This window comes from Rattus norvegicus, chromosome 18, assembly GCF_036323735.1.
Source record: "Rattus norvegicus strain BN/NHsdMcwi chromosome 18, GRCr8, whole genome shotgun sequence".
Classification (NCBI taxonomy): domain Eukaryota; kingdom Metazoa; phylum Chordata; class Mammalia; order Rodentia; family Muridae; genus Rattus; species Rattus norvegicus.
The window spans coordinates 32335604-32407692 of record NC_086036.1 but is presented as its reverse complement, the minus strand read 5'-3'; the positions used below and the strand labels follow the sequence as shown (position 1 = coordinate 32407692).

The 72089-nt window shown below is 41.0% G+C and overlaps 1 protein-coding gene across 1 annotated transcript; it reads left to right on the top strand.

The window, feature by feature from the left end:
• Window positions 1-19646: 19646 nt before the first annotated feature.
• Yipf5 (Yip1 domain family, member 5) lies at window positions 19647-32780 on the top strand. The gene is made up of 6 exons (NM_001014150.3): window positions 19647-19739; window positions 20118-20237; window positions 26239-26411; window positions 27577-27722; window positions 30465-30646; window positions 31795-32780. Exons 2-6 carry the CDS (start codon window positions 20128-20130, stop codon window positions 31955-31957), a joined length of 774 nt encoding a protein of 257 aa, NP_001014172.3. The 5' UTR covers window positions 19647-19739; window positions 20118-20127; the 3' UTR covers window positions 31958-32780.
• The last annotated feature ends 39309 nt before the right edge of the window (window positions 32781-72089 follow it).

Genomic DNA, 72089 nt, shown 5'->3' with positions numbered 1-72089 from the left:
CCTGTGCAACAACGGCTGTTACTACCTCTGCAGAGGTGTGAGAATGAGTAAGACAGTGTGTGTTGATGATCCATGCTCCATGCATCTCGTCCATAGAACCAGCTCAGCACCTGTGGGTGTCTCCGTCACTTCCCTGATGCTCAGTTGTGTTTGTCGGCGCATTTCTCCAACAACCTGACTCGCAATGTTGGTTCTATGAAAGCACAGGTACAGCTGATCCAGTAATGTTGGCCACACATTACTCTGAACTCAGTACAGATTCAAAGAAAAGGAAACAAAGTTTCACTAATCTCCTTGGAGGTAGACAACCTCAGACCAAAACACTGTTTTGGCATGTCAAAAGGTACCTTGTGGACTACCACAGCTATTTGCCTCTGGACTAATTGCTATTTGCCAAAGTGTCGTTCTTAATCAGGATCAAGCAGGGGTTCCAACCAAACAGCAAATGATTCTTTTAGCTCACAATTTTGTAGGGTCAACTCCACAGTCAGTTGGCTCCCATTGCTTTGGGACTATAGAAAACCAGCACAAAATTGTAGGAGTATATGTCAAAGTAAAACACCTTACACTGTAAGTCAGAACAATGAGAGGAAGAGGGAGAGGAAGAGGAAGAGGCAGAGGCCAGGGTCTCATAAGCCCCTTAAGAGGCAATCACCAGTGACCTGAAAACTATTGCTCCCCTTCTCAGAATATCATTGCCTCCCAGTACTTGGGGAACAAGCACCTAACACACAGATCTTTAGAGGGCCACACAATTTCTCTCCACTGGTCCTCAGTCCCCAGTAACCAAATCAAGCCACTTTGTTCTCACCTCAAATATTTGCTATCTGTTCTTTTACATTTGTTCCTTTATCTTGTGCTTTGTTATGTATTCATTCATTCATTCATTCATTCATTCATTTGCACAGCAAATAATTATTGTTAACTCACCATGATCCAGGTGAGGTTCTAAACTATCTATTCAATCTTGGAATCCAGCGATGAAGAAAACAGACAGGTCTTTGCCTTTATGGACCTTCCATTATAGAGCCCAAACATAGATACTAATCAAGTCAGTAAACATAATCAAGATAATCCCCAAAAGTTATACTGTCTGTGAGTTACATAGTAATGGTGCTGATGAAATGATGTGTTGAGTAAGGCCAGGAGGTGGATAAATGTTTCAGGCTGGTACTCTCTGTGAGACAAGGAGATGGCCGTGTGCTTTTCTGGAAACTGTGTTGTAGACAAAGATGAAATGAGGAATGATGTGCTGAGGTCTGAAGGAACTGAGACAGCTGAAGAATCACTGGCCATAGAGAGAAAGGGAAGTGGAGAGGTGGTCTGAGAAGAAGACAAAGGTCAAGCTACATGGGGTCTCACCCACCATGTACTAGGAGTACACATCTCATTTTGCTTTAACTGCAAAAAAAAGTCTTACAGTCACTTGCTTTTCAAGGATGAATTGGGCTACTGTGGTGGCAGGTTGTCAGAACAGCAGCACTGGCTGTAGGGAAATGAGGGGGATGGATTTGCAAGGACCCAGTGATGCACTAGAAGTAGCTCCGTGCAGGGCGAAGGTGAATAGGTGAAGGAAAGCTGGCTGGGATTTCAGTGTACTGGAGGGGTACAGGGAGCCACAGTACTGCGGGAATTTACTGATGTTCTCTCTGTTTCTAAACTGTATCATCCCAGATCATTAAACACAAGATGACACTGTTATCTTTATAAAGATGTCATCAGCTACCTTCACATCTTTAAAATGAACCTTAGCAAATATTAACTGTTCATGTAACTTAATTGGCTCCCACTGCTTATAGCTCAAAGTCCTCAGTACAGATTCAAAGTCCTCTCCTACCTGACCTTACTTCTTTCAATGATATATTCAAATAAGCTCACAAGGAAAGGAGAAGAGAGGGAGAACTAAAGAAAAGTCCTGAGAGGAACCTTTCACACTCAGAGATAGTCACAGGGGCGGTGCTGCCTTTGATATATGAAGGACTGGCTTTTATGCTTCTCTTAAAACCAAAAATTTCTGTCACCAATGAAAGAGCCACAGGACAGCATACAGTGTCTGTGTTGTGACATCTAAGGCAAGAGATCTCAAAGTTCAGGAAATGAAATCAAGAAGCCCCCACTGAACACAAATACATGTCTGTAATTACCCTAGCTATAACCCTTAACATCATCTGTTACCATGTAGACAGTCTTAAGCTAGGACACAATTGAAGTAATACCTCACTATGAGATTTAATAGTCCAGTTATATGTAGAGGGAAGCTAAAGGAATACAATGTACATCATGTTGACCTATCTGCCTCTAACAACCATTTCTTCATACTGAAAATTCCACCAAGCCAGACCTGGGAAGTCACTGGTATTAGCAACACATGGTGACAGAAGGGGGCAGTATGAGAACAGTTTCCTGAACAACCACAAGGATACTGACCTGAGGGACATTGCCCATCTACCTGACACTCTGAAGGGAAGCTTGGTTTGGATTGTCTGTGTCTCCATGCTCCCTAAATCTCAAGCCACCCTCATCAGAGCCCAGCACGGAAAGCCCCTCAGCACACCATCCTGAGGTACCTTCCAATCTTCGTGTGAAACTGCTCCACACATGCGCTAATTTATTGCTTGGTCTTTTACAAAAGGGAAAAAAAAGGGAAGTTCTCCTGTCTGACCATATGAAAAGAAATCCAAAATAACTTTATCCTGGTATCCTGAGCAGGCCCTAAATTTTCTTTCTGCTAGTAAAACTTCAAGGCATAGATATAGGTTTAAATCCAGGCATACTCCTCCAGAATGGCAGGAATGAAAAGGAGTCCAGGACCTCAGGATCACCACAAACAGGACTTGAGAAAGTGGAGGAAGGAGGCTGGTAGCACCCATCCCAACAAGACAGGTAAATGTTCCTTAAGGAATCCCAGTAGGACCAAAGCTGACTGTTTTCAAGGTTTAAGGAGTGACTGACTATGATGAGGGATGGAGAAAAAGATCAAAGCCAGCACGGAGGCAGTTATGCCATGAAAGGCAGGAGGAATCTGAAAAAGAAAGGAAAATGTTCTATGTACAGAAAAGAAAAGCAGATAGGGAAATGTATTGGGGGACATCTGCACACTCGCAGATGTCAGGAAATAAACAGTGAGTGATGCTTTGTTAGAGCAAAAGCATCTGTGGAGGGAGGATCAGGAGGCCAGGTGCCAAGGAGTTTGAGCTTAATTCTAAAAAGGATGAGACCACACTGGGCTCCTGGGCAAGAATGCAAGAGTTGCTCAGTAAAGCCATGTCCATGTCATCATACAGAACTCAATACAGACCTCATTTCCCTCAGTCTGTCATCCCTGCTCAGAGCAGACATGCACCAAAGGTGTGAGTCAGTAGCCCACTGAGGGGAGGGGCTTTGATACTAAAGTTCCAGTCACTTAGGCGTATGCAACAATTTCAATGAATATCTTCCTTCCCTTCTGTTCTTGGCAATGCTCCTGGACATTTACCCTAGGCTCCTGGGGTCTCGATGGTTTGGTTCAGGAGCAGAGGCCCTTGGCTATCACACAGGACAAAATTACAGCTGCTGCACAGGACGACATCAGCCTTCAGCTATCAGAGGCAGAAGGTCTTAGACTTGTCTGTGGAAGATAAACTTGATAAAACTGATCTACTTTGGCAAGGCAGAGTAGAGCAGTCACCCCAATGGTGTCCACAGTGGGGGCAGGCCCCTGGTGGCAGGTGAAGCATTGAGCAGTTTTGCAAAATGATTACTGTTACCACAATCCAGGTGGAGTCATTCATGCCCCATTGTCTTCTTTGGGGACCATAAGGTCACTGCTAGGATCTGGCATTTCTGTCTATCATGGGATACTAAATATGAATATAATTCATTTAGAGACAAACTTTATTTAGCCTCCTGTATATGGTTTTCAAGGTTAAGCCTAAAACAAACAACTAAAAATAACATTTGTTTAAAGTCAGGTACTTACTAGACCATGATCCTCAAAATCTCCAGATATCTGCTGAAAATAGATAACATATATGATGATGGACTGAATTTCTGAACCTGTAAGCCAGCCTCAAATTAAATGTTGTCCTTTTTAAGGCTTGCATTGGTCATAATGTCTGTTCATAGCAATAAAACCCTAAGTAAGACACTGATCTGATAAAGTATATTCTTAAGAGATTTTATGAGAGCAGAGAGCAAAGAAGTCAAAGAGATAAAAGATTTTTAAGAGTAGAAAAGTAGAAAACACCTTAGAGATAAGAGACTTTTGGAAGTGTAGAGCAGAGGAAGTTTAGATGTATGTGGTGGCAGAGATTGTTACCCACAAGTGACAGAATCAGAAAATGAAACATGCCAACATTTCGTCATTGATTGAACTATCTTGTGGTCGAACCATGTGCAGGAAGATACCAAAGCTTTAATAAAATCTCTGAATCTGAGTAGGAAGACAGGGTCATATAAGGCCCAGGAGGGCATACAGAAGCTTGAAGTCCAGGAAGCATAAGGAAAAGACAGAGCAGGCAGCTGGAGTTGGGGAGGTTGAGTAGCAGTATAGGATCAGGGGGGTAGAAAGAAGCTGCCAGACTTCCAGGAGGGATCTGAGAGGGAACAGGGTTGCAAAGTATAGAAACTCTGCCTGAGAGAGGATTCCAATACTATAGAGGACTAGGAGAGCTTAAGGAAGATGCAGGGTTCATGAGGAATCTCCTAGGGTAAGGAGTAACAAATCAGCCCAGGAGGGCACAAGGAGAACAAACGCGTGCGGGTAGCTTCAAGGGGGAGGGTACAAGGGAAGTGTAACAGGCCCAGGAGGGCAAATGGTAGGTGTGGGACTTCCAGGAAGAAGCCAAGAGACAGAAAAAGACAGGGTCTCAGAGGCTCAGAAGGGCTTATGAATGCTATAAGACTGTAGCTCCTAGGGGGAGGCAAAGGCCATCTGGGAAGGAGCTGACAGCAGGTAAGAGAGAAAGCAGCTCAACAGGAGGACTGGGAGAGGCTTTGGGAAAAGTAAGGGTTCCAATAAAGGTGGATGAGTAAGTAGTGTCTTAGTAAAGAGAGATGCCCAGCACAGCAGGGAGGGATGTGAGGGGCGGGATACAGGATGATTGCTCAGAATGCCGGAGCCAGAGAGATGCTTACAGAGGAGATGAGGAAAGACAAATGGTTAGATCAGGTGGAGGGAAGAAGCAGCTGAAGACGCAGACTCTAGACTTTGGAGTGGATTATGGTGGATGGCAGAAGTACATACCTTAGGAGAGTTAAATCAACATCTTGGCTCAGAGTAGCTGAGTCCCTTGGAAGCGGGGCTTATATACGCCACTCCTGTGGTTTGGGCACCAAAGGAATGAAACAGAGGACATGACCATTAGTAGGTGTGGTTGAGGAGAAGGCTTTTGTTGTAGATATGAGGGAGACACAGCCAGCGGCATCTGGAAGGGTTCAGACTCAACTAGGCCAGTAGAATAGATTGGGACATGAGAGGAGAGAGAGATAAGGAGAGTGAGAGGGCAAAAGAGAAGAACCAAGAGGTCAAGAGAGAAACAGGAAGCCAGGAAGCCAAGAGCCAAGAAGGCATGCATCCAAAATGCCTGAGTTTATATAGGAAAAAGAGAAGCTGGGAGAAGGGAAGTTCAGAGGCTGGAGAGGTTTGGGGTAGGTTCGTGTCTGTGGGTGTCTTGGGGTGAGGGTATGGTTATGAAGTGCTGAGGAACCAGGTCTCTGTAACAGGTACTCAGTGAGGGCCTGGCAGACATAGGCACCTCAGTTAGCTATTTATGCCCGGTTTCTTTGAAACCTAACATGTATGCCAATCATGGAAGAAAGGAAGGGAAAGGTAAAAGCTGCTCTATGCCCATTTGATGGACTCAGAGTCACAAGAGTTTAATGCATAACACTAGTGAGGGCTATATACCCTTAAGCCATAACACTAGTGAGGATTGTATGCATTTACTGTAGAACACTAGTGAAGGTTACATGCTCTTCATGGTTAACTCTAATGAGGATTGTGTTCATTTAATGCATAACACTAGTTGGGGTCACAGGCATTTAATGCATAACACTAGTGAGGGTTACATGTGCTTAATGAATAACGTTAACGAAATTCACATGCATTTAATACATAACACAAGCGAGGGTCACATGTGTTTAATGCATAGCACTAATCAGAATTATATGTATTTAATATGCAATAATAGTGAGGATTGCATGCATTAAATATTTAATGCAGATGACTATTCACAAGGATTTTATACGCATCACGATGTATTTCCATTCATTTATTCATTCAAAAAATGTTTGTTGAGAATGTCCCATGTGTTGGGCATGGCTGTGATGTTGAAAATACAGAAATAAATACACATACAAAAAATAGCCAAAGTCATTTTTGTGGAGTTAACGTCCTAGATAAGAAATAAAGGAATACGTTAAATGCCAAATAACAATTATTAGTAGGAGAAAAACAGCTAAATGAGGAAGACATCAATTACCATGCTGATGGGCTATGTTAACAGCAAGGGAACAGAAGAAATAAGGAAGGAGATAGAAAAAAAAAGTGCTCCTTTTTCCCAGAAGGTTTTCATACAAGCAGGTAACAAGAACGCATTAGTACAGTCAGTACTAGTACCAGTATAGATAGTATGTCAATTACCCAATCACTACTAGGTGACTATCACTTTGCTACCCTGTATTTCATTTATCCTTTAAATAAATAATAAACCTTATTCAGTGACATTTTAATGTAAGAAAACGGAGGCACCCAAACAGAGGGTTTAAGGAGCTGGCTCAGTGGGGAAAGGGCTTGGTATGCAAGCATGAGGTCTGAGTTTAAACACCTAGCATTCCTGTAAAAGCCAGCCATGATAGTACCGCTTGTAACCTCAGTGCTGGGAAGGCGGACCTCGGTCCACGACTGGAGCTTGCTGATCAGCCAGCTGAGCTGAAACCTGGCTCCAGGTTTGGTGAGAGCCTCTTGCTATGGCTAATCTTGACACCCTGCCACACATGGAAGAGGGGACTGAGGAATTTCCTTCATCATACTGGCCTATGGGCGTGTCATTTTCTTGATAAATGATTATCATGGGAGGCTCTGGCCCACTGCGGGTGTTGCCACCCCTGGAGAAGTAGTTCCAGGCTCTGCAGGAAAAGTAACTAAATGAGAGCCTGGGAACACATCGGTAAGCAGTGTTCTGCCATGGTCTCCACTTCAAGTGAATGCCTTGCTGGATCAGAACCTGTCTTACTTTCCTCAGTGATAGAGATTTTTCTCATGTCTCAAGAAGGAAGGCAGAGAGCAGCAAAGGACAACAGACGTTCAGCTCTGGCCACTGTGTTTACATATATGGGTGTGCACCACACCCCCACACAAACATATGTGTGCACACATGTATGGCATGAACACACACACACACACACACACACACACACACACACACACACACTACAATAGAAAACAGAAAGACATGGAAGACAAGGCAGAGAGCAGAGGAGAGGAGAGGGGAGGGGAGGGGAGAGAAGGGAATGGGAGGGAATGGGAGGGGAGGGGAGGGGAGGAGAGGGGAGGGAAGGGAATGGGAGGGGAGGGGAGGGGAGGAGAGGGGAGGGGAGGAGAGGACAGGAGAGGAGAGGAGAGGGGAGGGGAGGGGAGGGGAGGAGAGGGGAGGAGAGGAGAGAATCAGACAACTTTAGCTGGAGTAAGCCTATGGGCATCAGTTTGAGTGTAGACAATCAGACTCCAAAGCCAGCACTCTTAACCCAGACACAGAATCTGGGTACAGAGAAAAATAAGTCAGGGACTCTGCCTTGTAATTGTTCATTGTCTAGTAAAAGGGAAACTAGTAAACAAATAATTTCAGTGTGGTCCTCAGAACTATAATTCAGGTAATAATAAAGGAGACAGGAAGGAAACAGTGACTAAGGGGTGAGGAGTCATCAGAGAGCAGTCGTGTTCCTGTGATTCACTGCTCTCTCTGGGTCTGGTTACTCACATCTAGCCTGTGTCTCCTAGGGTTGCTTTCTGGTGGGTTTCCCCAGTTGTGGTCTGCCAGCCTTATCCTTCACATAGTAGTCCTGCCGTGGGAGCTCCGTAGTCATTAGAGCCACTTAGAAAAAGGAAAACAAAAACAAAAACAAGATAGTAGCTGTCTTTACCCTCAAAGATAGATAAGGAAGATGGAAACCCAGTCACTTAAAATGAGATGACTGTACAATGGTATGGTATAAAGAGAAAGATGTGGCAGACGCCCCAAATTCAGCAGATGAGAACTTTAAAGCCATGTGCATGGTAAGACGGCTGACCACGCAGTCACTTGGAAAGGAAGGCTGTCTTCCAGAAACACCCTCATTACCTAGCACAGTTTATTTTAAACTTCCCAGGTCTTAACCCTGGCCCATGCGGGAACATTATAAACCTCTCGGGTTCCCTGGAATTGTACTAAAAGATCCTTTGTACCTTCTGCATTCCCCCCTAAGAGATTATAAGGTCATTTCAAAACAGTGCCATGTTCTGAAGATAGATTACAGACTGTTTATTCTTCAGTACCTTTAGTAAGGTATCTGGAATCTTTTTGAAGGTCCCAAAATTCTAGATGAGTGCTTTAATATAATTCAGTATTTATTCATCATTTTTATCAAAGCATATGCAAATCAGTGTACATACTGTGTCGCCGTATATGAACACAGCATGGTGTTAGGACTTACTTCTAACTGCATGCAAGTTGCCTCCTTGACACTTCTGTATAGGAAGACACTTCTGTATAGGAAGACACTTCTGTATAGGAAGACTGTCTGTTCAAGGAAAGATCGAGTTGGTATTGGTTCTCAACTCTTAGGAGTCATGGTGCTGCTCCAGGCACTTTATCAGGAAAGGCAGCATTATATCATTCTGATGGAATATTAAGTTCTGCCCAGCCACCACCACCCAGTCCTTATCACTCACAATTTACTTCTTCATTAATTGCATCTTCTCCTGTGTGTATCTTTGTGTCCCCTTAGGTATAATGACAATTCTGTTAGTCAGTGCCTTGCTAAATGTGTTCTGTAGACAATGAGGTAGGAAGACAGTAAACTACCTTCCCACTGAAGCAGCTCAATGGCATTTGCCAGATATTGAAATGCCCTGTCTCCTACTCAGCAGGCTAACCACATCCGGTTAAATAGCCTAAGAGGTTTAAAGAAAGGATTTAGAATTAAAAAGCCCACATCCAGATGTATAACTCTAAACTCCAATGGGCAAGAAATTGCTGAAACTATTTTTTCTTCTTCTCTCCACTGACAAAGTAGAAGCTGTAACATCTTTTGACCTTAATAGTTGTATCCAGCACACAAATGAATTTCCAGAGAGAGATATGGTAAATACTGGCTTTGCATAAGTACTAGCAAAGGATATTTAGGAAAAGAAGGATTGTATATCAATAATAAAACAGAAGTAAAATAGAGTCAATGAAATCTAAGACTTGGACAGGTCTGTTACAAATCAAAGCATTTGCTTAGCCACTTCTATGTCAAAGAAGCCCTTCAATTGTGCCAAGAATCGAGAAAGCAGGTAGCAAAACCAGACCCATAATTCTCCAGTTTCCCATGGTATAAACTCCACACTCAGGAAAGTACTGCGTCCTAAACCAGCCATATCCTCTTCCAGGAGACGGTAGGTGGGGAGAGGTGGCAGTGGGAGCAATGACGTGTGCCAATAAATCTCTTCTCACACACTCTCAGCCTGAGATAGAGTGCTACTGATGCTGGCCATATTCTAGCAAGCGCCAAGCTGACTCTCAGTAATCAGCCTTCTCCTAAACACAGCTTAGACACACCCGAGATTATTCAATAAAGAAGCAATTATAAATTCACTTCTTAATAACCTTGAGTCATTCGTGTCTTTCCCCCACATCATCGTATATGCTCAGTCAGTAAAATTTCAACCTGAAACTATAAAAAGAAGTCATTCCTCTCTCTTATCATCATTCTATAAGTCTAATTTGAAGAAGGTACTAGAATCATAGTTGATATTTTGGACTTTAAGATAAAACCCTATTACTTTTCGGCCCTTCCCCATTTAAATAAAAACAATGAAAGTCCAAAGAATAAAAGGAAAGTGAAAATTAAAATACTACCCGAATATCTGTACTCAATAAACTATTAATTATTAGAACACTAATGAACCAGAGCAAGGCATTATGTCACTGACACCGAATTCATATAAATGATCTGCAATCGAAAGCTGGAAAAGGAGTCTTAGAAAAACACTTCACCAGTAAGTGACTTTGCTTTTTCATATCTCTCACATGCAAAAGATTTGTGTTTTATGTAGGGTTATGCCAGGTCCATCATGGCCTTGTTAGGGGTAGAATGACATGGTTTCTGCCCCTGGGACAAGGCCAGTAGGCATCGGCCTCCTTTACTGTTGATGGCTGCTGTGGGCATAAGGCTTGTTGGTATAATAATGTATGATATATATATATATATATATATATATTCTAGCTCTCTCCAGACATACCAGAAGAGAGCATGGTGGTTGTGAGCCACCATGTGGTTGCTGGGAATTGAACTCAGGACTATTGGGAGAGCAGTTAGTGCTCTTTTTTTTTTTTTTTTTTTTGAGCTGGGGACCGAACCCAGGGCCTTGCGCTTCCTAGGTAAGCGCTCTACCACTGAGCTAAATCCCCAGCCCAAAATGCAGCTGAGAAAGGGGTGCTTTTTTTTTTTTTTTTTTTCCTTCGGAGCTGGGGACCGAACCCAGGGCCTTGCGCTTCCTAGGTAAGCGCTCTACCACTGAGCTAAATCTCCAGCCCCACTGAGCTAAATCTCCAGCCCCAGTGCTCTTAACCACTAAGCCATCTCCCCTGGCCCCATAATGTATATATTTTTACATTCCTCATTCAAGGAATGTCCTATCAGTTAATGTTAATGACTCCATGATAATCAGAGACAGCGCCTGTCTGGGAGGGGAAGGCATAGCTAGTGTCTCGGCAAAATCCATAAACACTGGGACCTTCAGGACAGGCCTGAGGGCTGTGGAAAAGAACTCTAAAACCATGAGTTCAAAAATATATAATTTCTCAGCTATGCATATAATGCAGTATGAATTATATGAGGGGCCTCAGGAATCTAAAAGAAGAAAAGCAGCTGCACTATGAGCCAGCTTGTCAGAAAAAATACTAAGGAAGGAGATAACGAGCTTTAGGGTGTGGTAATCACAGGAGATCCCACCCAGCTAAGATTTTCATTTATGCTTATAAAAGCAAGCAGATTCCTGAGTTCGAGGTCAGTCTGAGATAGAGAGAGAGTTCAGGTCCAGACCCAGGCATGGTAGAAATGGTAATGTCAGGGCAAGGTCCTCAGCTAGTTTATGGTCTGTGCTTAACAAAGGCAGACGGGTCTCTGAATTCTTTTGCAGTGTTAAGGAAAAAAGTGTGCTTGATGTCTTCTAAGAATAAAGGGGCTGGGGTCACTAGAATGATGATTTATAGTATAATGATAAGGAAACTGGAAGTAAATGGCTGCCTGGCTATGTAAAATAAAAGACTAGACTTATAATCTGCAAGAGATGCTCTACCCAGACTTTTTTTTTTTTTTTTTTTTTTTTTTTTTTTTTTTTTTTTTTTTTAGAATAGCAAGAGAGAACTGCTGGGAGAAAATAGAGAGAGCAGTCTGGAGAACTCCAGAGAAAGAAGAAAACAGAGCGATCTGGAAAGCTGTCTCAAGCAGAACGTAGGTTGCCAGCTTGGAACCACGATTTAACTGTGAGTCATTTGTTTTGCTGTTCTCAAATACCCCTTCCCTCAGAACCCCTCTCCAAGCCCAGGCTGGTCCTTGGCAGTATTAAGTTTCTGTTTATATGGAACTTAGGAACCATCCTAATGAGTATTATGAACACCTGAAGCTGTACCCACAAGTGATGGTCTAATCTCTCCTTTCATGGCTATTTACCTGAGTTAAAGCCTTTCCTCCTGGGGAGAGAAGCTTGTGCAACTTGCCTGGTTACTTGTAATCAGCTCAGTGACTTGTAATATTCCCAAACCCAACCAACAAGGTTTTAAGCTTGCAATTGCTGTGGTAGGGAACTCTCCCGATAGCCAAGCTATCTGTTGGGAGCCCCAGGCAGGCTACTTTGCAGAAGTGTGACCTATGCTGGGGTGGGCTGTTCAGCAATGCAGCTTCTTTTCAGTCCCCAGTGTTCCTATAACCTGTATCAGTTCACTGCGCTACTTTTGGATACAATTGTTTCCTGGGTCTGTTGTCTGTGCCCTTTCTAGGATGAAGAGGTATTTGTTCATATCTTCTCACCAAAAGTCACACAACGCCTCTGCAAGGGAAGAAGTCAGTTTTATTCTTATCTTCACAGCTGATCACCAATGTCTGGTCCAGTGCCAGACAATAGCTATTCAATGAGGAATCACAAGTCAATAAATGGATACATGAATTAATACATTCCCATTCCAATCTCCAACCTCTCTCTCACTCTTTTTGTACGTCTCTCTCTGTCTCTCTCTGTGTCTGTGTCTCTGTCTCTCTCTGTGTGAACACCATTTTTATGATGAGGAAACTGGGTGATATTTCAATATAAGTGGCTAGAACACAATTTTTCTCCTCTAGTTTTCTTCCTATTCTCTATCAGAACTATTAGTATAGCTTCCATCACTATGATAAAGTATGACATCTCTAAATGAAAACTGCAAACAAGTTGTTCCTAAATAGATCCTTTTTTGCAGTGCATGGCAACACTACAATGCTCTGAATGAGCTGCCTTTGACGCTCTGCCTGTGTTCAGAGTGTGCTCCAGGCAGAACAAGCAGACCGTAGTGTTTGCCTTAAGCAAATTGGCTCAGACCTCCTACTTTGTTTAGGAGGTGAAGGAAATACGAACAAGACCTTGTAACTATTTCTTAAAACTAAAGTATCACTCAAGATCTTAACACAGCAAAGAACAGATGTTCGGATGATGAATAGTTCTGACTTCTGGTAGGAATAATATACTGTTCATGTTTTCAATCATGTTCCCTTAGGCTCTGAGTGGGGACTGTAATCTGTTATCCCCTGCCGTGCTTTTGTAAAGGTCTAACACAACATTGGTAAGACTGGCATCATATTTATGGTTTTCCTTTTATAATCTATGGCCTGTATATACTAACATACACCCTAGTTATTTGCTAGCTTGGCCAAATAAGGGTTCTGAATGTCTTTCCTAAAATAGGAACCTCAGGCATTGACATAATCGATGGAGATCCACTCAGGTAATGAGCTCCTTGTTATAATGTGAGTAATTTGCATTTGATAACCAGTAATCTGCAATATAATCTCATGCAGAAGAGATCGCAAGGACAACAGCAAAGAAAGACATGGAGGATACTTTGAAAATATTGAGTGGTGTAAGAAAGGCAACATCATGCTACAGGTAAGTGTATAGATTCTAAGTCACGTCTACCTTCCAATTGCGATTCTACTGGTTAAAAGCCATATGACTCTGAACAATTTACTTACCTGTACTCTTGTTTCACTGGTGACTAAAGACAATATCTACCTCATTGAGATGTATTTTATCACTATATTTAAATCTAAAATAAACAGTAACAGTATATCAAATCTCAAGGAGAACAGAATTTATTATTTGCTAACAATGTTTTGGTGTGACACTTAAGTATCTCTTTTTATCAAATGACTTGATCACAAGTTTTTCCAAACACATATGATGTGCTTAATGTCACCATTATTTAGGGAAATACAAATCAAAGTACACCCTAAATCACACCATCCAATTGAGGGTAGCTGCTATGGAGAGAAGAAGAGAAACAAGTATGGACCGGGTTACTGAGAAATTGAAACCTGCGTACATTGTTGTTCTGGTTGTAAAATGCCAGTGTCACTTAGGAAGATAATATAGTAGTTGCCCAACAGCTTAAACAGAATTACTTCATGTTCTGGCACTTCTGATCGTCTACAGCCGTACCCTTCTTGCATGTACCTGCTCTCATCTGATTACATATAAAACAGAATTAAAAATCAACGTGTCAGATATTTGTACACCCATGTTCATGGCAGAATTACTCACAAGAGTTACACAGTGGAAGCAATCCAAATGTTCATCAGCAGATGATTAGATCAACAAAATCAGGCGTACATGCTTGCATACTGTAATTTAGCAAATATTTTCTGAGCACCCTCCATATTCTAGAAACAGTCCTGGTCGTTATTAAGACTTTCTTGTGTTTCTGGGCTGTACTTGAAAGCCATGCGAGGGAGCAGTAGCACAGTTCTAACTGGATATGTGACATGGGACAAGCCTCACATTTCCCGAATCACCTTCTCCTCATTTGTATAATGAAGCACGTGTGCTGAAGACTAATTTTCCTTCTTATGGTCAAAAGACTTGAAACTTAGATACAAACAGGATGGAAAGACGACACAAGAACCAGTAGGGGGCAGAAGATGAATGGGATAACTACTGTGCTGACTTGAAAGTTTAGAAAACTGTATCATCTTAATTTGTATTATGGAAACCTAAGTAAACAGCAAATACTCAGGGTAACTTGATACGGGGACACATGCATTAGACTCGTTATCCATAGTGCTTGGCTCTTGTGATGAAAGTGTTTGTTGCAGAGGCAATGTGTTCACGAGGAATAACTGTGAGAAAATTAGAATAATTCACCAACAATGGAACGTTACCTCTACGTGTGCATAGCTATTGTAGGGCTCTGATTCCAGAACAGCAAGAGAACTGTCAATGTTGTCAACCCTGAAGTCATCCTTCGCTCATAGGTCAGGGACCAGGACAAATTTAGAATGCTCTCATTTAATGGTGGACTGTGCCCTATACCCCTCTTCTGCTTGTTCTTAGATTTTCTTCTGCTTATTTAACATATGAAGCTTTATATCAGACATGTAATGCCATAATTATGACAGTTAAACAATGAAAAATGTCTATCATGTCAGCCACCATTCTTTTGCAATAACAGTACCTTAAAATGTACTCCAGTGAAAAGTGAAAAATCAGTGTGCCCATGTGGATGAGGGAAATCTCACAGCATGGGCATTTAAGGGCTGCTAAGAGGGGCAATCGGTATTCTACAAGGATGAACCCCTGATAGATACTCAAGCCCAGTAGCCAAATATGCAGTAATAGTTAGGAAGGTCATGAATTTGAAAAGGAGTGGAGGATGGATATGGCAAGAGTTGAAGGGCCAAAAGGGGAAATGAATAGTGTAAATGCTGTAATCATATATGAAATTCTCAAAAACAATGTACCTATTATATTTGATCTACTCCAAGAGCACACACAACCATAATCCTATTCAGCTTGCATATCTGATGACTTACATATTCCAATACCCCTCTTCTCCTGCCTCCGATATCTATCTAGCTATTTTCTATATATTCAAGTTGTTTGGGCTTTTACATCTCACATGTAAAGATCACACAGGGTTTTTCTCTGCTGGCCTTAAATTTCATCCACATTGTTACAAATAGAGCTTAAATAACTTGAAAGACATGTCCCTCTGGCTGTTTAATATATGTACTCGTGTGTGTGTGTGTGTGTGTGTGTGTGTGTGTGTGTGTCTGTCTGTCTGTCTGTCTGTATGTATGTATGTATGTATGTAGTATGTATGTGCATAATTTCTTCATTCAGTGATGTCATATAGATGTTTCTATTTCTAGGCTTTTGAGAATAGAACTTCAATAAATGGTATTACTGTCTCTGCAAGGGGTTTATTTCATATCCTTTGGAAACACTGTGAGAAGAGAGTCTTCTAGATAGATATTCTGCTAATGAATAATAGCCTCTCTGGCTATGAAATATGCGCTGTTCTTTCCTACTTTCATTCTATTGGAAGGTGGTAGTTTTAAAATATATAAAAAAGAAGAATCTTTGACAATCTTTCTATTAAAGTCTAGAGTCTAATTCCACTCTTCTTGAATCAGGGCCAGTATTAGAGACATGTTCCTGTCAATGAGTGCATCCAAAGTGTGGCTTTAAAGGCTGATGTAGAAATGGAAGTGCAGCATTTGACTGACTCACAAGATGCCCCAGACATCCTGACACTGCATTTGAACATGACTCAAGACACTTGAAGAAGCCACATATGGATGTTCTGATCTAGAGCTCTAGATAATCCCTTCCCATCAGTCTAGATAGAAGTAAACTTTCAGATACTAACACCATTCCTTCAAGCCCAACTGAAGCTCTGTGGAACACAGGCCAGATATTCCTGGCAAGCCCCTGCCAGACCACAGACATGTGAGAGATAAATGTGATGATAGATATTTTAAGCCATAAGGTTTTGGTGTTTTGTTTTCACTCTTTTAAATTTTTGTAAATAGGTAACTTAAAGATAGGATAATGGTCTTCAGGAATACAGCACAGGAACTTAGAGCTAAATGACAATTAAATTAAATTAAATGGCAACTAAATTAATGCTCCTGTAGATTCCTTTAGCACAGATCCACTAACCCCATTCTAACACAGATCAAAGGATTTTCAAGCTCTACTATCCCCCAGTTTCTAAACCCATGTACCATGGACACCAGTGCTTAAGACCATGTCTTGGAAGCAGATGAAGGCTTCTTATCTACTGGTGCTGCTACCACTGACAGAAAGGACATCCAGTGGCAGATATTTATAAACATTCTTCCAGGCAGCAATTCTGCAGATGTGAGCCTTTTATGTCCTGGAAACTCTAGTTCACAAACACAAAATAGTGATTCTGGCTTTAGGAAAACTATATAATGATCCTAACCCAGTTATATGCCTTGAGGAAGAGTGTTTTTTTTTTCCAGGAAAACAACAGAAAATGACTGGATTGCAGCCAGCCTTCAGGGTGATGTGAGCGTAGACCTTCTTCAAGTTTAGAATATAAAGGGGACTGTTGTGGCAAATCAGCATCTCTATACATATTTGTTAAATAAATAAAAAATTGTAATATAGCATTGTTCTATGAGCCAGAGTTTAGATATAAACTAGACATCCCAATGATGTCTAGTGTAATTAGATTTTTTCCTTCACTTAGCATCCAATCTTTGTCACCTACCAGCTGAAAGGGACAGCAATTGTAGGTGAATTTGACACTAGCCCTTTTGACCATGATTTCGATCATCTTCTACTTGTTCTCTTGGTGAAATAAGAGCCTAATTACCCCCTAAATGAAACCAGGTGGCAGAACACAGGCTAAACCTGCCACTGGACATGAGACTGGCAACAGTTTATATCATATCCACATGTAGCTTATTGGGAGCCCTGAATGCCAGGTGGGCAACACTGTGGTGGCTCTCGGAGTAGTGTACACTAATATGGGCTCGAGCTTTTAGAATTTAGAGGATGAGGTGATATCCGGACCCTATGAGTGGATAGAACTGCCTATTTTAACTTCACTGGCATATGGAGAGAAAACCTCCTAGGCTGAAGACCAGGGTGGGTGCAACTGTTTGTCATAGAAGCAGAGGAAGCTACCCAGAGGGGAGCTTTTCCTTTGAATGGTGAGTGCATCTGGCAAGAACATGGGAACTAATAGCTAGAATCTTGGGACTCTGAGAGGATCAAAAAATGTCAAGACTATACTTGAACTCTTGGTTCCTTACAATACATCCCTTCACTTCTTCAAACACTCACCTGTAAAATCCGAGTGGGCATGGATGGAAAAATTTACTGTCCTATACAGTAAGGGATTTATGATCATTACATTGTTCAACATTAGGAATACAAAAGAGTAAAAAGCACCATTACTATTTAATGTAAAAGCAAAATGCAAAAACATGTTTGTCTGTCACTTCCAAAAGTAAATGTCCACTTTAATGAAAATCCCAAGTTTAATTTCACATGCCTCTGGTTGTTTTAAAGTAAAAATAATTTTCACTTAAGGAAGAGTTTAGGTGGCTTTATAATAGTGGACTTAGCAGTCTAACAACCCACATACATGAAAAGCATTATGGGTTAAGTGACCTTAGTTTTACCAAGGGAGAAAATTAAAAGAGAAATCATGCCTCTTTGAAAGGTCTTACTGGGATTCTTAAAAGCCAGAATAAATGGGAAAAATATACAAACTATCTGTACTTAAAATGCGTATTCTTAGCCATTAGCATTTTTCAACAGCCTATACTTGTTTATAGTTCAATGATCTCTTGTTTTTATTCCAGAAACTGACAAAATCTTATTTCAGCATTTGCCTTCAGTGTGTATTGGACCTCCTTGGAACCCAATTGAGGAATTTTCTCTGTACCAAATAGCAGAGGAGACAATCAACAAGCAACTTGGGAACTCCACCCATGATGGGAATGTAACTCCAGGAAGAGCCTTTGTGGAGGCAATCAAGTTAGAATGACGTCATTTATGCCTTCCCCTAATATGATCGGTTGGCCTTAGGAAAGGCAAATTGAGACAGATAGACCTGCAGTGAGGGAGATCTGTGGGAACAAACAGGAAAGATCCTATGTGAAGATGAAGAGAGATCTATTTATAAACCAAGTAAGGCTGAGGTCTGCAGTCTCCACCAGAACCTGAGAGACAGGTAAGTGCAGATTCTCCCCTATAGCCCTCAAAGGGTAGCAATCCTGTAAACCTTGATTTTGGTAATCTTAAGGACTTTAGAGCAGACTAGGAAATTAATACAGACTGAATACATTTACTTCAAATTATCAGTTTATTCTTACTTCCTTTTCTCAATTCCCAGGAAATGAAAATTTGCACAAAGTGCCACTGTTTACCAACTTTTTCTATACAAATGACAACAAAGTTGGCTATTGGTATCATAGTTTGCATAGTTCATGTACTGGCACACTTTAAAACAGATCTTCATACGCCGCGCTTTTCCATTTTTTTAAAACATATCTTTCTGAGGACTTGGGGACAGTTTTGTGTAACAGAGATAGGACATTTGAGGTGGACTTTAACACATCCATAGAAATATTAATATGCATTTATGCATACACATGGTATAATGCCTTAGCCAATTAAATATGTAAACCAACTCGCTCATCGATCAAATAATAAATTTTACTTCTTAGGCCAAATAAATAAGTCTGACCCGATTTTTAGAATAAATATTAGCAAATTTGTATAGTGCACTTTGTACGCAAATAATTGGTAAAGACATTGAATGAGACATTGAATGTAACAATCTTTAGACACTTCCCACAGTATGAAAACTTGGCATATGGTCATTCTCTTACACTTGTCTCATTAATATACTCACAGTAATAGTTGCTAACGAGTATCACTTAGTATTTTCTGGTGACAGACAATACCGTTTCCTGCTGCTAATAGAGAATGAACTCAGACTCATTTACAAAAGCAAAATCATAAGGCTGTAACGACTAAGTAATAGATATAAAATCCTGTGGTGGCGCCTAAATCAACGAGTCCAGAAAAGCAGAGGTGCCTCCCTAATCACCCAGAATTTCTGTCCATCCTTCTGCCCAACGCCTAAGAAAAATTCCCTCCAAAATATCAACTGGCCACTGAAGCGCTTGTGCACTCGGTTCCCCTGCTCTACGGTTGCCGGAAGCATTTTTCCTGTTCCCTATTGGTTCGTCACAGGACGAATCAGTCAAGACGACCATCTGTAAGTCCCGCCCCCACCCGCCAAACACGCACATTCCTAGGGAGTTCAACCAAACCAGACTGCGCAAAAACAGCTAACACGCTTGCGCGGGCGTGCGTGCCCCGGAAACAGTTCCTCGGCTTGTGACACGTAGCAACAGGGCTACTGCCGGGTCTGGAACTGAGTTTGGGGGGTTACTAAGGGCCGCAGGAGCTGCAGCCGCTGCCGCCGCTGGAGCGTTTGGTGAGTGTCCGGGTCTCATGTTGCCCTTTCGGCTTCTGGCAGCAGTTGTGCGGATCGGCTACCGGTTCTGTCTGCGTGGGCCGTGGTCTTTCCCTCAAACCCCCAACTCTCTCCCAAGACCCTGCACTGCGAGGCCCCTAGTTTCTATATGTATGTGTAACGGCGCCTACGCACGACCTCGCCTCTACCTCAGGCCTATCTTCTCCCCAAGTTCCAAGGGTCTTCTCTGACCTCAGTTCCCCACCCCCACCTCAAGACCACGGACTGTGGTTACAGAAGAGCTTCCCGTCTGAGGGTATTTGGTTAATCACAGAACCGCAGACGAACCAAGTAGGACCTTGGGAGTAAACCGAGTTTGCCGTCTCTCTTCTGTTGCAGATCGTTTGAAATGTCAGGCTTTGATAACTTAAACAGCGGTTTCTACCAGACAAGTTACAGCATCGATGAGCAATCTCAGCAGTCCTATGACTATGGAGGAAGTGGAGGACCCTACAGCAAGTAACTTTTCAACTTTGACAACTTACTTAGTCTGTAATTCACGAACGAATGTATGCCCGGTTCTGCCTTTAAAAAAATGAATATGTGGACTGATTCCTATTCAGAAATGTGATTTAGTGCCATTTTTCTTGGTCTAGAGAGACAAGACAGTTGATTTGAGTTTGGAAGGGTTATTTCTGTTTATGATTTATTTCCTGAAAAAGAAAAATATTAGAGTGTGCCAAAAAGGGGCGAGTATCTTGTTGAAATAATATTTACAGATGGTCTGGATGGGTGCTTCAGCTACCTGGAATATAAGGCTATTTATTCTCTAAAAATTAAAAATTATTTGATAGGTAAGTCTGGCTTTCAGACATTATCAGCAGTGTAAGCTCCCCATTATGAGTCATCTGGTGACTGATAAGGCTGTTGATAATCGTTATTACTCCTCTCACTGAAGTGTTATGGTTAGTCCTAGAGAAGACCATTTTCAGGTTGAAGAAGAGAATTCAAACACCTTAGGGTCTGAACTGTTAAGAAAAAATAAGATCATATATATTATGTGGTGTCTGGGGTTGAAAGTTTTCAGCTTTCTCGTTTGGACATCACATCTTTGGTCTCTTAGAATGATGGGATAAAGCTTAGTGATTGCTCTCTTGAATGAAGGCCTTCCATGTGCTTACCCCTTCCCGATGGTCTTTACCTTTCTGAGAGTCTTACAGAAACGATGAGCCTATTTTCTAGAAATGCATGGATACACTCATATATACCTACATAGCAGACACATAACCTGGTACTAGATGTCATCTGTGCACCTTTATAAATCTTGAATTCAGATTTTATAAAGACTGTTACGGGATGAGAGCAAGGGAAAGCTGTGAGTCCAGTCAGTCTGTGAAACACAGGCACTACTAGGATGTGCTTCCGTTAGTTGTGTAAATGACTGTGCCAGAGCTTTCTAAGCACAAAGAAAATTCAGGCTAATTTTTATAACCCATTGATTATTTGAATGTACTTAATTTGAGGCATAGATAGATATATCTTCCAATTTAAGCTGTTGATGAAGGAATGAGTATATAAAAACATCCTTTGTGGATTAGATTTTTTTTCTGGTCTCAACTATATACCAATGACAGTTTACTCTGAAGTAGTTGGACAGTATTAAAAATCATGCAGAGAGAGTCCCTTTCACTTAACCAAAATACATAAATGTGTAACCAGATTTCATCTGGAAAATCTCTAAACAAGAGAATTTTCGAAGAGCCTGACACGGTATGTTAGCCTTCTTCTGACCAAATGATCTTTTCTCTTTAGACTCATAAGTTTTTCTATTTAGAATGCAGTTTCCCAGGCTACCCTCTTTCCAGTTTTGTGTCCTGACCATGTTTTTGTAACTTAACTGTGTGACTTGTCCCCTCCTTACCCTTTCCCATGTAGCTGTTGCGCACAAACCCTGGTGCTGAGTATTCACCGACTTCTGTTCTGAACAGTCATGTCAGTAAGCATTGGGGATATTTTACATATCCATAACTTCAGCTAGTATACATGCAGGTTTGTGAATTATGATTGAGGAAGCGAAAGCTATGATTCGGCAGCAACAATATTTGTGATATTCCCAAGCTTTATGAAAAAATTAGATTCCCTTGCTTCCTGCAAGTAGATGTACCACCTCATTATCTTTTCAATATTTCTGCAGCTTGTGTTTGATTGGCTTTGCTGACTTGTTAATCAAAGTCAGTGGTAACTTGAACTGTTAGGGAAAATCTAGGTTCAAGGAGTTTAATATCTGGACTGCTGTAAAGTTTGACTTAACTGACCTCACTGTTCTGAAGTTGCCCTCTGAGGTCAGCCTTTAACATTTTATGGGTTCCTCTTTCTGGTATTTCACCATGTCGTCTGGGGATCCCACATCATTTTCTAGACATGCCCTTAAAATCTGTAGGAATACCAGTCACTTATTTTAAGAAACTGAGAGCGGTTACATTTTTACCATTAGCTTATCTGATAACATTTTATGAAATATTTATATGACCATAAGTCCACAACCTATGTTGAGATTTTGTCTTTGCTGTTGACACAGATTTTAACAGTGTTGACATAGCATGTGCTACTTGCCTGCTATGAAAGCATTGCCGTAAAAATTACGCCTGCCATGACATAGTTTGGTTTGCAACCAACAGTGACTCAAATTTCCAGAACAGGTCCTGAAATAGTAAAGTCCCATAATGCCTTTTTACACTGCATTTGAAAGAGGGGATGACAGTCCCGTCGTTCGTTGAAGTCGTTGTTGCTTACAGTACCTCTAGCTTATAGTCAGTGGCACTCACTTTGAGATGCTCCATGATTCTTAAGGTATTTTCTAGAGAGCTTCTAAAGTAAAAAATACATTCCGTACCTTTCAAGTATATCAACATTTTCTAGTATGTTGTGTTGTAAAAGTAAGGTCTGGTCCCTGAGTCTGAATCAGGGAACTGATGTTGTACTTGTTGTTGCCGTATACTTGGGAAGGCAGAGTAAGGCGATTTCATTTAAGGATTCCCCCACTGACGCAGGAAGAACTGTGACTGTTACTCAGTCCTGACACTTTAATACACATCGTTTTAATATTCTGTGTCACTCAACACGTCCATACTGAAATTACACTATCTCTAGGAAAATACACAGGATAAGTTGCTAGCTGAGCCACTGGCTTTTCATGGAGACCCTATTTATTTAAAACAATGAACTTACTGTGATTAGTTAGAATTCAGCATTTCACAGCTAAGTTTTCAAAAATTAGTGAACTTTTCATTTCAAGAAAAACAAATGCTAGTATTTGTCACCAGTGATCAATCAGTTTCAAGTTTTCAGACAAAAATGAGAATTTTGGAAAACTTGTGCACATCATCAATAACTTCCAAGCAGATAAGCATTTTTTTTTCTCCCGATGAAGTTAACGGACAATTTTAACAAATGTGATTTTTCTAATGTTTAGACTATGGTACATATAAAGCTAACATTTTTAAGTGGCAAGTAATGTTAAAAAATTATATATGAGAAATGCAACCCACTTAAAAATGTAGGACAGAACAATATATTTTAATGTAACTAGGGCATAAAAAGTTCATTGATACTGTTTCAAGTTTATGTTGCAAATTGAATTTTTAAAAAAAAAATGACAGTTTTGTTTTGAGTTTAAATATAGCATTAAAAATATTTGTGGCCAGATGTGGTGGTGCACACCTGTAGCACTAGCACCTGAGATGCAGGTGGATCTCTGAAGTCAAAGCCATCGTGGTCTGCACAGTGAGCTCCATCCAGATCAGCCAGAGCTACCAAGGAATCTCGTCTTACATTGTTTTTCTTTACAAGACTGAAAAGGATATTATACTACTCAGTTTTCCAATCATACCTAGTCTGCAACACTAGATTTTCTTCAACTACTTTAACTAGCACAGTAACAGTAAATCACAACTCACTGCAAAGGTAGATTTAAAAAATCTAGCTATACAATTTAATTTTTCTTAGTAATTTTATTATAAATAGTTTTGTCATAAAGTATAGTATGTTTCAAGTTACTTCAAATGAGTTAATTTTTAAATATGAATTTCCTTGATAAATATTGGTAGTTAAAAACTCAAAATATTTGGATTTCCAGTAGATTTTTTTCTTGGTTCTTTTTTTTTTTTCGGAGCCGGGGACCGAACCCAGGGCCTTGCGCTTCCTAGGTAAGCGCTCTACCACTGAGCTAAATCCCCAGCCCCATTCCAGTAGATTTTTAAGACTACAAAGGGACTCTAAGACTAGAATGTTTTAGAACTGCTAGCTATACTATTCCTTCTGGTTTCACGTGTATTCCTTCTTTCCCTCTCCCTGCTTTTCCCCAAGAATAAACTCTTTACTCAGCTTGTAGAAACCTCTGTATGGAGATACTCTTGTGATGACATGGCCTCTGGTAAAAGCTAACAGATCAACACAGCAGCATATTCTGAGTCAGGAAAGGAGAATTGTTATCCTTGCTCAGCTCGCTGAGTCTGATGAAGGTTGTTCTTGTGTAAGTGGGTATTCACATAGGAAATCGGCATGTCTGTATTCCAGAAAAGCTAGGAACCTACAGATACAGAATATAATTTTGAAGCTGTCTGTGTAAAGAAGGATTTTGAGACAGTGCTTATTAGTTATTAAAAGTTGATGATCACGGAGTTAAATAGTCTGGTTTTGAATCCTGACACCACAGTGGCAAATTATTTTAACTCAAATTTGAGTTTACGTATCCTCACAATGAGGGCAATATTAGACCCATTTTATGGGGTTATAGTTAGTAATAGACAATTCACATTAAACTCTTACAAAGTAGCTCTTTGCACATAATAACATTGAAAGCGGGTATTTAGAACATTTGAAGTAGTTAAGATACACTTCCATATTGCAATAACTCATCTTAGAGTTAGCCAATTGACTTTTAAATGTTGGTATTTTTGTTCTTTGAGACTTTTGTTACATTCATACAATGTGTAGTTATCGTATCCATTCATTACCTCTCTCCAGCTCCTCGTGCCTTCTGGTCGTCTCCCTCCCGACTTCATGTCTTCTTTTTTATGGTTGTTAGTAACATCCCGAGTGTGATTAGTACTGCCTGTGTGCATAGGCTACTGGTTGTTAGTAACATCCCGAGTGTGATTAGTACTGCCTGTGTGCATAGGCTAGTGGCATGGACTGGGGCATGCTGGCCGTGTCCTGGAACAGTGACTCTTCCCTCAGCGGCTGTTGGCTCCAGTAGCGTTCTTGTAAGGGTGGGGCCTGGCCTGTCCCCAAGCCATGCTGTAATTTTGGCTAACTTGATCTCGTGCAGGCTCGTTACAGTAAGCGCCGATTCTGCCAGCTTATGTGTACAGCAGTAGAACACGTCAGAAGGCAGAACTGCACAGCTGGCCTCCATTTTCTGGATCTTACATTCTTCCCGTCCCCCCTCTGGGAAGGGCTTTGAGCCTCACATGGTGGGAGGTTGATGGAGACGGCCCATCCACAGCCTAGTGTTATTGGCACTTTGATTAGTTGTACTTTTAAAATCTCAGAAAGGACTTTAGATAGCTGAACACTTAGCATTGCTTCATTTTTTAATTGGGTAATTAATTTAAGATTAGTTTTATTTTTAAAATATCAGCATGAATGACTCTTACTACATTTTTGCATTTTTCAAACAGAAACCAGAAATAGTCAAAAATAAGTAGGCTATCGTTTTAAAATATCTTTAAAATAATTATTTTAATTTCGTACTGCTCACTATGTAATAAGGTCAGTGCACTGAAGCACTGGAGTATGGTGAGACAGGTATTTATACACAGGACTCTAGTGCAGTCCCGTTCCCTCTCATAGCACACAGTGAAGCGTTCTTCCTGAAGACACAGGATTTGGTGTAAGTCCAGGGAGGTGGTAAGTGTACAGTCCCTTAGAAAACTTTAAAGCACAATTCAACCAAAGATGGTCTAGAAACATTGTATTCAGAAAGCTGTCACAAAGAACAAACTTGATCTTCCCCTTTTCTTGCCCTTCACTCCCCACCCCCCAGTTTAAAATTGATGTTTCTTACCCAGGTCTTCTCATTTGCAATCTACTAAACTATGATATGTGAAAGAACAATGGTTCCATGGGTAGTCAGACTATGGAGAGTGTAGTCAAGTCTGCCATCCCCAAACTTCATTTATTATCTTCAGCATACACTTATTTCATTCTGTCAGTAGGAGGAGAACATGGTCCTGACTTGAGTTTTTATTGTTGGTACCCTGGTGTGATAGTTAATTCGTGTGTATGCCAATGTGTAAACGCTGCCAACAACAGGAGGCTCCTCTAAGAACGTCCCTCTGACTGCAGGCGGGTGGCCTGTCAGCGTGCCATCAGCACCTTTTCTCTATGGATACCCTATAAAGACATTTGGAAGGATTAAATACTCTCTACTTGTGGAGGGAAAAAAGGAATCCAGGAATAGCAATGTGTGACTTGGTTGATATGTGGAGAATGAAACTTAAAATGTCTCTGACTGCAGGCAGTATGCTGGCTGTGAGTACTCTCAGCAAGGCCGATTCGTCCCTCCAGACATGATGCAGCCTCAGCAGACGTACACTGGGCAGATTTACCAGCCCACTCAGGCCTATCCGCCACCTACACCTCAGACATTCTATGGAGACAGCTTTGAGGAGGAGCCCCCTTTGCTAGAAGGTAGGTTGGAATTGTATAGGTTGAAGACCATGTCTGAAAAGCATAAGGCCAGAAATATTTTCAATTTTCAAGTAGTTTGAATTTTCCAATATCTTATAGACTTCGATAATTTAGCATCTTTAATTGGGCAGTCTGAAATGCTACCCACTTCCTTTGTTTTTCCCCTGAGACAGGATCTTGCTATGAAGCCCAGGGTGGCCTCAAACTTGCAGCATTCCTTTTGCCTCAGCCTCATAAATGCTAAGATTGTAGGTGTGAGTCATCATGCTTAGCTTAAATGTTTTGAATATTAAATTGGTGTTAAAAGCTTTGAATTTCTGAGCATTTCACATTTCGTATATTGATAATAGAGGTACTCAGCATATGCTCTGGTCTCCAGCTGGTCGGTGAAAACAAGTCCTAAAGGAGATGTCCTTCTTTCTTAGGAAAGAGTAGTAGGGAGCCTTTAGTCAGTAGCTTATTCAGAAGAGGGTTAATGTTGGGCCAGAAGAGACCATTTCTTCGTGCACATAATATTTAAATATGACAATGTGAACATGTACTTTTATTTGAGATTATTAATTAATTCTGCCTGTGGAAGATGTGAAAGCAGGTGTCACAGTATTTATAGATCTGTGTTGAAATAAAGTTTATTGATTGCATTAAAAAAAAAACAAAACAAGGTGGCTCTCACATCATATTCCAGAAATCTGGACACAGATGTGTGAAGAAATTACATGTAATTTCATGGGGTAGATGGGTCTTCCCAGAGCCCCAGGTAAAGAATCAGTAATTTTGTTAACCGTGTCCAGGTGTTCTTTTACTCGAGTATGGGGAGTTTTCACCTCCATATCCCTTCTAACACGGGTTAGGCATCAGCAGAAGCCCAGCCTACAGAATGATTGTGAGGACCCAGGAAAGCATCACTTGACCGTTGCTGAGCCCTGTTTCCTCCTTTGTGTTTAGCTTTGTGTTCTGTTCAGGCACTGATTCTGGAAATGACCACAGATCCCAAAATTTATAACAAGAGTGTCCATTGCTGAAAACTATTTTGAAATGGAAGGAATTGGTCTCTCATTCTATGGTGTAAAAGGCTTTCAAATGCAAAATTTTAAGTAAATTTACATAAACTGCTAAAGGCATATCACAAATTCTGACTAACCTCCTTATTTTCTTACTGTTTTAGAGTTGGGTATCAATTTTGACCACATTTGGCAAAAAACGCTGACGGTGCTTCACCCGCTGAGGGCATCTGATGGCAGCATCATGAATGAGACCGACTTGGCAGGGCCAGTGGTGTTCTGCCTTGCCTTCGGGGCCACACTGCTACTGGTAAGGTTACTGGCTGTTGGGTAAAGTAAGAGCAAGATTTTAAATACTCCACCAGAAGACGTATGGAGCCTCAGCTCTTTGATAGATTTTAGGGTGTATTGGTTTCTTGAATTTATATTTATTGTTTCTCCAATAGTGAGTATTGGGCAACATGTAAAAGCTAATTTCTTGAGCCAGATATAGGAGACAAAATCACAGCTGTAATGAGAGCCTTAGGAAACTGAAGCAGGAAGAGTGAATTCTGAACTATATATTGAGATGCTGTGTGTGGGTGTGTGTGTGTTTGTGTGTGTGTGTGTAATAGTAAAAAATAAGAGAAAATGAACATCAGAATTTCTTAATTTTAGAAAATTGACAATATTTTTCTTGTCTTGTACTTTTAAGAATTAAAGATCATGGTTTTATTTATTTAATCTTGTCCTCATTTTGTTTATGTTGCTGTGGTAAAATACCTAGAGGAGATGGGGTGAGGAACCCTAAAGAAGAAACAGTTATTTTAGTACAGTTCCCAGTCATGGACCACTCACTATCTGGATGCCAAGATGTCAGGAATTTTAAATAGTCATTACATCCACAGTCAAAAGCAGACAGAAATGAGTGCAGTCATGCATGCCTACCACTTAGCTCACATTTTACACAGTCCAGAGCATAAACCCAGGGAACCTCAGCCTCTTTCAAGCATGTAGTCTTCTTCCAGGTCAGTGTATTCAAGAACAGTCCCCCAAAACAAGTCCGCAGGCCAGCTTGATTTAGATAAACCCTACAAACAGGTCTGTAGGCCAGCCTGATCTAGACAGGCCCAGTAAATATGTCCACAGCTAGCCTGATTTAGATAGTCCCTCACAAACATATCCACAGGCTAGCCTGATCTAGACCTTCCCTCACAAATATGTTCATAAGTATCTAATTAGCTCATTGAAACTCCTCCTGGGTGATTCCAGGTTGTGTCAGATTTAAAACTAGTTCAAATGGCTAGCCCTTCGACAGCATTTCCTTGTATAGCTTTCCTGTACGTTTATACTTTTAATGAATTAAAATATTAAAGAATAACAGATTTTTGTCTCTACCTCTCAGTTCTCTTAAATTATATTGAAAGAAAAAGTTGCTATTTGTTTTCTCTTAGTCTGCATTACAAAAGATAAGTAATGTACAGATAGAAAATGCTATCTGTAGCCAGAGGACCTGAGCTTCCACCCATACTCCCACTCGGCCTTGACTTGACACTTTAGTCCTTGAGTTCCCTCTTCAGGATAACAGCCCTGTGCTGCCCAACTAGCCTAGCAGAATTGTTTTGATGTACCACCACACCCAGACGAGAGTCTTAGTCCTGTAATCTCAGCATTTGTGAGAATAAGGTAGGAGGATTACTCTGACTTTAAGACCAGTGTTGGTTAGAATGAGACCTTTGTCTCAAAACAAAAGAAAAAGCAAATCTGGACATGCTCTGAGAATTGTAAAACTAAGAGCACTGTGCAAAGTAAAATTCATTATTTATTGCTCAGTTAATTCACTTCTCAGTAAAGGAACTCTTCAAATGGCCACAGCCTATATCAGGTATTGACAAGTAATCATTAAGCCCAGCAAATGCCTCAAGGATTTTACCACAATCTGTAGAGGCATTCTCCAGACTTAGTCTTATCTTATTGCAAAGGTCTCATCTTTTGCAATTCCTTTTTGGGATTTTTCTGTAGACTTGTTTTGATAAGTGTTTTGTTTGTTTTGTTTTTAAGGACAGGTCTCCCTTGTGTAGCCTTGCATGGTATGGAGTTCACTTATATAGATCAGGTTGACCTTGAACTCAGATCTGCCTGCCTCTGCTTCCAGAGTCCTTGGGTTAAGGCTTTTTTGCAACCATGTCTAGCTAAATCTTATAAGAACAGAACTTCCATTGTGTTTGCTTTTGTTTTTAATCAAAGGACTGTAGAATCCAGTATAGGATTGGAAAAACAGTGAAGAAAGTTCTTTCCATTACATTCACCTGGCTTTCTCGCCCTCCTCCCTGGGTTCTGGCTTCCCCCTTTTTGTGGATTTTCCCTGCCATTCAGTTGTATACCAAGCTCAAATGCTACCAAGAAATAAAGTAGATAACTGTTTTGGGGAGTGGTGCATCAAAGTTAGGAAGAGTTTGAAGTCAGGGTCTACACAGGTTCAAGCAAGATAGCAGTGCTGAGGGGAAGTGGACACAGACGCCACTCCTGACAGAAAGTTGTCTGGTCTACAGTTGGTGCCCACATGCAAAGGGGGAATTAGTCTTTCCCAGTGGAGCCTCACTGTGTATTAACCATGCTTCAAGGTATGCCCGCACCCAGGAGAGGCTAACACAAAAGGAATTCAACGGCATTTTGTAGATTTTGAAAACTTTTTGTCTTATGTAGCTTTGCTTGGGGTTTTTGTTGTTTTGTGGGTTTGTGTGTTTGTTTGTTTGTGTGGTTTTGTTTTAAAGAGATCTACAAAAAGGAAATGGAGTCTCATGGATAGGGAGATGGAGAGGATGTTCAAGGATTGGGAGAGAGAGAAGAAGTGTGATCAGAATTTATTTTAACTAAGGGAGAGAAAAAATATGATCAGAATTTGATTAAAACAGAAGAAGGTTGTGAATCAAGTGCTTTGTGTCCTTCCACTGCACCTCGGTAGATTTTGATGCTTATGGATTGAGTAGTTTATGCATGTGTCATTTTGTGTGAAATGAGGCCCAAATGACACTTTCTCATCTTTAACCTATTTTCTTCTCTTTTCCCATAGGCGGGCAAAATCCAGTTTGGCTATGTGTACGGGATCAGTGCAATTGGATGTTTAGGAATGTTTTGTTTGTTAAATTTAATGAGTATGACAGGTGTCTCATTTGGTTGTGTGGCAAGTGTCCTGGGATATTGTCTTCTTCCCATGATCCTGCTGTCCAGCTTTGCAGTGGTATTTTCTTTACAGTAAGTACTAATCTTAAACTCAGATTTGGTTGGCAGTTCTATGTAATAGGATGCACTTCACCTTCAGGTTGATAAGGCCCTGATCCAGCAAACATCTGTGCCTTGTTGTCTTAGTTAGGGGTTTCCATTATTATGAAGGGGCACATGGTCAAGACCACTCTTATAAAGGACAACATTTAATTTGGGGCTGACTTACTGGTTCAGAGGTTTAGTTCACCATCATCATGGCAGGAAGCATGGCTGCATCAGGCAGACATACTGCTGGAGAAGGAACTGAGAGTTCTACATCATGATCCTACTACAGCCAGTAGAGGACTGGTTTCCAGGCCACTAGGAGGAGGGTCTCAAAGCCCACCCCACAGTGACATACTTCCTCCAACAAGGCCACACCCACTGGTATATTGCCAGTCCCTGAGCCAAGCATAGTCTAACACATTCATGTAGATTCAAACTGTGCTATGTGCATTTTGGGTGAAGAACAATGAAAATGAGATTTGAAGTTTTCTATACAATCTCAGTTTTACTTTTAATCAGTTTTACTAGTTTTGGGTTTACTGAAACTATAGCAATAATGAAGTGAATATTTGTGGTTATTAAATAATACATGGAAAATTTCAATTCATTCATATTAAAATTATATGTAACCTCTTTGATAGTCCAGTTATATCATCTTGAAGCATTTGGGCTTGTTGCAGACATGATTAGTAAGTACATAGGTAGTTGTGGGGAATGGAATGCTGGTATGTTTAAGTGGCGAGAGGCCCTGAAAGCTGTTGAGCCTCCTAAGAATGCAAAATGCTGGCCCTTTAGCCAAGGTGGCAGCCCAAGTGCCAATAATGCCGAAGCTGGGAAACAGCTTGAAGGAACGAATTAGTTACGCCGCTTACATTCAGTCATTGAGCATTCTTGAAGTCAGTAGGCATTTGATAAAATAGTCTTTATATGTGTCTCTTTGTGGATTAAAAATGTCTTGAAGCCTATCTACTGATGTGTAGATATGCAAAGCTCTGCATTTGTGCCCTCCTCTGCGAAACCATGCATTAAAAGTTTGCTGCCTTAGACTAGTTTATGGTTTCAGTTTGGTTTGGTTCGGTTTGGTTTTTGATATCTAATATTTCTAATTTTCCTTTTTTTCCCCCTTATTGCAGAGGAATGGTAGGAATTCTTCTCACTGCCACAATTATTGGATGGTGTAGTTTTTCTGCTTCCAAAATCTTTATTTCTGCATTAGCTATGGATGGACAACAACTTTTAGTGGCATATCCCTGTGCTTTGTTGTATGGAGTCTTTGCCCTGATTTCCGTCTTTTGAACTGATTTTGTCTGGGACATGGATATCTGTGGGCCGGATTCATAAAAAGGACCTTGGACTCTTAAAATTGGACCAGCAAATTCCTGCAGTACAGCTCATTCCGCTTGCCAGTAGTCTGGAAGCAACAGAAGTAGACAAGTCGTGTTCATCTGTACAGGAAGTTGAGCACAGTGGAGTCACCTGTTGGCTACTCTCTGAGTGTGCTTAGACCGCTAAGAAGTGCGGTCGATGTCTTTCCTGACCCTGCAGCCTTTAACAAACAATTCTTCTTCCTTACAAATTATGATAGGATGTTTTTGATAGATTTTTACCAAGTGGAAAACCAACCACAAAGCTGATAATCTTTCTTAGAAACACCCAGTTAGAGTTAAAGAAGAAACCAATTTTACCACGGAAATATTTTTCAAAGGAATTAGGAAAGAACATACTCGCTGCATCCTCAAGATCAATGCACTGAGTTAAAGCTGAACAAAACAGGATCCCAGTGTAGAGCTTCTGAGTTTGCACCTCAAATATTCCACATTCCTATAAGTTGTCTCATGAAATCTGTGTTGAGAGTCAGATACAAGCAGTTCCCGGTCTACCTTACTGTAGAGATGAAATGTGAACAGCTCTTTAGACATGAGTGTCAGCTAAATCTGGACTGGCCACATGAATGCTTAGTTCTGTCTCCACATGTCCCAGGAAAAAGAAATCACCAAGTTTTGAGAAAACAATATTTAAAATTTCACAATTTCAGTATTGCATTATCGATGTATAGTGGATTTGATGCTTATTAAATTTTTCCCAATTAAACTCTGCTGTGGAGTTTACTTTCTCTAAACTTCTGTTCTCTGTCTTTTTATTAGGTTTGATTTTCACTCCTGTTATAAACCCAGTTTTGAAAATAGAAGTAATCAAGTGTACAGACAGGCAGATATGAGTTAGCATTTATTTTGAATGACAGTATTTCTTCCCGACTTTAAATTCACTTGTATCGTTTGTATCGTTATGCCATATGGTGACAGAATCTGTAGAAAAGTATTACATATCTTGTGTGTGGACTCCTGGCTTTTAAACTTCCTCAGACTTTGAACAATTCTTAGGAGTAGTTAAGAGCAAGGATGGGATGGAAAATAAAGTCTGACCTTTTTATAAGAAGACAGCAGCAGCTGAATGAAAAATGCTAAATTAATAATGATTCTAATTTTTAGAGTAAACTTCCACACAGAAAAGGAGTGTCACACACCGTATTTTCTTTCTTTGTTCTCGGTATCCTGGGTTTCATACTGATGGAAAGTTTCAGAGTATACTTGGACAATTTACAAATTGCTTTTGAAGCATATCTCCAGTCTGGTGTACCTCCCCCCTCCTTTTGGGAGACTGAATGGTTGGTGCTGGCTCTCAAGCAGTCAGCCAAGGCTGGCCCTGAACTCCTAACACTCATTTTCAATTCATTTTATATAGTTCTCACTGAGGCACATTTGTGAGTTCCACCTTTTAGTACACTACTGTTTATAGTGAATAGGGAAGATATACTTGAGAAGTTATCTCACACTTGGTTACATTTAACCCATTGTTACCCAGTTCCCCAGATCTATCTAATTTTTTTTTAATTTTCTTATTATTTGTTGCTTCCCCTCATAAAATCTTTTACTTAAATCATTGTATGGTTTCTAGTGGTGGTGTTGCTGTGTTTTATTTAAGTGTACTTTTTATTATTCCCATGCTCAACAAAAGTTACTAACATAATAAGATATGAATCAACCTAACATTTAATGATTTTTCTATAGAAATGGCCACATAGTGGAGTTGCATCTGATATATAGTTTAAGAATTTGCTTGACTATATGAACCATGTATAGCACTTTCTCTTATAAATCTCTAAGTAAAAATCAACACAATCATGTTCATGTATACAGTGAAGTCAGATACAGCATATCTCCAGAGTATTTGCTGAGCACCCAGGAGAGCTTAAAGTTTACCTATTGAGTAATTGGAAGCCACTGTGAAGGTAACACAAGCACATTTCACACCTCACTCTTGGTCTTGGATTCAGTAAATGGAGTAGTAAGTGTGCTCCCTAGTGAGGGCTTTGTGTACACCTATGCGTATGCTAAGGTTTATTTTACATGTTGTTCGTTAATTGTGCCTACAGTCTAAATTTTATATCTATACAAAATATTTGTATATTTTGTAGAAAAATCTATAAAATGATGGGTTTCATAATGACATTTTTGTGCACTAATATAAGGAATTCTAATATGAATGAAATTATGTCATTTGTGGGTAAATGGTAGTAACAGAAATCATCATGTTAGGTAAAATAACCAATACTCAGAAAGAAAGCTATCGTATGTTTCAGGTAGAATGTTGTTAGAGATTGAAGAGACCAGTGAGAAAGGGTGAATGGCTAGGTGTTATGTCAGTGGATGGGGAGGACCTTTGAAGTTTGTTTCTTTTTTCTTTCATTTTTGACTGGATCGTAAAACAGATTAAAGGCCTACACCACTACTCCTGATGAAAAATTCATAAATCTTAAATCGAATACTGATTTATATGTATAGTGGAAGAGTTTTGAAGAATAAATGATGAGAGTTTATAATTGGCATTAAAAATATATATATATTCTTAATCTTAGGGTTCTACTCAAATATGCTCCAAAGCCAAGTGTCTTACTGTCTATTGTGACAAAGTACCACAATCAAGGCAAATGATAGAAGAAAGAGTTTGTTGGGGCTTACAGCTCCCGAGGGTTAGAGTCCATCACCATTACAGTAGGAACATGGCAGCAAGCAGGTCCACATGGCACTTAACCATAACTGAGCCCTATTTGCGAGTGGGAGAGTTAGGAACAACACTGGGAATTGTTGGGCTTTGGAACCTCAAAGCAACCCCAGTGACACATCCTAAGCATGTCTACATTTGCTAATGCTTCCTAAACAGTTCCACCACTGTGGACCAAGCGTTCAAACATAAGAGCCTTGTCATTTATATCCCCCCGGTCGATTACCATTAAAATTATTATGTTTTCAGTGTAGTGCCTACTCAGAAGGATGCTTACAGTTCTGAAATTATCTCATCTTCCTCTATACTCTAAAAAAATTAGAGCTTACAGTTCTGAAATTATCTCATCTTCCTCTATACTCTAAAAAAATTAGACCTTTGAGCAACAGAGGAATTATAGAAGTTATGTATGCTCAAAGATACTGACCCAACAACAAAGTGACAAAGATTGAGAGCATGTTTGGAGGTTTCTCCTGCCATGTCAAATACAGCAGCAAGCAGACCTCCCCCAGCAGCGCCCCATATTCAACCTTCTCTTGCCTGTTGTTCACTGAGATTTCACATCAAATCCCAGCTGCTAACTACAACATGGTCTCCATTTTTTAAACACCATGGGTGTTTTGTTTGGTTGGGTTTTTTGTTTGTTTCTTTGGTTTTGGCTTTTTTTTTTTTCTGCTGTGAACAAACACTATGACCAAGGCAAATCTAATAAAGGACAGCATTTAACTGGGGCTGGTTTACAGGTTCAGAGGTTCAGTCCATTATCAAGGTGGGAACATGGCTGCATCCAGGCCGGCATGACATAGGAGGAGCTGAGAGTTCTACATCTTCATCTGAAGGCTGCTAGCAGAATACCAACTTCCAGGCTAGGATGAGGGTCTGAAAGCTCACACCCACAGTGACCCATCTGCTCAAACAGGGCCACACCTAGTAGTGCCACTCCCTGGGCCAAGCATATACAAGCCATCACATAATTTTTCTCAGTGTGTGTTTGTTTTAAAACCTAAACTTTAGAAACGGAGTATTTAATATCAAACGAAAACCAAAAGTAAATCCTCGTAAGTGCCTGTTAGGCAAATTTAACATTTTTTTCTTATACTTTTTCTAAAGTATATTTAGAATTGTGTTTGTGAGGGAGTAGGAATAACAAGATATCGTTAGCAGTGCTGTAAGGACACATTGGCTTGGTACTTGTCATGGGTACCTGAGAATGGCCTGTCATTAGCTTATCCCTCAGCATGTCCTGTTTGTTCTCAAGAAGCCTAAATAGAGCCAATCTCCCATCTCTGGTCTAGGCATGTGCTTCCTTTCTGCCATCATGAAGCATTGTCCTTACTCTTCAGCACCAAGCCAGGTGCAGGAGCCAGAAATGAACTGCGTTCCATTACTTAGATTTTAGGCTGTTGTTTTACTCTTTAATAATACCAGAACTAGGCAATTAATAATAGAACTAGCAATGGGGAAATTGAAATTTTAATTATTAATTTATTGATTTCGAAGAGTTGGCAGAGTCCTTAGTCAAAAGTATAATTAGCAAGTGTCTCAGAAGGGTTACTGAGAAATTTCTGAGGCCTGAGCTCTGCTGGCAGGAGTGTGGCCTTTGCATCACAGGTAGAGCTGATTCTCCTGGCCCCGTGCATGAAGTCTCAGTGCAGTTAATGAGAACAGCATCTGCCGATGGAGCACAATGTCCTGAGTGTGCGCAAATACATTCAAATGATTACTTACTCAAATGAGGACTAATTAAACCAGAGCTGTTCTCCTAATTTAAAAGCACACTTTCTTAAGCACATTAGGTTCTAAAACTCAGGTATTGCATTTTTGTGACCTTAACTAATTAGGCTTACCTTCGGTAAATAAATTTGGTCTATTTCTGAAACTTACACTGAATCTGCAGAAAGCTTGCAGGGTGAAAATTTATGTATCAAAGTATTTTTTTTTTCAAACTTGTGGCATACAGAACAAAGAAACTTGAAATATTCTGGAAATATTTTAAGCGACTAGACTTTTTCTTTTTATCTGCTTGAATTCTTGTTTCTCCTAAAAGTAGAGGAAACAACATCAGTACTTTTTCTGAGTTAAAATACTGTTCTGGCAAATGTAATGATGAATTTGTAGTTTTCAGTTTCCTGGTCCTTGATAGTGTTGAAGACTTGATAGTCTTTATTTTAGACCATTAGTGGCCAAAATATTCTTTTATTTTACTGTTTTAAAATTTCAATATGGGCACACCTTTATTTCATTTCCCAGTTCATCATGTAAAACAGAAGCACTTTCAATACAGCATGCTAAAAGACACAATATAAACTATTTGAGCATACATGTGCAGTTTTGGAAGGAGCAGTCTTCAAAGAGGTCAGTGAATGCTATGGGGTGGCAGGCGTATGAAGGCAGCAGAGGGAGATGGTGAGCGGTCTTTAGTGGTATCATCTGTTGCACATCCAACACCAGAGTCTCTCCATCACCCCTTCCCGATTTTTTTTGTCAACAACACAAGCTGGAGTCTTCCTAGGAAAAAGAGAACCAGAATTGAGACAATGCCTCCATCAGATTTTCTAGAGGCAAGCCTGGACCGTTTCCTTAATTGGTGATGATGTGGGAGGGTCTTGGAGAGTTCCATCCACTGTAGGTGGTGCTACCCAGCACCCATAGGCAGACCCATAAGCAGTGTTCCACCTGCTCTGCTTCAGATCCTGTCTCCTGATTCCTGCTATGATTTCCTGCCCTGGCTTCTCTTCATGATGGACTATAATGTAAAATGAAATAAACCCTTTCCTCCTCAAGCTATTTTTGGTCGTATTTGTCACAGCAGTACAAAGGACAAACCCAGAAGAAACCCTATCCCTTCCAACTACGCCATACTACCCATATTCCCAGACAACCACTAGTAAGTTCTTTCTGGATTTGCCTGTTTAGAATATTTGCCTATTTAGAAGTATGCATCTGACCTGGTTGGTCTGACTGCTTTTGCTTAACATAATGGTTTCAGAACTTCATTAAAAAAAAAAAAATCAGTTGCTTAAGGGCATTGTGATATACACTAACACTAAGATTTACTTAACCTTTTAAAATTATATGTCACTTCACTATGTTAGCAGGCTTTACTTGGCCATACATGGGATCTTTGCTCTTTCTTACAAGACAATGCTGGTGCGTGTGTTAGCCCTGGCATCCTTTGTTTTGAGAATACAATGTTTACTCATAATGATGCTCAAATCAATCATTACTGTAAACTCAGAATTTAAATTCTGAAAATGTTAAGAATTTCACTCCTAAGTGGTTTCCTGGGAGGCTTTTATCTGTTGACATATGCACACCTCATCTGTGACTCAAGAAAGCACTGCTGTGGATCTCAGTGATCTCACCCCTTGCTGCTCTGACCTGAATCAATGGAATCTTGCCAAACAGGCCAGGTCTCCTCCACACCTGAAGCTACTCCCACATCAGAAGGGAAGGCTTCTAAGAGAGCTCCTTGATTATTTGTCAGAAATGCCATGACAGTCACTTTTAGGTCCCTGTCTTCCCCTAACATTTGTAGAAGTCCTGGCACATGCTAATTTTACATAAGTGGATCTACACACATTGAATTTAGTAGTTTCAAAGTGAACTGTATCAACAATCAGTGTCTGAAATAAAAGTCCAGCATGATATGGCAGTGACCTTACTTAAACTTGACTTCATTAGTCAATTTGTTCCTAAATTTCCAAGGATTAAAATTTACCTACTAAGAACTCTACTTCTCAGCTATTAGCTTGTTTCATTATTGTTTGGAGGTTTTTGTTTTTAATTGAGTTTCTTAATAAAATGATTTCAAGTGCATTTCTGCCTTTTTTTTTTTTTTTTTTCCGTTTCAGTGAGGCTGTTTGGAGGTCACTTACTATTCTGGTATGCTGTGATATCTAAATAAATTTACTTAATATATTTTTGTGAAAAACACTTGTTCTTTTTTTAACAAACTAAAATGTAATTCTTTGAACAGCACTCCTTACCAGTGGTCCAGAGAATAACTAAACTTTTAATTTCAAATGAGTAAGTTTACTAAGAATGTAGCAAGCAAAACCAAAAAGTTAATAGCAAGAAGCAGATAATTAGAAACAGCAGAGATAGCAAAACATCAAATCAGACACCACATACAACGAACACAAATCAGACAACAGAAACAACTGGAGTAGCCAGATTGAAAGAACAAACAAGGGGGACTTCAACTCACGTCCATGCAACACCCAACAAATCCACTGGGAAAGACCCAGTTGTGCTAGAGTCTCCAATCAAGAGTCTTAACCACTGAGCTTCCCAGCTTCTCGTTCCCTCTGCAGCCATTTTCATACCTTGGGGTAATCCATAATAATGCCACTGAAACTACAGTCTCCTCCTAGCTGCTCTCAAGGAAACAATGCTTTTCACTCCTGGGGGCTATTTTGCTATTTTTCTTTGTCCCTATCACAGGCTTAGGGGCCTGGGCTGTCCCTGGATAAGGAGCCTTGGAGACTTCTAGACAAACATGCTTGGATCTGAAATGAAATGGGGAAAATCCTACCCACTTCCAGAGCCAGCTTCTATGAAAGCTTAAACAACACATGACAATTTACCTATGATTGTGTGCTCACTTAACTCTGCCTCGCTGTAAATAAACCTCATATCTAGCTAGGTCACAAGGGGATACCTAAGCCAGGCACAATTTTTACCATGTCGTTAAATAATATTCTATTCTGACTCTAGTGTGGATCACAAAGTCAGTTTTGGTTTTGCCTGTAAAAGGTTCAAGCATTTCTGTTGCTCCAATAAAAAGATTGAGCTGCATCTCCATTAATGTGCAGGTGTTTTGATGAGTTCATATTTAATCATTTATTTTGAAGCCACATTAGAATTTAGTGTTTTACATGATCCACACCAATTTTCTCTTTTAACTCGTCACAAAAATAAAAGAGTTGTTTGTGAATAAACAATGCACACTGTCCTAACCGGAAGCCAATGTCCTAACCAGAAGCCAATTACAAGCAGAATAGGAGCTGAGTTAAGGGTAAAAAAGTTAGGCCTGAAATGAAGGCCATGGCAATCTAGACAAAGCCTTTTGAGAGACCAGTAAAAGGCTGGAGAGATGGCTCAGCATTTAACAGCACTGACTGCTCTACCAGAGGTCCTGAGTTCAATTCCCAGCAACCACATCGTGTCTCACAACCAACCATCTGTACCCTCTTCTGGTGCATCTGAAGACAGTAACAGAGAGACCAGGAAAGTTGGGAGAAACTATGCCAAGCTGTGCTAAGGAGCTTATTTTAATATTTAAACTAAGTTACATAATCCCATAAAAATTGTTACGTGAAAACAAAGCACAGGGGCCTGGAGAGATGGATCAGTGGTTAAGAGCACTTGTTCTTCCAGCAGACCCAAGCTCAGTTTCTAGCATCCACATGGTACACCTTGTATTCACTTCTAATTCCAGCTCCAAGGAATCTGAGTCCCTCTTCTAGCCTTTTAGAAATCCATCTCTCTCTCTCTCTCTCTCTCTCTCTCTCTCTCTCTCTCTCTCTCTCTCACACACACACACACACACACACACACACACACACACACACACACACACATACACACACACAATCTTTTATATAAAACCTAGATTCCTGGTAGAAAGAGCCACGAATACCATAAGCCTGCTATTCACTGTATAGGTGAGCGGGCACTGCTACAATGTGCATGTATGTGGTGGCGAGATGAGAAAGAGAAGCCGATTGGTTTGTGCACTAGGAGGAGAGGCAGAATTAGAGACCCAAAGGTAGAATCAGCCTGATGTGAGTAGACTACACTGCCACCTGAGCCTATGGCGATGTTCTCCTCATGCTGCCACTGAGGGCCATGTCTGGGTCTGTGGCCCTGCAGCAGCAGGGGTCTGTGTTAATGTTAATAGAGATTTGTTTTGGTCAGGTCAGGTCTGCCACCTGGGCAGCATGGGAGAGCTGGCCCTCAGGGGATGAAAGTAGAAGAGCTGGTCCCATCAAGGCACTGTCCTGAGGGCATGGACAAAGGAGAGTGAGCCCTACCCCTTGCAGGACACCGTCGTCCACCAGGGCAAAGTGGGCAAGCACGCCCTGGTGGCACAGGCACAGGAGAAATGATCAACTGTGCACCCACGCATAGATTCAAGGCTCTGAGTTGGCCCACCCCAGCATCTACCCAATATATGAACTTTTGGAGCTTGTGAAGAGGCAGGTCCAGCAGGATACCCATGGCACAGGGGCAACAGTACATCCAGGAGGAGTCACTCTGAGGATCCAGTACTGATAGTGGAAGCAGAGATGTTCTAACAGACCAATGAATGAGTTACTGCAATGGACATTGGCAAGTAAAGACGTTCAGGCACAAGAATACACTGTGTGATACACTGTGACACACCACATCTTCCACACTGATATGGTTTCTTCTGGTTTGTTTATTTGTTTTGCTTTCTTTTTTCCTTTTGGAAAGGTGGTTACAAGGAAAGAGGTTGGATATGGAGAGAGATGAGTGAGATTGGAGTACATGATGTGAGATTCACAAAGAGTCAATAAAAAGTGTTTTAAGTCATGAATATTAAATTAAGTAACAGAGAAATGTTAATTTCTTCAAATTAATTTCCAAGTAAATTGTGTGGCACTTTAAAAATAGAAAACAGGCCAGGAATTGGTGGGGCATACATTTAATTCCAACATTTAAGTAGAGGCAGGGGAATCTCTGTGAGTTTGAGGACACCCTAGTCTACAGAGTGAGTTCTGGAACAACCAAAGCTACACAGAGAAAGAAAAACCCTGTGGTGAAAACAAACAAGCAAGCAAGCAAGGCAAAAAACAAATATAAAACAACAGAATCCAATTTTTGCTGATATTAACAAGCTCATAAAACCTCTTCTCAGAAACCCATTCTTGTAGTGAGAATTCTGGAATTTTGATTCCTTTTAAAAATAAAAACACACAGATATATTGTAAGAATGGGCTTTTGTTTTAATCCGAGGTGTGAGGATGTGGGGCTGCATTGAACTGTCCATAGCACTTGACTATGATTTGCCTCATGCTCTAGCAGTGATGTGGTTTTGCCAGCTGCAGATAGTTTCTGTGATTAGTGATGTTCGAAATTCTGAGAACTTTTCAGAGGACATATAAATGCAAGAGTCCCATCCCAATAGGTGGGGTTGGTGGTTGTTCAGAAGAGTTGGTTTTGGTTTGTTAGTAGTCCTACTCGGAAAAGAAAGAAGAAGAAAGATTTAGAGATCTATTTCTCCCATCTATCCTTTTCATCCTATCTAGTGAAAGGGGGTGAAACTAGTGGGATAAAGAACCCACAAAGTAGCAAAGTCCAGCCACAAGTGGTGTCTTACTTTGGGTCTCCAAAGTTAAGGAAAACAGTGGAAAGTTTGATTTCAAATGCCTCAGAGAAAATGGCAGGGGAGGTCAGAATGCCTATTATTTTTTGTAAGATGCCAGGAAAATTTTTATTGTGGATGTTATTGCTGGGCTATCCATCCCCCTCTTTGTTCCCAGAGGGAATTTTATGTTTTTTCCTTTTCTTCTTTATATATTCTGTTTCAAAAAGGTTGGAAGAGAGACTGAGCAGTCGGAAGAATCACATGTGGAAATGGAGGGACCTCAGAAATGACTGAAATAGAAAAGCAAAAGGGATCACTCTAGGCTTTCGTTCTGAAAGGGTTGCAGAGTTGGCAGTGCAACAGGAGAGGTCATGGGTAGACACAGAAGCTCTTTGGAGGTAAAGATTGTGGGAAAAGAGAAAACAGAAAGACACAGTCCTGGTCATTGAGCAAAAGATCAGGAGTTTGTCACAGAAGGAAAGAGGAAAATAACCTGTGCTAGAGGGCAGTCAGATCAGAGAAAAACTGAAAAAGTGGGAGGACAATCTAATGAAAACTGCCCATTGTGAAAGAAAGGGTTAATTCTGAACCAAGCATATCACCAGAGGTAAAGGAGCAGTGGCCTGGCATTACAAGCTCACCAACAGCTTTTCCATTAGCATAAGCCTGCTAATGTTGTGGAACAGGTTATAATGAGATAGGATGGCATTCTACAGAAGTGATTGATTAAGGCATTTTAAAGAGGCTTTAATTTCATATATGATGCATTCGCCATATGTAAAACAAATTCTAAATAACTGAACTACACAAAATAAAAGTATTCCCCAAGACTGGAAGGGATTAATAATAGTTGTACTAGAGGCTGGTCTGAATTGAAGTGGCTAATCGCATTGGTGGCATGGTGAATGGAAGAGTCCATGACTATTAAACATTGAAATAAAGGAAGCGGTTTGAACATAGTAAGGATCAGTTGCTGTGTGTAGTGCAGCACTTTGATATACAAGAACAGATTCAAGTGATGACACTTCTGTAGAATAATGTCACTTAGTGGCTTTAAGGGCTTGGGAAAAGGTTCAGGAGCCATCAAAAAAGGTCTACCTCATTTACAAAGAGTATATGAGGCCCTTGAGAAGACTTCACTGATGTTTTTACAAAGATTAGTCTTAGCTGTGAACAAAGCCACATCAGACCATGACTCAAGACAGGTGTTAAAGAGACCTTGGTGTTTGAAAATGCAAATACCGAATATAATAATGGTATTAGACATTAAAGGCATGAGCAACGCCTATAGATATAGTAAATAAGGGAGATGACTGATATTGGTTCTTACAATGCTAATATAGCCAGAGGTCTTTGATCTGAAAATGCCTGGTGCCTCAATTGAAGAAAATACATCATTTAGAAAGAGACTTTGGCCTAGCTGCTAAGGGTCTCAGATCTCAAAATGCCTGGTGCTTTAATTGTGGGGAGCATGGCCATTTGCAACAATTGTGAATAAGCCATCTCTAAGGGCAATGGTTTTTCTAAGCATAAACCAGAAAGAAGGTCTAGGCTTCCAGGAGTGTACAGGCAATGTGGCAAAGATTGTCACTGGACCTCTGAGTGTGGGTCTAAAGAGGTATTTAAGGTAATCCATTGGTCAGGAAATGACCTTGTGGGCCTGGTTTGGGCTCCACAGCAAAAAAGTACAATCCATTTCAGTCAAGGAACAATAGCAACCAAGGGACACTGGGTTGAAGAAAAAACTGTGGAATTAAATCAACCTATATACTATAAGAATGTATTAACATTAGAATGGAAGCCAGTGGATTTTTTTATATTTCCACAGGAAATTAAAAGCTGTGGATGCCATCAAAACTCATAAAGATTAAAATTTAGCAAGCCAGATCTCCTAAAAATCTAGACCACTGACCTTGAAAGTGCTTAGGTCATTGAAAATGTCTCTGTTTCTAATTTCCTGCTACACACAGCATAATTAATGGCTTAAAACAGGAAGGGAGAAATGTTGTGAGAATTCTGGAATTTTGATTTCTTTAAAAAAAACACAGAAATAGTTTAAGAATATATTTTTACTTTAATCCCAGGTGTGGGGATATGGGGCTTCTTTGTAGCAGCTATTACTTGACTCACGCTCTAGCAGAGGCATATTTTTGTCAACTGCAGATAGTTTCTACAGTTGTAGCATGTTGTTTGGAATTATGGGAACTTTTTGTCGTCTATACAATTGCTGGAACCCTGATAGGTGGGGCTGGTAGTTATTGGTCTCCTTCAGAATGGTTGGCTGCTGTTTCTTAGTAGTTGTGCACTCGAGCTCTCTCTCTCTCTCTCTCTCTCTCTCTCTCTCTCTCTCTCTCTCTCTCCCTCCCTCCCTCCCTCCCTCCCTTTCCTTTTCCCTCCCTCCCATTCTCTCCCTCCATCCTCTCCCCTCCCCTCCCTCTCTCTCTCCCTCCCTTTCCTTTTCCCTCCCTCTCCCTCTCTCCCTCCCTCTCTCTTCTTTCTCTCCCTCCTCTCCCTCCCCCTCCCTCCCCTCCCTCCTTGCCCCTCCCTCTCTCTCTCTCTTCCCCCCATTCCCTCCCTTTCCTTACTATCCTATCTAGGGTGGGGAAAGAACCCATAAAGTAGAAGACAGGCTATACATTCCAGTCCAGGTTCTCTTTTTCTAATTTTGATTACATTAATAAAATTTGTTTGCTATGTGCATGTTTGTATGTGTGTCCATCACTGCACATGCCTACATGTTACAGTATACATGTGTAAATCAGAGAACTTAGAGGAGTCAATTCACTCTACCATGTGGCTTCTGTGAATGGAACCCAAACCATCAAGGAAGATTGCTGACCATCTCTCCACTCTAGGAGAGATGCATTACAATTAGCCATTGGATCTTCTTATTCTTTCTTTGCTGGTGGATCAGATCGTAATTAGCTTGGATGAAAGTAAGGGATTTATGGTCCCTGGCCAAGGTCTGGAAAGCAGTTTCTACTCCCTGCCACCTCCTCACCCTTCAGACTGAGAGTACTCAGCTGCCAGCCCTGCTCCAAAAATAATGCATTATATGCTCATAATTAGGATGTTCTGGTCAGAATAGGTTGGAACTATCATTCCACAAAGCATAATCCCATTTTCTTTGATGTTAAAATCCCCAAAGTCAAAAATCTCTAATCAAAACATTGCTAATACCAGAACTCAAAACAAATAAAATCTCAAAAATATAATTCTATAAAATATTTTAAAATTACTTAGATGACATATTTTTAAAGGAGAATTAGTTGACAAAATTGGAACATTTTGTAAGTCAGATGACATGACAAAATGGAACAGTGACACACACAACGTCAATATTTGTACTTGCGACAACGTGAACAGCATTCATAAGCTATTGGTCAAAAGTGAAATGTCTACGCTGGTCACTGTAATCTGGAGCTACGTCCACCAAACTTTATGGCTACAGCCACCTGAGGTACCAGCGGATGTACCTAAGTCTATGAGGGAGGTGGGTAAAAAGTAGCTTAGTGAGTTACAGTTGAACAGAAAATGGACTCAAATGGCAGAGATCCCAAGGACTCTTCTTTCACATGTAAAAGACAGACTCTTAATCTATTTAGAAAGTTTCAGCCTTTTACAAACATGCAATGTTATACAGACAGAGGTCCTGGTGTGTCTGCAGCATGGCCTCAGAATTAGGGAAACTAGTTGCATATCAGTTTGGAGCTAAAAGTTTGAGGACAGCTGAGCTGCATGCAGGTTGAAACCAGAGCATCCTAAGGCAGCAAGATGAGTTTGGTTTTCTAAGTCAGCAAAAGAAAGCCTCCCTCCTGGGAGACCCAGTCTCATGCATTTGTTTTGTCTAGCACTCAGTTGATGGTGCTTTCTGACAGCAAAGGCCTGTTTCTAACCAAGTTAACTCAAAGTCTGGCTGCTGCACCTGTTAAGATCTGGGAACATCTCTGAAACGCACCCCCAAAAAAGGCTTCCAGGTTCCTAAGCATTTACTCATCTATTGATCATCAAACCCAGAGCCCAGACTTCTGCCTTTATTGCATATTTTTCCAGTGGGGATTAATTGCAGCTTGCATGTGTTCAATTCTCAAGATTTCAACATTTGAGATTTTAATCTCTCAAGCCTGTACTTCTGGCTTATTTTAGATGTAAGAATTGTGAATGGGGGTGGGAGGACTGGGAGGAGAGTAGGGAGGAGAAACTGTGGTCAAGATGTAAATAACAACAACAACAACAACAACAACAATAATAATTTCAATCTTCTGAGACTTCAAGTCCCTGTCTTAGGTAACTTGGGACTGTTTCTCCTGGCAGGAAGACTGGCAGCAGCTCAGAAGGCAGCCCGCCCGGGCACTGGAACAGTGAGAGCTGTGCAGTAAGCCACTTCTCTCCATATTAGTGAAGCTGATGCTCAAGTTCTGAGTTCTGTCCCCACCATTGTGCTTTCGCTATTTCACCCTTTCTCCTGGCTTATTTACTCCTTCCTTCAAACTTTGACACAGGTATGGAAATGAAATGGATGTAAAACATTGATTGTGTGTGTGTGGAAACTTCACATTGCTTATTCTCAGCCTTTTAACCAAAAGGTAGACAACCCTCAACTTCATCACCCAGGACAGGAGAAGCAACATTAAAGTATCTTTTTGAAGAGGTTAGGGGAATAAGAAAGCTCCTGCTAGATATTTTTCTAGTTCTAGTTCAGCAACTGGAAACACCATTCACCATCCTTGGTGGTCAACTTCTCTCACCCTAGCTTCAGCTCTAAGACAATGAGAGTCCACTGTGAAATACTGACTTGGGCCTGTTCCTTAGCAGGCTGAGTATTCTGTCACAATCCTGTTCCTGGAACTTTTCCTGGTTGCCTTCTGACTGTTCTCTAAGCCCCATCCCCGTTCTTTATATCTATCTTTAATACTTAGTTCAGCTCAGGATATGAGTCTTCCATTCATTTGTCGACAAGTTTATAGATGTGACTTCACATTTTTCATCTTTAGTGAGATGCATTCCCTGTATGCTTTTGAACAAAGCATGAAAAATACGAAAAATACATATCTTATCACTAACTGTTCTAATGACTTGGAAAGATCTTCACTTTATAAGCAACCTTTGAGTTATAGTTTTCTCTAAAAAGTAAGGCTTTATTAAATTCTTTAAATTGTTTCAGTTCTGAAAGTTTATTGAGGGTGGTGATAAGACCCTGACTATACTATGCAATCATATATATATATATATATATATATATATATATATATATATATATATATATATATATATATCCGGCACAGACATTTTCACAAGTGAGAAAATTTATTAATGACTAATGATCTTTTTCAAAAATTTTGTAATGGCTTGGGAAAAATGAGTTATATCTTATAAGGAAAACATAATTTTTGTTTAATAACTAATTATAAATTGGGCTTTTACATATTTTGCTCTTCTGTTAGGCATATCACCCATAGCTTGGTATTCTACCACTAAAGTGGCTCCTTTCTTTTGGGTTTATTCGTGTACCTTCAATCTTACAAAATAACTCAACTACAGAGCCAAGAACATCACTAACTGTTTACCAGTTCTATTTACCTGTAGGTTGATTTCAATATGCACAAGTTGAGGGCCGGCACAAGTTAGGTCAAGACCATGATTGGACAGTAAAAAAACTAAGGTGGGGGCAAAGCTTTTGTAAGGAGAGACAGAGAAGAATCAAGATGGAGGTGGAGGAGGAAAATGACCCAGATCCGGGTGGTCTTAAATTACAAGGTAGTTAGGACGGATTTCTATAGGCAACTTTATCTTATTTGGGTGGGAGGTTTATATCCTTACCAGTTGGTTGGGAGTTCATTGTGAGGATGTATTGTGGATTGAGAATTTAACATATAAATCTGATTGATGAATTGAAGTTTATTGAGTCATGATTTCACTGGGTCGTTGGGGGTGTGAGCAGAGTCCATGGCAGGGAGCCATGGTAGGCCAACCCACACTGGACTACTAGAGCCCTGATTTTACCAGGTAGTTAGTACCAGAGAGTTCGTGGCTAACAGAGAGCTGCCGGGAAAGATACTAACTAGAGATAAATTGTGGTTAGTTCCATTTGGCTTCACAGGTGCTAGAACTGACTCCAGGGACCAGAGTGGCAAGATGCCATGCTGGAACGGCTTGCAGACCTCCGGGGGTTAGCGAGCACTAGGGGGCAGTGTGGAGCCGCTGAGATAAATCAGCACTAGTTCCTAGGGCCCTATGGAGCCAGAACAAACAAGAGACTGCCCAGTTCAGAGAGCCCCCGGAGAGAAGCTTGGAGTGGTAATTTCATTTTATTTATCCTTGAAAAAAATCCACCATGTATATGTAGCACATTTTCATTATTCAATCATTGGCTGATAGACAGGGATTTGTAAGTGTATCTGTGAGGTGATATGTCCAGGGGTGGTAGAGATACGTGACATGGTAGGTCTACTCTGAGCTTCTTACCTTTATACTGATTTCCACAGTGACTGCATAAATTTATACCCCACCAACAGTGGACAAGGATTTCCCTTTTCTCACAACCTTATCAGAATTTCTTTTCATCTATTATATAAATGGAAAAAAAATGAATAATGGAACAGGAAGGATTAAATAGGACAGGGATGGAAATGAAGGTGAGAAGAACTACAATGAGAGATAACTAAGATAAAAGTCCTTCTGACACAATTATAAGAAAAACTACTGTGGCAGAAGCCTCCTACACTGGAAATATCCTCATGTATAAAGAGATCTAAAGCAGAGTAGCTCTACAATGGGGCAAACAATTCCCCCGTTGTACATCACAGACTAACAAAAAGCTCAGTGTTTGGAATGGGTTATTTCTATTGGAGTTATTGGCTGATAAGGTCCCACAAACCCCCAAATATTACAGAGTATTGCCATTGCTCTTGGTTACCCTCCAGAACTTGACAGTAAGATGCTGTTGTTGAAGATGTCACCACCTGAGTCATAGAATACAGAGAAATCAAGCTAGTACTCACCTTGAAAATTCATCTCTCCTGGTTAGCTTCTACAGCGCTGGGAAGTTGCACCTGTGTTAGTGAGTAGAGAAGTAATTCTTAGTTTTATCCAGGTGTAAAACTGTGAGTCACAGTAACAGTCTTTCTGGTACAATATGCCCAGCAGTGCTAATAGGGGAATGGATAGCATGGGAGTAACCAACCGCTTTCTGATGGGATTAGAGATTCTTTCTACAGATGGTACTCATACCTGGCACTATCATCAGGTGAAAAACCCATGGCTCGATAGGATATAGATCCTAGAGGAGAACCTGCTACTATTACTCGGCTAAAGGGACACAATATTAAACTCGTTCTTAATGACATTTTTATACCCATATAGCTGTGCTTCACTCCACCCTCATCAGAGAGGCTTATTTTTGCAGGATATCATGATGAGATTTCGGGTGAATATATATATATATATATATATATATATATATATATATATATATATATATATATATCAGCTTTTTTAGAGTGCTTACCATCCAAAGTCAGGTCTTCATATGTCTTGGTTATTCTTCAATTGTTGTGACAAAGCACCACGACAAAAGCAACTTATAGAAGAAAGAGTTTATTGAGGGATTACAGTTTCAGAGAGTGAGTCCATGACCATATGACAGGGAGCATGCCATAATGCAGACATTCTGCTGGCACAGTAGCTGAGAGCTTATATCTTGTGTCACAACCACGAGGCAGAGAGAGCTAATTGGGAATGGCATAGGCTTTTGAAACCTCGGAGCCCAACCCAAGTAATACATTACTTTCAACAAGATCATACCTCCTAATCCTTTCCAAACAGTTCCACAAACTGGAAACCAACAAATATATGCACCTATGGAAGCCATTCTTATTTAAACAACCACATTACTTTTTCTGCAACAAGCATTACACTAAATGAGCCAGCTCCCCAGACCTAGGAACATCTTTTAAGTCTTACGCCATTATTGTTGGAACCAAAACAACTTTCAGATGGAAATTAATAGGAGGACTAATTGTAAAAATTAAGAACTTGTAGGTCACAGAAGTTAAGCAACTTAGTTAAAAAAATACAGATTTTCGTAGGGTCATAACCAATTTCAAAAGCCATGCTTGTTTTTTTGTTTTTTTGTATTTACTTTGTTGTTCTACTATAATTTTCCAAGCCATGAAAAACATCTGTTATGGGCAAATTAGATCCCATGTTGTGCTACTGTTTTTTGGAAACATCGTGGTATATAAACAAAGAGAAATAGCTACATGTACATGCTTATTTTTGTTGCTGCTGTCTAAAACATTATAAATGCTCATAGTAAAATGAAGGCATGCAATATTTAAGGATAGCAGTGAAGAGCAGAATTGGAGCTCACTATTTTTCCCTCTTGTTCTTTTCTTTTATCTTATTTGTCTTTGTTTTTTTCTCCTCTGAACTCCCACCCTCTTTTGTATGTTATAGGATCTACTCATAAGATAATTAAGTACTATACTCAGAAGATTATAGGGACTGTGTGCCTAGAATTAAGATCTCAGTGGATTAAAGGTGATTTTGGCGGCCAATCTTGGCATATCAATGACTGACCAGTATTTACTGAGTGGCTAATGTGGTAGAGTCTGTGAGAGGATACAGATTCAAACACTTACGTTTGCCTACAAGAAGGTTACATACCACTGAAAGTCTAACAAACAAAGCAATCCTAAGGAAGAAAATCTAAGTGCCCTCATCCAGGGCAGGAGCTTTGTTGCCATTGTCTGGGTCCCTGCATCCTTTTCAGACAGGCTGGTTCCATGACAGGCTACAAATTGGTCGTCTAAGATACTAGGCCTAAGAACTGATCAAGTTCAGACAAGCCCAGGCAAGACAGATACTAGAAAAATCTCGGGCTTCAGGCTGTTAGTCAGTACCTGCCCTGCTGCCATCAGAAGCTGCCCTGCCACCTGGCTTGAAGCAATGATAATGGGTCAGCGAGTTTCCAGACCTCCCCCATAACAATTCCCAGACCCCATGCCCCAGTAATGGGATGCTCCTAGACACGGTGTATGATAGAGATCACCTACCCCAGAATCCCCTAATGTGCTTTAAATCTGGCCTGCAAGCTCACTTGGTGGTCTCCCCATCTTGGAAAGAGAGACCCCGCATACTGGATTTTTGCAGAATAAAATGCTCCTTGCTTTTGCACATTATCTCAGTCTGGGGTATCATTCTTTGGTGAACAAAGGCCCCTTAGACTTGATCAAGAAGTAAAGATGCAAATCTATGAGTGGTACCAATTCCCAGATGAATGATGAGCTTTATTAGTTAGCAACGCAGCTTAGTTTTAATGTTAAGATGAAAGTACAGTCACCATACATAATATATGACTTCAGATAAATAGACATTGAAAATGGAATAGGGTTCCTGGTTGCTGCCGCTGCAGAGAGCCCCTGGACAGCACCCCACGAGCAAACCTGAGCCTCGGGACCACAGGTAAGACCAAATTATCTGCTGCAAGAAAGCTGCCTGGTGAGCTTGGGACACACGGAAGCAGAATTTCTCTAGAACCGGGCACGTTCTGTGTTTACCGGAAGTCCCACACCCGCGGATCCCGGCCCGCAGCAGCTCTCTGCTCCCAGACCCGGTGAGAGAGAGACCCAACCGCCTGGTCAGGTGGGCACTCCTGAGGCTGCAGAGCGGAAGAGACCACCAACACTGCTCACCCCTGCCCACATCCCTGGCCCAAGAGGAAACTGTATAAGGCCTCTGGGCTCCCGTGGGGGAGGGCCCAGGAGCGGCAGGACCCCTGCCACAGACACCGCCGGACCCTGAAGGAAACAGACCGGATAAACAGTTCTCTGCACCCAAATCCCGTGGGAGGGAGAGCTAAACCTTCAGAGAGGCAGACAGGCCTGGGAAACCAGAAGAGACTGCTCCCTGCACACACATCTCGGACGCCAGAGGAAAAAGCCAAAGACCATCTGGAACCCTGGTGCACTGAAGCTCCCGGAAGGGGCGGCACAGGTCTTCCTGGTTGCTGCCGCTGCAGAGAGCCCCTGGGCAGCACCCCACGAGCGAACTTGAGCCTCGGGACCACAGGTAAGACCAAATTTTCTGCTGCAAGAAAGCTGCCTGGTGAGCTTGGGACACACGGAAGCAGAATTTCTCTAGAACCGGGCACGTTCTGTGTTTACCGGAAGTCCCACACCCGCGGATCCCGGCCCGCAGCAGCTCTCTGCTCCCAGACCCGGTGAGAGAGAGACCCAACCGCCTGGTCAGGTGGGCACTCCTGAGGCTGCAGAGCGGAAGAGACCACCAACACTGCTCACCCCTGCCCACATCCCTGGCCCAAGAGGAAACTGTATAAGGCCTCTGGGCTCCCATGGGGGAGGGCCCAGGAGCGGCAGGACCCCTGCCACAGACACCGCCGGACCCTGAAGGAAACAGACCGGATAAACAGTTCTCTGCACCCAAATCCCGTGGGAGGGAGAGCTAAACCTTCAGAGAGGCAGACAGGCCTGGGAAACCAGAAGAGACTGCTCCCTGCACACACATCTCGGACACCAGAGGAAAAAGCCAAAGACCATCTGGAACCCTGGTGCACTGAAGCTCCCGGAAGGGGCGGCACAGGTCTTCCTGGTTGCTGCCGCTGCAGAGAGCCCCTGGACAGCACCCCACGAGCAAACCTGAGCCTCGGGACCACAGGTAAGACCAAATTTTCTGCTGCAAGAAAGCTGCCTGGTGAACTCAAGACACAGGCCCACAGGAACAGCTGAAGACCTGTAGAGAGGAAAAACTACACGCCCGAAAGCAGAACACTCTGTCCCCATAACTGACTGAAAGAGAGGAAAACAGGTATACAGCACTCCTGACACACAGGCTTATAGGACAGTCTAGCCACTGTCAGAAATAGCAGAACAAAGTAACACTAGAGATAATCTGATGGCGAGAGGCAAGCGCAGGAACCCAAGCAACAGAAACCAAGACTACATGCCATCATCGGAGCCCAATTCTCCCACCAAAACAAACATGGAATATCCAAACACACCAGAAAAGCAAGATCTAGTTTCAAAATCATATTTGATCATGATGCTGGAGGACTTCAGGAAAGACCTGAACACACTTAGGGAAGCACAGGAAAACATTAATAAACAAGTAAAAGCCTACAGAGAGGAATCGCAAAAATCCCTGAAAGAATTCCAGGAAAACACAATCAAACAGTTGAAGGAATTAAAAATGGAAATAGAAGCAATCAAGAAAGAACACATGGAAACAACCCTGGATATAGAAAACCAAAAGAAGAGACAAGGAGCTGTAGATACAAGCTTCACCAACAGAATACAAGAGATGGAAGAGAGAATCTCAGGAGCAGAAGATTCCATAGAAATCATTGACTCAACTGTCAAAGATAATGTAAAGCAGAAAAAGCTACTGGTCCAAAACATACAGGAAATCCAGGACTCAATGAGAAGATCAAACCTAAGGATAATAGGTATAGAAGAGAGTGAAGACTCCCAGCTCAAAGGACCAGTAAATATCTTCAACAAAATCATAGAAGAAAACTTCCCTAACCTAAAAAAAGAGATACCCATAGACATACAGGAAGCCTACAGAACTCCAAATAGATTGGACCAGAAAAGAAACACCTCCCGTCACATAATTGTCAAAACACCAAACGCACAAAATAAAGAAAGAATATTAAAAGCAGTAAGGGAAAAAGGTCAAGTAACATATAAAGGGAGACCTATCAGAATCACACCAGACTTCTCGCCAGAAACTATGAAGGCCAGAAGATCCTGGACTGATGTTATACAGACCCTAAGAGAACACAAATGCCAGCCCAGATTACTGTATCCAGCAAAACTCTCAATTAACATTGATGGAGAAACCAAGATATTCCATGACAAAACCAAATTTACACAATATCTTTCTACAAATCCAGCACTACAAAGGATAATAAATGGTAAAGCCCAACATAAGGAGGCAAGCTATACCCTAGAAGAAGCAAGAAACTAATCGTCTTGGCAACAAAACAAAGAGAATGAAAGCACACAAACATAACCTCACATCAAATATGAATATAACGGGAAGCAATAATCACTATTCCTTAATATCTCTCAATATCAATGGCCTCAACTCCCCAATAAAAAGACATAGATTAACAAACTGGATACGCAACGAGGACCCTGCATTCTGCTGCCTACAGGAAACACACCTCAGAGACAAAGACAGACACTACCTCAGAGTGAAAGGCTGGAAAACAACTTTCCAAGCAAATGGTCAGAAGAAGCAAGCTGGAGTAGCCATTCTAATATCAAATAAAATCAATTTCCAACTAAAAGTCATCAAAAAAGATAAGGAAGGACACTTCATATTCATCAAAGGAAAAATCAACCAAGATGAACTCTCAATCCTAAATATCTATGCCCCAAATACAAGGGCACCTACATATGTAAAAGAAACCTTACTAAAGCTCAAAACACACATTGCACCTCACACAATAATAGTGGGAGATTTCAACAACCCACTCTCATCAATGGACAGATCATGGAAACAGAAATTAAACAGTGATGTAGACAGACTAAGAGAAGTCATGAGCCAAATGGACTTAACGGATATTTATAGAACATTCTATCCTAAAGCAAAAGGATATACCTTCTTCTCAGCTCCTCATGGTACTTTCTCCAAAATTGACCATATAATTGGTCAAAAAACGGGCCTCAACAGGTACAGAAAGATAGAAATAATCCCATGCGTGCTATCGGACCACCACGGCCTAAAACTGGTCTTCAATAACAATAAGGGAAGAATGCACACATATACGTGGAAATTGAACAATGCTCTACTCAATGATAACCTGGTCAAGGAAGAAATAAAGAAAGAAATTAAAAACTTTTTAGAATTTAATGAAAATGAAGATACAACATACCCAAACTTATGGGACACAATGAAAGCTGTGCTAAGAGGAAAACTCATAGCGCTGAGTGCCTGCAGAAAGAAACAGGAAAGAGCATATGTCAGCAGCTTGACAGCACACCTAAAAGCTCTAGAACAAAAAGAAGCACATACACCCAGGAGGAGTAGAAGGCAGGAAATAATCAAACTCAGAGCGGAAATCAACCAAGTAGAAACAAAAAGGACCATAGAAAGAATCAACAGAACCAAAAGTTGGTTCTTTGAGAAAATCAACAAGATAGATAAACCCTTAGCCAGACTAACGAGAGGACACAGAGAGTGTGTCCAAATTAACAAAATCAGAAATGAAAAGGGAGACATAACTACAGATTCAGAGGAAATTCAAAAAATCATCAGATCTTACTATAAAAACCTATATTCAACAAAATTTGAAAATCTTCAGGAAATGGACAATTTCCTAGACAGATACCAGGTATCGAAGTTAAATCAGGAACAGATAAACCAGTTAAACAACCCCATAACTCCTAAGGAAATAGAAGCAGTCATTAAAGGTCTCCCAACCAAAAAGAGCCCAGGTCCAGACGGGTTTAGTGCAGAATTCTATCAAACCTTCATAGAAGACCTCATACCAATATTATCCAAACTATTCCACAAAATTGAAACAGATGGAGCCCTACCGAATTCCTTCTACGAAGCCACAATTACTCTTATACCTAAACCACACAAAGACACAACAAAGAAAGAGAACTTCAGACCAATTTCCCTTATGAATATCGACGCAAAAATACTCAATAAAATTCTGGCAAACCGAATTCAAGAGCACATCAAAACAATCATCCACCATGATCAAGTAGGCTTCATCCCAGGCATGCAGGGATGGTTTAATATACGGAAAACCATCAACGTGATCCATTATATAAACAAACTGAAAGAACAGAACCACATGATCATTTCATTAGATGCTGAGAAAGCATTTGACAAAATTCAACACCCCTTCATGATAAAAGTCCTGGAAAGAATAGGAATTCAAGGCCCATACCTAAACATAGTAAAAGCCATATACAGCAAACCAGTTGCTAACATTAAACTAAATGGAGAGAAACTTGAAGCAATCCCACTAAAATCAGGGACTAGACAAGGCTGCCCACTCTCTCCCTACTTATTCAATATAGTTCTTGAAGTTCTAGCCAGAGCAATCAGACAACAAAAGGAGATCAAAGGGATACATATTGGAAAAGAAGAGGTCAAAATATCACTATTTGCAGATGACATGATAGTATATTTAAGTGATCCCAAAAGTTCCACCAGAGAACTACTAAAGCTGATAAACAACTTCAGCAAAGTGGCTGGGTATAAAATTAACTCAAATAAATCAGTTGCCTTCCTCTATACAAAAGAGAAACAAGCCGAGAAAGAAATTAGGGAAACGACACCCTTCATAATAGACCCAAATAATATAAAGTACCTCGGTGTGACTTTAACCAAGCAAGTAAAAGATCTGTACAATAAGAACTTCAAGACACTGAGGAAAGAAATTGAAGAAGACCTCAGAAGATGGAAAGATCTCCCATGCTCATGGATTGGCAGGATTAATATGGTAAAAATGGCCATTTTACCAAAAGCAATCTACAGATTCAATGCAATCCCCATCAAAATACCAATCCAATTCTTCAAAGAGTTAGACAGAACAATTTGCAAATTCATCTGGAATAACAAAAAACCCAGGATAGCTAAAGCTATCCTCAACAATAAAAGGACTTCAGGGGGAATCACTATCCCTGAACTCAATCAGTATTACAGAGCAATAGTGATAAAAACTGCATGGTATTGGTACAGAGACAGACAGATAGACCAATGGAATAGAATTGAAGACCCAGAAATGAACCCACACACCTATGGTCACTTGATTTTTGACAAAGGAGCCAAAACCATCCAATGGAAAAAAGATAGTATTTTCAGCAAATGGTGCTGGTTCAACTGGAGGGCAACATGTAGAAGAATGCAGATCGATCCATCCTTATCACCCTGTACAAAGCTTAAGTCCAAGTGGATCAAGGACCTCCACATCAAACCAGACACACTCAAACTAATAGAAGAAAAACTAGGGAAGCATCTGGAACACATGGGCACTGGAAAAAATTTCCTGAACAAAACACCAATGGCTTATGCTCTAAGATCAAGAATCAACAAATGGGATCTCATAAAACTGCAAAGCTTCTGTAAGGCAAAGGACACTGTGGTTAGGACAAAACGGCAACCAACAGATTGGGAAAAGATCTTTACCAATCCTACAACAGATAGAGGCCTTATATCCAAAATATACAAAGAACTCAAGAAGTTAGACCGCAGGGAAACAAATAACCCTATTAAAAAATGGGGTTCAGAGCTAAACAAAGAATTCACAGCTGAGGAATGCCGAATGGCTGAGAAACACCTAAAGAAATGTTCAACATCTTTAGTCATAAGGGAAATGCAAATCAAAACAACCCTGAGATTTCACCTCACACCAGTGCGATTGGCTAAGATCAAAAACTCAGGTGACAGCAGATGCTGGCGAGGATGTGGAGAAAGAGGAACACTCCTCCATTGTTGGTGGGATTGCAGACTGGTAAAACCATTCTGGAAATCAGTCTGGAGGTTCCTCAGAAAATTGGACATTGAACTGCCTGATGATCCAGCTATACCTCTCTTGGGCATATACCCAAAAGATGCCTCAACATATAAAAGAGACACGTGCTCCACTCTGTTCATCGCAGCCTTATTTATAATAGCCAGAAGCTGGAAAGAACCCAGATGCCCTTCAACAGAGGAATGGATACAGAAAATGTGGTACATCTACACAATGGAATATTACTCAGCTATCAAAAACAACGAGTTTATGAAATTCGTAGGCAAATGGTTGGAACTGGAAAATATCATCCTGAGTGAGCTAACCCAATCACAGAAAGACATACATGGTATGCACTCATTGATAAGTGACTATTAGCCCAAATGCTTGAATTACCCTAGATCCCTAGAACAAACGAAACTCAAGACGGATGATCAAAATGTGAATGCTTCACTCCTTCTTTAAATGAGGAAAAAGAATACCCTTGGCAGGGAAGGGAGAGGCAAAGATTAAAACAGAGACTGAAGGAACACCCATTCAGAGCCTGCCCCACATGTGGCCCATACATATACAGCCACCCAATTAGACAAGATGAATGAAGCAAAGAAGTGCAGACCGACAGGAGCCGGATGTAGATCGCTCCTGAGAGACACAGCCAGAATACAGCAAATATAGAGGCGAATGCCAGCAGCAAACCACTGAACTGAGAATAGGTCCCCTATTGAAGGAATCAGAGAAAGAACTGGAAGAGCTTGAAGGGGCTCGAGACCCCAAAAGTACAACAATGCCAAGCAACCAGAGCTTCCAGGGACTAAGCCACTACCTAAAGACTATACATGGACTGACCCTGGACTCTGACCCCATAGGTAGCAATGAATATCCTAGTAAGAGCACCAGTGGAAGGGGAAGCCCTGGGTCCTGCTAAGACTGAACCCACAGTGAACTAGTCTATGGTGGGAGGGCGGCAATGGGGGGAGGGTTGGGAGGGGAACACCCATAAGGAAGGGGAGGGGGGAGGGGGATGTTTGCCCGGAAACCGGGAAAGGGAATAACACTCGAAATGTATATAAGAAATACTCAAGTTAATAAAAAAAAAAAAAAAAAAAAAGAAAATGGAATAGGAAAGAAACTGGTAACCAGCATGGCCCTGTCATGTGCCAGGTACTATATCAGATTTGTCATGCGTATATCTCAGGCTCCACCCCTTCATTGTTGGCAGTTAACGGTTGGAAGAGGCATTTTCTTCAGTAATGTAGGCAATGGTAAGGTATCTTTGTTTTAATCTTCTTCAGGCAAGAAATTCTAATTAAGCTTATTAAACTCAATGAGCCACACACAAGAGGAAGGTGTGAGAGTAGGGTGGAGCTTGTTAACCAATAGATTGGGAAAAGATCGTTACCAATCCTATATCCAATAGAGGGCTAATATCCAATATATACAAAGTACTCAAGAAGTTAGACTCCAGAGAATCAAATAACTCTATTAAAATATGGGGTACAGAGCTAAACAAAGAATTCTCAGCTGAGAAATATCGAATGGCTGAGAAGTACCTAAAGAAATGTTCAACATCCTTAGTCATCAGGGAAATGCAAATCAAAACAACCCTAAGACTCCACCTCACATCAGTCAGAATGGCTAGGATCAAAAACTCAGGAGACAACAGATGCTGATAAAGATGTGGAGAAAGAGGAACACTCCTCCATTGTTGGTGGGATTGCAAACTGGTACAAACACTCTGGAAATCAGTCTGAAGGTTTCCTAGAAAATTAGACATAGTACTACCTGAGGACCCAGCTCTACCTCTTCTGGGCATATACCCAAAAGATGCTCCAACATATAACAAGGACACATGCTTCATTATGTTCATAGCAGTCTTATATATAATAGCTAGAAGCTGGAAAGAACCCAGATGTCTTTCAACAGAGGAATGGATAAAGGAAATGTGGTACACAACGGAGTACTACTCAGCTATCAAAAACAATGACTTCATGAAATTCATAGGCAAATGGATGGAACTAGAAAATATACTGAGGTAACCCAATCACCAAAAAAAAAAAAATACACATGGTATGCACTCACTGATAAGTGGATATTAGCCCCAAAGCTTGGATTACCCAAGATACGATCCACAAACCACATGAAGCTCAAGAAAGACAACCAAAGTGCGGATGCTTCAGTCCTTCTTAGAAGAGGGAACAAAAATATTCATAGGGGGAGATATGGAGAAAAAATTTGGAGCAGAGACTGAAGGAATTCAGAGCCTGCCCTACTTGGGGATCCAGCCTATATACATACAGCCACTAAACCCAGACAATATTGCTGATGCCAAGAAGTGCATACTGACAGGAGCATGATATAGCTGTGCCCTGAGAGGCTTTGCCAGAGCATGACAAATACAGAGGTGGATGCTTGCAGCCAACTATTGAACTGAGAACAAGGTCCCCATTAGAGGAGTTAGAGAAAGGTTTGAAAAGGCTTGCAACCCCATAAGAGCAACAATACCAATCAACCAGAGCTTCCAGGGCCTAAACAACCATTCAAAGAGTACACATGGACAGACCCATGGTTCCTGCTACATATTTAGCAGAGGATGGCCATGTTGGGCACAAATGGGAGGAGAAGCCCTTGATCCTCCACCCACTGAAGGGGAATGTCAGGGCAAGGAAGCAGGAAGGTATGGGTGGATGAGTAGGGGAAAACCTTCATAGAAGAAGGAGCAGGGGGATGGGATGGGGGTTTATGGACAGGAAACCAGGAAAGGGAATAACATTTGAAATGTAAATTTAAAAAAATCCAATAAAATGTTAAAAATAAAGAAGGGCTTCAGGGGAAAGAGAGGGATGTATGTGTGTGTGTATGTGTGTGTGTGTGTGTGGGGGGGGTGTTAAAAGAGCCTGAAGTCATTAGTTAAGAGTATGAAACTGTCAAAAATATTTTTTGTGAGATTACAGCAAGCCAGGGTGGGCAGTGCTGTTATTCCTGCACGTCGTTTGGGATATGCCATGTTTGCTCTATGGTGGCACCTCGTGCTGAGTACGACTGTAATTTTATCCAGAGAGCAATCCTGAAATTCCAAAGACACACAAACATTTGAACAGGGTTCAGACTGTCTTCTAACCAATTTTCAACCCTCAATGCAAGCTATAAAAAATGTATGTAGTATTTGCCTGATAAATGAAATAAAATTTGAATCTTCCTCCCTGTGGTTTCTTTCTTTTATAACAAATCAGAAAAAATAGCTATCTCTTCAAGGTTTAGATTCATGGGCTTCATTTCAGTTCTGAAGTTAAGTGGACAATTCTTCCTCTGGTTTTACGATTTAGATGTCCTGACATTGTAAGAGTCATCCCTACCTCATGATCTTCCACACTGCCTAGAGTTGCTTAGAGAGATCCAGGAAAAGACCTCTGGGCCTGGAAGTAGTGTTGCTTTTCCTATAAGAAAGAGCAAAGCAGGTTTGCACAGTCCTTTTGTAGGCTGCAGAATCCTTGGCTCTTGACCCTAATACATCACGTGGCTTTGAGCAAAGAATGTTTTATACTTTTTGTTAAATGGTGAGAAAATAAATTCCCTGTCCTTCTAAATGAGAAGCAGATCAAGAATCATTTCTGTGAAAAGCTTTTGAGGAGCTGTGGAGGGCTCCACATGGGAAGACAGTGTTAGCGGATAATAACCATAGCTCTGTGCTCCCGGGCTGGCCATGGTGGCCTGTGGTCTGCACACACTGAAGCAAAAGGCTGGCCTGTGCTCTAAGCAGCAGGAGATGGGTACCCTTAGCCATGTTCACAGTAAGATAACGAGCAGGCTGTATTGGACATAGTTGGGATTCTACTCAGCTCTCTACCTCGTCAAGAGAAAATAGAGCAGTTATGAGTCCAAATGTAATAATCAGATTGAAGAGAACTTAAAATTCAGATTCCCTACTAGAATTTTGAGGCCGTATCTACCCTTAGCCTTCCTTTACCACCTATCTATATGTCAAGAATTATCATAACACCTACTTCATGAATCCTTGCAAACTAATGGAATAAAAGGGAGCTGGGAAGTCCATCTGATCCCCATGAACTAGATACATGAATAAGCATAGATTGTAGCTACAGAATGTCAGCCAGTCCGCAGCAATACCCCAAAGGGTTTTGTCATCTTGCCCTTCACAATTGAGAATATAAATAGTGTCTGTCTGTGGACAGAATTTTATTACATTTTACCTAGCCAGTAGAGCATTTGTTATTGTTTTATTATCCTAAGTCAGAGATATTGTTTCTCTTTATTTTTATTTTACATGCATGAGCATGTTGCTTTGCTTCCATATATGTCTCTGCGTCATATGTGTGCAGTATCTATAAAGGTCAGAAGAGGGAGGTAGATGCCCTGAGATTGGAGTTACAGGCAACTATGAACTTCAATGTCACTGCTGGAAATTGAATCTGGGTCCCTCTGGAACAACAGCCAGTGTTCTTAGTCACTGAGCCATCTCTCCAGGCCAAAGCAATAAACTTTTTAAAATGTTATTTTGCTATACATTTCTTCCCTCTTCTACCTTCTATCTTTTGTTCACATATAAATTATTATCTGGACACACAGGAATCTATGTCAATAAAGGTATCCCTCTTGGTGCTGGAGAACATACTGATCTTGCAGTTGGCACATGCCTAACTCCAGATTAGGTCCAGGGGAGTCTTCATCATGGGACTTTGAAGATGCCTACACTTGTATGTACAACACACACACACACACACACACACACACAAAATTAAGGTAGGTGACAAAGACAGGAGAATCTCTGGAAATTGACCAACTGGCAGCAAGGAATGAGAGACTATCTCAAGCAGGGTGGAAAGGTAAGGACTTACAACCCTTTAAAGACCCACATGCACATGCAGTGGCATTTGTGCACCCAAACTTACCCTAACAAGTGTGCATGAGTGCATGCACACGCACATACACACACACGCACAGGCACATGCACGTGTGTGGGCATATTTAAATATCAAAGTATCAGTCTGGACTGCAATCTTCCTTCCCACTGACTCACAAAACCTCCTGTTAGCATCTCACAGCAGAGACTTCCTTTTCAAAATATGTTCTGCATTTGTATATTAGTTAACACACCCTTGTTAGATCTCTACAGTTTGGCTTGAATAAAAACAAATGTCTGTGTGAGCAACTTGGTTAGCACATGAGACAGCAAGTTCAATGAGACTTGCTGATGGAATTTTCTTTGTTTTGTGAAGATTAAAAGAGCTGAAGAACAGCACGAAGGGTTAAAAGTCCTGACACATAACTTTGAAGGCCTGCATTAAATATCAAGCCTATATTTATTTTAATTGTACTCGGGCAATATCTCATTTCCACTTGAGTGTTCCGAGCTATAAATAGCTCTAATTTGTTTACTGTGTGCAGTTACAGGATAATTACAGGAGAACAAGCCAAGTGATATTATTGCAGTAGTTGGCTAAACTCAGTACAAATGCAATAAATGAAATGATTGCTTTTTAATTCCTCCCCCTTTCCATAGTGCCATGAGCTAAAGTGGCAGTGTCACAAGACTCCAAGAATTTAATTTGTTTTGAGAATAGCTAGTCTTTGCTGTTAATGTGTCCCCATGGTTTATACTAGTTTCAGTGTTGTTTGGTGTTGGGTGTTTCCTTCAGAAAGGAAGCACCTGGGGCCTGCTTCCCTGCAGTATCTACTTCATCAGAGACTTTGTTTTCACAACATTTACAGCATCATGGGATAGTAGACTGTTTCCATTTACCTACCCAAACTGATGCCAATCACACACACACACTAACACACACACACACACACACACGTTAACACATGCACACACACATTAACACATGCACACACACACAAACAGGCAAACACAGGCACACACAAATACATGCAGACACACAGGTATATATACACAGACACACATAGGCTCATAAAGAATGTACAGATACACACCGAGATACACACAGAGACACAACACAGATGCACAGAAATACACACATACAAACACAAACACACAGGCAACCATACATACACACAGAGAGACATACACATGGATATACACAGACATACAAACATAGACTCAAACAAAAACATGGGCAGATACAGCACACACACACACATACACACACACAAATAGACAAACATAGACTCACACAAATGCACACAGGTACACACATAGATACACACAGAGAATATACATAGGCACACAAATATAGACTCACAAAAATCATGTGCAGATACATATACAAACATGTAAACTCACACAAAAAACATGCTCAGACACACACACACACACACACACACACACACACACACACACACACACCCTTGTTAGAATGTCTATCTTTCCTTCCATTAGGAGGGAAAATTCCCACTTGCTTACTTCAACAAGTCCTCCAAGTAGCCTTTGGGTGAATCATTGACTCAAGGCAGCACTTGCATTCAGCTGCGCTCTCCAGTCAGCCAGCCTCCTACTTCTAGATGTATGTTTCTATTGGGAAAGGAGTTGTTTCTTTTAATGTGCAAGGAGAGGACGGTTACCAGGCAGTGAAATGAAAAATGATTATTGCCAAAGTTACAAGCCTCCCATGCTGGAAATGTGGCCGAAGCTGTTCCCTGTATCCTGGATGTTCCTTTATCGTTTGCCCATTAGCTGTTCTCAGGGCTCCAGATTGCTTCTCTGGGCAGGTTGCCTTTGATTTTCCCTTTGACTGAGTCCCAGGAGAGTGGCTAGAAATGTGCTGGATGGGTTCCTTTGTCAGAATTTCATGCACAGTTTTAAACAGTGTTTTACAAAATAAACACCAAGGTAAAAGTGAGAAGGGAGACGTATACACTAATGAATCTGAGTTTAAAATCTATTTTCATAGCTGCTGAGAATTTGGAATATAATAGGACTGAGTAATAAAAATGTTTTAGTTCTCTCAGCTCTCTCAGAATCATTTTCTACCTTACACATGAACATATAAAACCTACATGTGAAATGCAAAATGAGGACTGTGGATGTAGCTCAGCCACAGAGCAGCAGCTGGCATTTTCAAGGCCTTGACTTCTGTCCCCAGCACTGTAAGAAAACAGAGCAAAGACAGCAAATCTCAAGTAACTGCATCCAGGTTTTAGTAAATGAGTCCGACTAGCAGCAAGAGAAGCTTATCAAAGTGCCTCTGCCTAACATGAAGAATCGATTTGGGGAGCTGGCTATGTAGTCCAGCAAGTAATAAGGAAGCCCTTTATTTTATCATGAGCATCACCGTCAGACACGCACACACACTGAGGTCACTGGGCAACTTCCCCTAAACACACTTATGCACTCTGTTTTGTCTTTACACCCTCCCTTCAAAGATAATTCATTTGATCTTACAAATTCAACTCCTGCCTTCACATTACAGACTCTAAGTCTCTCTCCCACACCAATCTCTACGCCTAGTTTCCTGCCATCCATCACCTGCTGGACTGTCCTGAACACTGGCTCCTCATCTCTCCTGCTCCATGAGCTTCATTCTATCCCCACTGTACTGCTCTTCCCCCTCCCCCCCATCTCTTTCTTCCCAGCCTCTCTGACCCCTCCCCAGCCCTCTATTCTCTCCACTTCTTCTACTGTCCCCCTATCCCCTCCCCCATGTCCATCTCTCTTACACTCATTCCGAACACTGAGACTGCAATGTCACTTGATGTCCTCTCTCCCCATCCTTTATGACCACACACTACAGAAGTCTGCATTCTCTCCTTTCTTTCCCTAGTCTCCTTCCTTTACTATGCCACGTGTGGACATTATATACAAAATGGACATTCGATCAATAGTTATTAGTCACTATAGTTAATAGTTACTATGTCAGGCACTGTAATGGGCACACTAGAGGGCTGACAAAGATGATCTAGTTCCGCTCATAAAAATTGACATAGCTATTGCCTCCGAATTACAACATTCTTCCCAATTGCTCTCCCAGAATCTAAAGTCTTTCCTTTGTGCCACAGGTTTCCATCACCTAATAACTCTATCTTTACTTTTTGATGAATTATATGCACAGTTATAATTTAAAGTCCTTATACTATTTATGCAGAGCATCAAGATAAAAAGCCCACAGATTGCAGCCACTATGCTGTATGTTGAATCCTGAGTAACCGCAAGTAAAGTACAATCTTGCCTTCACACTGTCGACTTCAAGTTTCCATCAGTTGAGAACCAATGGTTTTCAACCTGTGGCCCATGACCTCTTTGGGGGTGGCATATCAGATACCCTGCATATTAGATTATTTACTAATTCAAAGCAGTATCAAAATTGCAGTTATGAAGTCACACAACCACAACCTGAGGAACTTCATTACTGGGTTGCAGCATTAGAAGGGCTGAGAACCACTGGTCTACACATTACAAGAACCAGCCAAGAGGCAGGAGCCTAGGGTCTCATACTGCCAGAGGCAAAAGTTTCTGCAGATTGGAGTATTCAAGACAGTGAGGTCTGGAGATTAATCTCTTTTTTTGAACAAGTGACTCTCAGTGACTGTCAAGGCCACAATCAGTGTCTATATTCCAAGATGTGCATGTGTAAGTATGTATAGGTATTTATGGATAAGTGAAGTAGATCCTTTCACTGTACTCTTATTGGGAAACATTCTCTGATGTACTAACATCCATTTCTTCCTGCTTGAAATATGTCTTATCTTTTGTGACATATATATATATTTATATATATAACAAAACAAATATAAATAAAACAATTGACATAGTGATAAAATCACCATACATATGCATATATGTATGTATGCACATACATGTATGCATATATATTATGCATGCATATGTATCCAGTGTGATTAAGGAAATGATATATGTGTATATATAAAGCATTGATTGAAAAAGAGAAAAGTGTGTAAAATAAAACACTGAAAACCCTCAGGTAACCCTGACCTCTGAAAGTTTTAGGGAAAGAAAGGCTGACACAAAAATCAAACCTTATCATCCTGTCCAATTAGCATTTTTCCTTTCCCCCAAACTCAAAAGAGTAGACATGAAGTGCCAGTATGGATTACCGATTTCTACCCTCAGCGATATTATAGGATGCAGAGCAAAGGAGAAGCAGGAGAGGGCGTTAGACCCCCTGAGGAGGAGGCCAAACTACTTTTCCTAGGACTAGGATTACCCAGGGCCACCTTAGAAGCCTATGCTACAGCATGGATACTTGCTGCCCACTAGGTGGCTCTGTAACCCATCTGATGGAATTCCCATTTGCAGGCCCAAGTAGAGTGTAGGACATTTTAGGGTAGGCTCCCTGTACTTTCACGTTGTTTCCCATTGCTTTGATTTTTGCCTCATTACTCCTTGTGTCCTGACAGAACCTTATCACAAAGTCAATATACACTATCTTCCCGAGGTTGGCTGTATGCTCTCAGTAAGAGAGGGAAAGAGGACGGCTTCCCTCTGCCAGGCAAGGCCAGGTTATAAGGCTGCAGGCTGCTTTCTGACTGTGGAGACAAGAGGAAGCCATAAGCTTCCTCTTATGTCCTGGTTCCAGTGTGGATTCTCCTCACTCTTCACTGACATTCAGTGACACATCTGATGTTCATTCATTCAATGTACAGTTGGTGGCCCCTATTATTGTATTCAGAGAGCGGTGACTCAGAAGAAAGAACATCTCAAGGATATAAAATCCTTGAGAAATTTACATTCACATGGGAGCAACCAACAGGCATCAAAGGCACAGGTGCGCCACTGTCCTTGGACCTGCGCCAAAGACCCAAGTCCCTTCTGGCTCTGCTTTCCTGTGGGGCATCTCCCCTCTCAGTCTTTGCCTGTCAAATATCTGACTCCCTTTCTGGCTTCTTTCCAGGCCTGAACCCTATAGCCAAGGCTCACATAGATGGATCAGCAGAGCTGTCAATATAGTGAGATGGTACCTGGGGAGCTGTGCTGAGAATGCTCAGGATGCGTCCCTCATGAACTCTTGGCTGAGAGTGTACAAGCACGAGTCTGTTGGCAGCTACCCTGCCCTCACGTTGAGTCTCAAGGTTGAACTGGTATAGAGCAAAGCAGATCTGAGATATTAGACCCTGGTCTCCTGATGGAATGTGAATCCTTGAACCCAAACATACTTGAAGCTAGGTCTATTCTTAACATGCCAATAGATTTCTATTGGGTTTGAATTGGATTTTCTGTCACCTACATAGAAGTAATAATGCATGCCGTATTGAGTACATACGTCATCACATTGCAGGTTGGTACACAGGTGAGAAGATAGCAATTAGGGAAAACTACCACTGCTGTATAAAATCACCAATCCAGAGAAGAAAAGACTTCCTCAAGAAGTTCATTTGTTTGTGGGATAAATATGTACTGCTGGATTCATATACTAGGCCGTGATAAAGCCTCATAGACTCTGGCATAAACAGCAGACCTGTTTTCTTCTGTTTAATTCTCATTGTTCTGCAGGCTGGAAGTCGGAGCCTGGTGTTGGCAGTTGAGTCTTGATGTCTTTCTCCTTGGCGAGCTTCTTCTCTCTGCCTTCACCTGGTTTCCCCTCTCTACCTGTAAGTTATATAATTATTTAATGTTAGAACATTAGTGTAGGCACTATAAAGTACTGATTTCTGGAAGATTCCTTCTGGGATGAATGGTGTCAGAGAAGCCTTTTGAATAGTGGGCAAATTTTTATTGAGCACAACAATAAAAAATATAGAGGAAGGATGCTGACAAGTGTGATAATTTTACTGTTGGAGGCTGAGTAAGTCGCTGGTGACCATCTGTTATTGTTGATCTTCATTGTCATCCCTGGGTGTGTCTGAGTTTTGGGAGAGAAGTAACTGAAGAGGACGGACCCGCCCTGAATGGAGGTGAAGGTGGCCCCACCCTCTGGACCAGGGATTTAGATAAAATGAAATAAGAAAAGGGGATAACAAGAATTCACCTCTCTGCTTTCTGGTCCACTAAGATGGGCATGGCCCCAGCTATGTGCTCCATTCTTCCTGAGTTCTGCTATGTTTTCCCTGACAAGGAGACTGTATCCTTCTATTATGAAACAAAATAAACCCTTCCTTCCTGTGTTACTCTTTGTTGCTGTGATAAGCACATGACCAAAAGCAACTCCAAAGAGGAAAAGGTTTCTTTCACTTTATAACTCCCAGGTCACATTCTATCACAGAGAAATCAGGGAAGGACTTAAGAACAGGAACTCAGAATCCGGAATGGAAGCGGAAATCACAGAGGTATTCTACCTGCTGGTCCAGTCCCCATGACTTGCTCAGTCTGCTTTCTTTTAACACCTGGGACCACCTGTCCTAGGTGCGGTACCACCGACAGTGAGCTGGGCCCTCCCATAGTAGTCATTAGTCAAGAAAATGCCTCACAAACTTCCACACAGGCCAAGCTGATAGAAGAAATTCCTCTACTGAGGTTTCCTCTCACCAGGTCCTTTATGCATCTTGTCACACATTGTTTCACAGCAATGAGAAAAGTCACTAATACAGCCTTTACCTCTCTCTGGGTTCAGTGTATGTGTATATTGTTCCTAAAAGACTCTAGGACATTTTTACTTCTTTATCGTACTTGTTCTTCTTTTTTTTTTTTTTTGGTTCTTTTTTTCGGAGCTGGGGACTGAACCCAGGGCCTTGCGCTTCCTAGGCAAGCGCTCTACCACTGAGCTAAATCCCCAACCCCTATCGTACTTGTTCTTAACTGATATGTAGAAGCTTTATGTATCTATAGTATCCCATAAGTTGCTTGATACCTGTGTTTATATAGAGTGGGTTTGAATTAGGGTTAATTTACCTATTTTTTTTTTGCTTGATTTAATTTTTAAGGTAACTCTTGAAAAAGATGTGTCTACCTTATTTTATGTGTATGAATACTTCATCTGCATGCGCATAAGTGTACCCTCCGTGTGCTTGGTGCTGGTGGAGGTCAGAAGAATGGGTCAAATTCCCTAGAACTGGAGTAAGGGAGAGTTGCAAGCCACCGTGGAGGTGTTGAGCATGAAACACAGGTCCTACGCTAGAACAACAAGTAGTAGATCTTAACTACTGAGCCATCTTCCAGCCTCTTTTCAGGTGAGTTCTAAATGTTTTCTAGTTCTCTTGCTCTCGTGCACCTCTCCTCACTTATTTCACTGTCACGTGACCCTTTAAGTTCCTGTGTTTATATCCACAGATTAACGCAGCTCCCTGCCTTAAAGAGCTTCTTATTGTAGCAGGCAGCCATTAACGGAGAGACTTGTATCTGATCACTCTGTAGTGACAGTGACAGTGGAATGCCCAGCCCTGAACAGAGCATCTATATCACCTCCTCCAAGGCCAGGAAGAGGGGACAGAAGGACTGTAAGAGCCAGAGGACACAGAGATGGCTGCCAGAGGATGCCTTCTGGATGCGGCATGGCCACTGCGTTCATGATGCTCCGTAGCTATGGCTGCCTGCAGAGTAGGTTGTCTGCGACCCTTCACAGTCGGAGAAAGTTCCACACAGGGCCCACCCCTCCTCTGAAACTATTAATATTAATTGCCGCTGGGGGTTGTCACCTTCTTCAGTGGTGTAGCCACTGACTAAGTCCTCCACGCTACCGTTAATAACCTCCCACCCAGGTTCATACAAGAAATCCAGTGGGACGCTCACACCGAGAAGGACGTGAGTGTAGAAGGGGATCAGCTCAGAAGAATAGTATTTCAGTGGGAGAGGAAGGTGGATGAGAGAAGGTGATGGGCTGAAAATGACGAGAAGACATTGTATACATGTAGTAAGCTGTCACCAGTGCTCTTTTAAAAGCTTGGAAACTTTGTGATTTTATTTTTTAACTTGAAGCTCAGAATGGAGCCCAATGGAGTTTTATGGATATTGATGGGTGTTCTGCGACTCCTGTTGTAAAAGACAAAGGAAGGGAGGGTGCCTCTAGCATTTTTCCAGGTTGTGAGAAAGAACAGATGGAATGTATAGTGATGATGGGGACGGATGTGTTGCAGGAGGAAACATTCATCTCTGGGAACCCGGTTCTTTTTTCCTGGGCAGTAAACACACCTGGCTTTTTCCCGAAGGAGACACTGGCTGCCTCTCATGGCTGTTTACCACACAGACACTTTTGGAAAGACAGACTGAGAGCAAGGAGCGGAAATCATCTCATTCATGGAAACCCAGAAAGCCAGCAAGCCCATGGAGGGTTACCTTCCTGTAGTCCTATGCTGTCCTGGCCAGACAAATTTCCTGTTGCTTTTATGATGAAGAAGTCCCAAACTACTACCCAAGGAGTAAATAGATGTTTTAGCAATGTGTAACTCCAGACTCTGGCTTCCTTCCACTCTTCTGCAACTTTGACAAGGACTCTATCTGCCCATTCTGTTTCTCTACCTCTAAACTTTAAACTCAATTATTCACTACCTCTTTCTTTAAATTTTCCTAAAACATAGTAATTAAATTCACCAAAGGTTAGCCATCCTTGTCAATAAACCAATGGTTTTGAACTTTTTAAAGGGTTATAATTTGTTTTAAAGAGCACGGGCATAGCTTGAATGTGACCCATAAGTTTGAAACGGTCACTACCTGGCCTACACAGGAGTTTTAGATTCTGATGTTGGAAATGCTGTGATGATGAGTTGTGCTCTCTTCCAGTTCCTACCTATTCCTTGTCTGTTAAGTTGAAACCATGAAAGATAGAGAGCTACCTTTAGAGAAAGTAAAGAGTGTTCGACGTCCCGTGCCATCCACCTCTATTTGTTTCCTCCATAATAAATCTGTGGTTACTTCTCCCTTCCGTATCTATTTCATTTGCCTTACGCATCATATGCAGTGTCATATTTACAAGTCATATTTACAAGGAGTCATATTTACTTTTTAGAGTCTTAAAAATTGTATTATGTTATTATTTAATCCTTACAAATTCCTATGAGGGAATCATGGGTATCATCATTATACAGATTAAAAAAAAACAATTTGTAAAGAATTGATATAAGGTCATACAATTTTTGGATACTTCACACACATATGTATCTATGTGTAAGAATTTAATATATGTGTGTGTGTATGTATGTACTCACCACACACACACACACACACACACACACACACACACACACACACTGTGTGTATATGCAAGTGTGGAGAACAGGGATCAACTTGTAAGTTTTCTTCTTGCAACTTGTGGCTCCCAAGGACAAAGTTCAGATTGTCAGTCTTCCTGGCAAGTATCTTTACCCACAAGGCCATCTTTCCGGCCATCATGCAACATCTACTGGCAAATTCGCCAATCTGTGTGAGTGCTTCCATCAGTTTTCTGACTGTGTGGACACTAATCTCTGGATTCTACCGGATGGACAAGAACCTGAAAAAGACACTGAAACTTGGATAAGGCTCTCTTGCTGGTCATTCTCTGTGAGCCAGGCCTCGTGTTACGCTCTCTGAAGGAGAAAAAAGGTTATTTTTATTCATCCTTAACAATAAGAAAGAAAAGGCTTTCTGTTCCATATATGAAATAAGTGTAATTCATCAAGCTAAAAAAAAAACTTGGCCATACTCATGCTAAAATTTGGATGCATAATCATCTCAGTCAGAATGAGCCTGT

Coding starts and splice junctions, on each gene's coding strand:
- Yipf5 (NM_001014150.3), top strand. CDS start 20,128: ATGTCAGGCTTTGATAACTTAAACAGCGGTTTCTACCAGACAAGTTAC. Junction 20,238..26,238: donor AGTGGAGGACCCTACAGCAA/GTAACTTTTCAA, acceptor CTCTGACTGCAG/GCAGTATGCTGGCTGTGAGT. Junction 27,723..30,464: donor TCGGGGCCACACTGCTACTG/GTAAGGTTACTG, acceptor CTTTTCCCATAG/GCGGGCAAAATCCAGTTTGG.